The following is a 71,400-nucleotide window of genomic DNA, read 5'->3' as shown; positions in this document are numbered from 1 at the left end:
AAGATTGATTCAAGACATAATGTAAAATCTATAACATTCCATACTTTACAAAACGTATCACCAAATTCCCAGACAAATTCTTGAAGCGTATAGACTGCATAAAATGGCATACTTATGCATCTTATTAAAAGGTCTGTAGCAGCTAAGTTAAAAATAAAGAAGTCATAAACAGTATGAAGTCTTTTGTCAGTGATGTAAGCGATTATTGTTGCTGCGTTGCCGATTATAGCAAATAAGACTAAAATTGAAATTAAAGATGCTGATATCACTCGAAACGTTGTTGTCATTCGAATAAAATCATATTCATAATAATCATAATTATCCGAGCTGCTATTGTTTTCTTCCATTTTTAAACACTTTTGAATAATTCTAAATTGTTACACTAAAATATTAACTCATAATTCAGAAGTCAATATGACTTAAACGCTTCCCGATCATTCTTTAAAAAGTAAAACTAGATTTGTAAGTAACACTTTTTTCTGTAGTCAATATTATTTCAAATTAACGTCAAAATTATATAAAAGAATCTGTAAAACAGACTTTAATTTTCAAAAGATTTATAATTCATTACAACTGTACACAACACGATTTAGTTTACAAGCAAGACGCTTGCTTTGAGTACAACACTTAAAAACATATAAGTCCCATCTTAACTTTGAACATAATGCGCCATTTACATAGTAAAATACATATGTATAATTATTTGATATATATTATGTTTAAACAACTTCACACTTGTATCCATTTAAAAAAAATGGTCATTTGTTGCAATTATTCAACTGACATTAAAATCCGATCATGTAACAATGGTAAAGCGTCGCAGAACATACTCAAATATTTGGTAATGGTAAGTACAGACGTATTTATCAAGTAAGAGATAGTAGATATTATAAATCAAAAGTAGTCCGTATAATTCGGTTATAAGAATAAATGACTGCCATAAACATGATATACAGGTAGTTTGATTACTGATTACCATTAATTTGAAGCACATGTATTGTAAATATGTATGTAATTATAAAATACTTAACGTTTATCTGTATAACATGGTATTTGGACGAGAACACGGCTGAAAAAAAAAATCATATAAAATCAAAGAAAAAACAATGGTTAACACATTGATTAAAGAAAAACACATCATAATAATAGCATACTTGTAATTCATTATTTTCACATGACATTTATAATATAACTTTGAAATGCGATAATAGGTTCCAAACTTCTTGTAAAAGAAGGACAATTGCCACATTTCCACGAACTCCAAAATAACGTGCCTCATGAAGAAGGATAACTACTATAATTTACCTAACATATGTTAACACATTTATTTCTCTTTATTAGAAGAACAAAGTTGCTTATTTTTTCTTTCTGGTTTAAGGTAGTTATTTAACTTCAGTATATTATTTTCAATTGGTTATAAAAGTCATTTTTTCTCAGACATTAATGACATATTCTAAATTGCCTCATTATAAAAGTATTTAACTTATTCGCTTTCGATTTGACAGACATGATAGTGAAGTAATAAATTAACTAATTAACAGATATAAACGAATATTAAACCATCATGTCTCCACAGATGGGCCATTATATGTCAAGGAATGAATCAAACTTGAGCAAAATGTACTAAGATTTTAAGAAAAGTAAAAGACTCAAGAGTCAAGTTATGTGTGGTTAATGACTTATCTTGCTACGGAGCCCCTAAGGTGACATTTTCCACACTTTTTTCCCCGGAATTTAATTCGTTTTTACGAAATAATAATTCGTAATTACGAAATAATAATTCGTTTTTACGAAATATTAATTCGTTTTTACGAAATATTAATTCGTTTTTACGAAATATTAATTCGTAATTACGAAATATTATTTCGTAATTACGAAATATTAATTCGTAAAAACGAAATGTTATTTCGTAATTACGAAATAATAATTCGTAAATACGAAATAATATTTCGTAAAAACGAATTAAATTTTTTCTAGCGTTTCAAAGAGTTTTGGTAATATTTATAAATAAGGCCTCAAAACTAAGTTCCTGACTTAATATAAGGCATGTACATGCAATATAAATAGTGATTTTTGTTCTCCCCAAGTTTTTTAACTTTACACTATTGTACATAAATTAAAATATTCGCATGTCAATAGCGTTGAGCCACAGCCGTGATAGACACGCGCTAGGAAAATTTACTTAAAATTGGGGTCCTGTGCTTCAAATCCAAACACGGACATTTATAATACTAAATTGTGAGGAAATATTCATTTTAAATTGATTAGATTAGTGAAATCTGGACCAACCCCCTCCTCGTCCCATTAGTTTTACTTATGTATATGATAAAAGAACGGAATAATATAGCATGTTTCTGTTTTAAAGTTACATGTCGTAAAAGATTGCCTCAAACATTAAAACATTGCTGATAGGAACATGTATTTGACAATGGGGAAAAAAGACCATTTTGGATAGAGAATGACTTCTCACTCAAAAACCCTGTTCACTTAAATATAATAACTTGAGAACCATTCGGCTTATAATCGCAAAGTTGATCAAGGCATGTAAATGACCCATTTGTGAGATTAATAGGTTCATGATCAAGCTCAAAATGACCTTAAATAAGATTTCGTAAAAACGAATTAATATTTCGTAATTACGAAATAACATTTCGTTTTTACGAATTAATATTTCGTAATAACGAAATACTATTTCGTAATTACGAAATAACATTTCGTAAAAACGAATTAATATTTCGTAAATACGAATTAATATTTCGTAAAAACGAATTGATATTTCGTAATTACGAAATAATATTTCGTTTTTACGAATTAATATTTCGTAATTACGAAATAATATTTCGTAAAAACGAATTAATATTTCGTAAAAACGAATTGATATTTCGTAATTACGAATTAATATTTCGTAAAAAGCGAATTAAATGCCGGGGTAAAAGTGTCGAGAATGTCACCTTAGGGGCTCCGTATCTTGCAGTATTTATTGAAATACATTTACTGCGTAACTAACACAGTAAGGACCATTTTTGCAAATGATGACATTTTTGGTAATTTATGTGCTTTGCAAGTGTTGTTTGTAATGTGTGAAGCACCTTTTTTGTTCACTTCACAATGTTTTACACTTAAATACATTTTCAAAAAAATTCTTGAAAATTAGTATGAATCTGGAGCATGTTGCTTTAACGTAAATTGATTACAATTGAAAATATGTCCAGAGAACAAATACCCTTCACTAATAAAAAGTAAACCATTTCGGCTATTAATCGGATTATAAGATTAATTTAACAGCATAAACTTAAGAACATTCAAAATATAAGAAATGAATAAGCATCAATGAGTATAGTCCTATTTACAAGCTTAATTTTTATTCTTAATGTTATGAATTTGCTTTGGCGCCGAAAAATTCGGGATACAACTTTTATTTGTAGTACGTGGATGCATGTATTCAGCTTTGAAATTTCTTGATAATAATACTTGTTTCACCCATATCTAACATACCATCATTTACTACACGTGCTTTAATCACTATGTCACCGTCTACATATGTTGACGGTGTCTATCGATAATCTTGACTGTGTTATCTTTAGGCTTTCTGCTTAGACTACTTTCTGGTTTGAATTGTGACACAACCAAAAAATCAGCTTAGTTGTCAATATTCTTATATAATAATGATAAATACCATTTAAGCAACTTTGATACCATAATATAACATTGCATTTTTTATGTAAGTGACAATACTTTTTGTAAACTAAAATGTTCAAATTTCATATCAACTTTCGGTTTTAAATTACTTGTTATATCTTTTTCACCTACACAGACATAAACTTGTATAAGACATATTGATTGACTGTATTAACAACTTGTGATAAGTTACAGCCAAAATGTGAAGAATTGCTTCGTCATTGCGGTAAACATGACACAGCTCGTTTTCTTAAAAGAAAAAGGAGAACAAAAAACAATCATACCATCTCAGCTTTATTTGAAATGTTACTATCCGTTCAATTTGTATTTATTTATGATTCGTAATTAACATGTAACTTGTTGACGATTTTCATTCTTTGACAAATCTCTCTAATAGTATATACATACGAGAAAATGGCCAATTCATGAGTTGGCTGATTAAAAAAATGAAAAAGCGAAAATAAACTGGAAGTGTTTACCTAATGTATTATGCAGTAAGCATATACTTTAAGTACAATACTGAATTCTTTTATACAACTTTTCACCATCACTTCGTTCACTATAGGTTTACTTTTGAAAATTCTTAAAAATGCGCGGAGGGAACACATATAAAGAATACTTTATAATAAGATGAAGTTTTTTTAATGCAACCAATAGTCAATGGAATTAATTCTACTACAATGACATTCTGCGGAATTTATACATCATGTCATCTTTGACAGCATAACCCATACATTGTAGTCTGGCCACTGTTTCTTATGTGTTGTTGGCATTGAAGGAATAGCTTTACAGTATTCATCTGTTTCATTTACCTGAAAAAAATAAATGTTTATCAATTTTTCACCAATTTCATGTTGATTTGATGATAGTTTGTTTAAAACAATTTCATCATACAATCATACAGGAAGAATAATTAGTACATTGAACAGGACATTGATTTTCGCAAAAATACAATTCTTACGAAAGACAAAATCTATAAAGTTATCTCTAAAACAAAAACGATAACAAATCATAAATTTCTCATTAACAAATAATGCATATACATTCAGGGCATTTTCACCCCATCATCTGGGCAAGGGAAACAAACTATTTCTTATTGCCTAGGTTGTCGCACAGTATGTACGGACAATAGCAAATATAATCTGTCTTGGTGACTATATACAAATGTATATCCATGTATTCATTATTCAAGTTTATATAGTCTTTTACAGAAACTCCTTTTGTTTAAAAGTGTAATGACACATTTTTATATGATTGTTGATTATAATGAAAATGAAAGTTATTGTAAAAAACATTTTGTAGTTGATGGGGCCAACCTGACCATAATGTCTTTAGTTTCAATAACTGCTGTCAAAAGATAGGAAAAAGAACGTTTCTTTTGGATGTAGCTAGTCGAACGGGCCTGTACTGCTAGGCAAAAGTTCTAACTGTATATGAATCACGTACGCCTCGCCTACACTGTATATGCATTATTTGAGGTCAGTCGTACCTTATCTTTATCCAATAAATGCAATGATGAAGTAGCAAATTGCACGTCCTATAACAGTTTACATTTGGACAAAGAATGAACATAATATTATACCTTTTCTAAATAATTTTATAAATGATGTTCAGCCATTTTATTATGACATAGTTTCGGATATGTCTTCACCTTTAATTAGTTTTGTGAGCTGATTAACTTTTGGCTTATTTAAAAGTGGTATACGGTCATGTATATTCCCAAATAAAAATAACATGTTATTTTCCCAAGCCACAGGGAAAAAATCCCAATTGAGTTACAAAATAAAAATATTGAATTAAACAATATAAATTTTTTTGAAATAAGGTAAGGGCTTTTGAAATTCCCAATTTCACGGGTATGGGTCATATTCCCAAAATCCTGGAAATGCAGCCTGTTAATTTACAACTAATAATTATTAAAAAAATACTGTCATTATCTAATTACCCCTAGAAATTGGCCCACGGACGTGTGATATTAACCGTAAAAGTGTTTCTGAGAATCAGGGTCAGCACAGCCCTAAAACGTACTCGGGGCTCTCGAGTCGGCTCGGCCCTATTCAAACTCGGCACGGGTCAACTCGACCCACTTTTCAATCTATCAAGTAATGCATGAAATGTTGTTTTATGTATATATGGCCCGGTAGCGTTATTATGAAATCGTGAAAAATCATTTATTGTATGAATAATAAAGTTTACATATGAGTTAGAATTCATTTTCTATAAAGTAGTACAATAAAAAAAATTACCGGTACATTGTAAACATGTCTGTCCTCTTACATCACCTTCGACTTTAACTGACGTTTGGTGTTTAATTTATAGACAAAATAGTTATAAATGTCCTTTTCACTTAGATCTGGAATTTCGGGTACTTCATCACTCTAGCGATTTAAATAGGGTGGATGCACAATGGTTTCTCCTAAAGGCGTGTTCAACCGCTCACACTTTCTTTTTTTGATTGCCCTGAATGTCAGACTCAAAAGCCATAAAAACATTCCCAATGTTCAGCTTACAAGCACCTTTCCAGACTTATTTCCCGATACATGTTGTCAAACACTACGTAGGTACTCTTTTAATTCGTTGATTTATCATGTGTTTAACGTTTCTTTTGTCACGCATTAACAACTATATTGTCTTCCGTTATTGTTATAAAACAGGAAGTAGTCCTGTTGTCCCCGAAGTAGAATTAGTCATATCAGGGGACGTCAACAACGCATCGCTTAGGGAGATAACCTAGTTACGGGAAATGGAGTCGCCAAATGAGTTCCCACTAGGAAGCATGGCATATATTAGATAATTGTGCGCAAGTATTTTAATGATATTATTTATCAATTTCACAAATGTTATGAAAAAGTCAGAACCCACTCATAAAATTGCAAATCATATGATAAAAGACCGAGACTGTGTTGTTTTATGTTTCTTGGACACTATTACTGTACACATGACATTACTCACCTGTAGGTGTTGGTGTTGGTAGATTTCACTCCGGATCACGTCAGTTAACCACATTAAATACATGAGCACGTTCCTTGACAGGCTGCCAAGCAGTTTACCAGTACTAGTTGCCTTCACTTTTGCAAAGAACTGCTATCTTCTATACATACAAGAGCAAGGATACAATGCGAATGAGAGTAAAAAGGATTTTCATGACATTCAAAACCAAAGTGACCTGCACCTTCCGTAAATCAAACCCGAATCGCTGATTTACAGTCCAAAAAACTCTAGCTTTTGTGCTAATCGGACTGAGTTTATTCCGCACGTGTCGTTAGATCGTAGGTCTGTCAGATTTATATGCATAACGATCAGTGACCCTTATGATTTTATATGACTGTATAAATACAATATGTAGTATGTACCTTGTAACCTTGTACGTATATCCATATCATTTTTCATATACATGTAATCATATAACATTTCACTTTTCTCAATATCAATGACAAACAGTGTTGAAACCTTATATTTAAAGTTGTTTATTCTTTTTTTTTGATCATAGTATTTTCTCCTTCGTTACTTCCTATTTCTTTTATATTTTTTTTATTTGGTTCTTTAATATTTCAATTTGACAAGTTTAGCCTATCAAAGATATAAGCAGCAATAATCATTTATAGTTCGATTTTTGGGTTAACGTCGGCGACACACCTATACAGGCGGAGGTTTAGAGGTTCATTGTGTTAAATCAAGAATCAGCTTTTTTATGCTTTAAGCAAGCAATGGAAGCTAGGAATTTTCAATTTTTGCATGGAATGATTGTTAAAGACAGCGCCTTGATTTGTCAATTTTCTTACATGATAAATAGATTTTTGGTTCCTCCTGTAAGAAATTTTAGGAAATAAATATAAAAATGTTCTGTTACTCTTCAAAAGTAAGCCATTGCCATTATTTTGTATTGTCATCATATAACATTGTCACTATGTAGCAAGTTTATTCTTTGTCGCATTCCCTTACCGAAATGTTGCATTACAATCATGTTACGTTATAGACATTTTGTTGCATTATTTTATGTTGCATGTCCACCATATTGGATAGCATCTTGCGAAAACTATCATTTTGCCTTATTATTATTATGATTGATAGTAACGGTGCATTAAATGCATGTTGCATTAACAACCCCTTGAATTGTCATTTAATTGCCTTATCACTATGGCAGCCGACATTCATGTTTCATTACCTTCGTGTTACATAATTAATGTTTTACCTTACCATTATCTTGCCCTTTCACTATGATGATTGACATTCACGGTGCATTACCAACACTTTGCCTAACAATTATCGCGCCTTAATATCATTAAGATTATTTACATACATATTGCATTATTGCCATGTAGTATTGCAAACATGTAACCTTACCATTAACTTGCCTTACTACTTTCATAATCGACATTCATGTTTCATATCCTCATGGTGCTTAACAAATATGTTAACATATTATTATCTTGCCCTACCACTTTGTTTGTTTACATATATTTTGCATACCCCCATGTTGTATTGCCAATATCTTATCCAACCAAAACTTGCCCTGCCACTATGATGACTGACATTCATGTTGAATTACCCTTATGTTGTATATGTATGATAGAAAATTACATCACTGGTGTATATTACGATATGTGTGCACGGTTTCTTCTTTTTTTAGATTATCAGAACAGACAGAGGCAACGTAAATGAATATGCAAACAATAATATTTTAAGGTAGAAACACACACACGCGCACTTGCGCGCCCACAGACATACACAAACGCGCATACACACACGCAAGCACGCATACACACGTACACACGTACACATCTATTTAAGAAGAATTACCCTTATGTTGTATATGTATGATAGAAATTACATCACTGGTGTATATTCCGATATGTGTGCACGGTTTCTACATTTTTTTAGATTATCAGAACAGACATAGGCAACGTAAATGAATATGCAAACAATAAAATTTTAAGGTAGAAACACACACACACACGTACACATCTATTTAAGAAGAACATAATAGTTCAATTTAAACAAAAGAAAAACTTGTTGTTGTTGTTGTTTTAATAATTTCATATAAATAAATTAATCAAAATGTACGGCATCTTAAATCTAAAATAATGCTTTGTAAAGATTTATTTAATGCTCGTTATCACCATTCTTTTCCAACAGTGGATTGATATAATATACATGTATTCGGTTACATACGTTAGTCGACTTTTTCTATTTATTTGGTAACATATATGGCTATTACTGTGCAAGCAACATTCTAGTATCAATGTCTATTTTCCGAAAATGGATGTATATGCTATATTAACTTATACCGTTTCACGGATATAAGTCGAACACGATAACTTATACGTTATGATATATAATGGGCTGTGCAAGTTATTCAGATATTTTCGTTGCAATATTACGGAAACTTTAAAGGACCTCCAATAAGTTAGATCATAATGTGTAAGCCGACGGATTTGAATTCGGTTTAATTAATAGACGTTTTAACACAGATCAATTATTTCAGCCAGAAAGAACTTATTTTAATTTTATTGCACCGAACATTTTATCGGCGTCTCTGGAGTTTTTGTCAAGGCGAAAATGTATCATTTCGTTTTTCGCCAAACATTTTTTTTTTGGACAAACAGTCAAGTATTTTGAGAGAGGTGACTCAGAATGACAAAAAGTCGTCTAGTCTTTATGAAAAATTTGAGTTGTGTTGTGTTAAAACATCTGATCGAATTGAAAAAAAAGTCGTCTTAAACCTCATGATCACAATTAAAGGGAGACACAGGCAAAATTTTCATTCCTTAGTTTTGCATTTTCTCATTCATAATTTTGTAAATGCCCTCAAAATGAATATATTAGACAGTCAAAGGAACAAAACTTTCCTCCATATAAAGAATAAAATGGTGGTTTCCTAACCTGACCCGCGTGGGTCAGGTTAGAGCGCTAGGACTTCACAATAGTTGTCACAGTGAACTCTAGAAACGTTAAAGAACATGTCAAATGAATTATTTTGACTTGTTTCAGTCATACAATGTCCAGAGTATCTCTTGATGTAACTTCAAGGATTTGTTCAAGTCACCTGACTTGTTTTAAAACTTTTCGGTGATTCTTTTGGAGTCTCAAATTTGTTCAACATATATAGATATATTTATGTTTCAAATCCAAACTATATAGAATTTAAAGAGAAATTCATGCTGAAACATTTAGAAATGTCATTTTAGCGCGAGTTGAGTACAAAAGATCATTTTAATATTTTTGTCATTATTTTGCCTGAATATCCCTTTAATGGAGGCCCTTTAACGTGTGCTTACAATATAGAAGTATACACGATCATCCGAGTAGCGTAGTGGTTAGAGAGTTCAGATTATGTAGAGCAAATGTTATGAAATTGTTTGTTTCCGAGTTCACATCTGCAATTGTGCATTTTTGTTATTATTATTTTTTGTTTATGTCTTTTATTTTAAGAATATATTTTGATTTAAAGTGAATCAAGTAGCTTTTCATTTTCTCTTTCTATAAACCTGTAAATCATTTAATATTTTGCACTACATGTATTTAAAGTTAAACTTATAACGGTTAACCAAAATTGAATGTACTTGATTTTAACAGTCATTGAACAGATTGAGTAGTATTATCAATTTTATTCTATTTAAAATTCTGAATTCCATTCGATACATTTTTAACAATTTTGGCTCATATGTATAAACATATATCAAAGTTTCTTCCATTGCTCATTTTTCACCCTAATTAAGACAAATTGTTTTCAACTTAACCTTTTTAAAGGGAGTGTGTGTAAAACGTAATGTTCTCATATTGAAATGAATATTCACACACACACACACGCACACACGCACCAACGCACACACATACGCACGCACACATACACGTGCACACGCACGCACACACGCATACACACGCACACGCACGCGCGCACGCTCACACACACACACACACACCAAAACGCACAGAAACATACACACACACGTACGTTCATACATACAACATACATACGTACGTACGTACGTACGTACGTACGTACATACATACATACATACATACATACATATAAACATCGACTCTGCAAACAGTATATTTTTTTAGCACCTGTCTATTCTTTTGCTTACATTAAGATGTTTTGTAATTTATTTCGGACTATATGCGTAAAATTGACCATTTTATGACAGAACAATGTAGATACTACCAGAGCGAAATTAACCAATCCGGTTGAATTGTATTATTAAAGGACATGAAAAAAAGGAAGTTTTACATTTCACGCGGGTTCATAAATACGCAATTCTTATATAATTTAAAACTTTGACATACTTGTTCTAGATACAGTCATTTCGACACTGTGAGAAATAATATAAAATTCCTTAACTCAACCAAGGATAGATTGTGTGTACAAATTGGTTAAGGTAAGATTTTTACAATCGCCATTCAATGAAAATTCTTTTAACTGGGTGATACCTATATACAATAAGTTTTATTTGTATAAGTTTTTTATTTACTGCATGGCATTTTTCGGATTATCTTAAATATATTCAGTATATCCAGCTTACATAAACATGATAAAATAAGCTCTGGTCGAATCTTTTACGCATAGGCAGTACTATTGCCTCTACGACATTGAAACAGGACTCTGACTCACTCAAAATAGCATAACCGATTATAATGAGGAGTCTGCGCAGTTCTTTTTAAAATATTTTAATTTTCAGAAACTATGATTAAGCTATCAAAGGTTCATTTGTTTGGTTGATCATGATTTATTAAAACACATAACATTTAATTAAAAAAATCTTCATCTTAAATTAAACATGTCCGCGGACAGCATGTTCAACATTTTACTGTCACCGGCATATAGCGATCCATTTGTGTAAGTGTGTATACGTGCGTGCCAGCGCGGGCGCGCGTGTTATATAGATTATATAATAGATTAACTAGAAAATGTACAATTTTCCTATTCTTAAACACTAATGTCCGTTATCAATTTAACTTGCCAGGATTTTCCTTGGATGAAGGGCTTCCAAAAGTTTTCAAAGAATCTTATTTTCATGCAGCAATCCGGTTGTCATGGCAACTGAAAGGAATAATACCAACATTCCTACAGCATTGTCTTGTTGATCTCTACCAAGATTGTTCATATTATAGCCCTTGGGTAAAAATTGGTCCAGCCCCGGGGGTGTTTTCCTTATATGTATATTGTAAAAATTCTTTTTTTAACTTCATTGACTAGAGTTTAGATATTAAGGATGATTCATTTTCCAGGGAAGTGAAGCTCTATTAATATTATTCAAATCATAGCTTTGGGGTCAAAATTGGCTCTGCTCCCGGAAGCATGGCTTTTCTTAAAATAATACTGAAAGGGAAACAACACATATTGGAATGTCTTTCATAAATGTGTACGTGTTATATCATTTTTAAAAAAGATTCAAAGCTGGGACAAAGTCCTGACCCCTAGCAAGAGAAATGTTTGATGCTCAAAACTATTTATAAAATATTTGAGGTCACAACCTCTAGCAGCTTTGCAGGAATATAAATGAAAGGTTTTTGACAGATGTAGGACCGTATATGTCACAGAACGTATATGTCACACGTTTGGGACATATTCGGTCGAATTTATCACAACTGTCTTTATTTGCTATATACGTTTCTGCAATTTGGTAGTAAATGCCTAACCGTATATGTCACACATTTTACACAGTATACTAACATTAGCATCAAAGTTTTAACCTGGCTTCATCAACGTTAATAAAACATCATCATCATCATCATCATCATTATGAACAACAACAACAACATCATTATCATCAATGATACATCATCATCGTAAATCAGCAATATATTTGTTTAAGTTCACGCCGCCTTGCTTATCATTTTACAAGTAAGATGACTTATGTGTAAATACACAGTGACTGGCTTTGTCGAAAATATGTGCTTAATATGTTAGACATAAATATTTATTGACTTGAATATAAAATATCGTCTTTTTATCCCCCAACTCTGAGGGGAGTTGGGGTAAACTTTATACTTGTCCGCGTGCCTGTGTCTGAGTACTTGCGTCTGTGCGTCCCTGAATTAGTGTAGCTCTATAAATAATTTAGGGTCATAAAATTTGACACCAATCTTGGTCTGCATAATGTTATTGTGCACCTGGGATTTCGCTTGTCGATTTCGGCAGTCCTGTCAGAGTAATTGCCATTGACTTAGTCAAATCGGTAATTGTCAACATGTGTCGCCTGTAGCATCAATAGTATTTGAACTAGGGGCATGGTCATGAAACCTGTAAGTTTATCTTACGCGCACAAAGCGTGATTTTGACATTACAGATCAAGTTGTACCAATTAATAACATTAATTATTTTTCGCCGTGCCTTAGATATGAGAAAAATCAAAACTTTTTTAATCCGAAAAAAAACATAACAAAAGCAAACAATTTTTGAACATCATTTTCTCCTCAAACGTTATTTTATACCTAAAACCTTCATTGTCATTTTCGAAGTGACGATTGAACGCGTCAACGTTGGTTTGGCATACTTAAACAACCGTTCTACGTTTCCTATTTGCATTGTTGCCATGTGATATTTTGCTGATGAATCACAAATTGTGGATGATACAATGATAAGGGGTAGTGCTTGCCTAATTGCTATGATGTTTAACTCTCAAAGAATTGTGGGTTCGCGACTATGTTTCCCCATTGACATCAGTACTGGTTAGTTCCAGGAAGCAGACTCTAGAAATATTAAAATAAGTTGAAATAACGTGTTTCGCAATCATTCATTAATAAATATGTTTAAACTAATAACTTGTAGATATATTAATGGCCCTGGTTTCATTTTATTCAAACAGCAATAAAAATACAAACATATAGTAGTACAGACAAAAGTATATTGAAATTCTTGTTTACAGGGATATTGCAGTACGATACTCACGAACTATGATTTGCGCTTATTTGGTGAAATAATTGTTTATTGAGGCCCTCATGGAAGATTGGGTACCAAATGTGTAGCCTCTATAAATAAAGAATTTACTTTACTTTATTTAACTTTTACTTTACTTTTTAATTACTTTACTTTAAAAAACTTTGATGGTTAACATTCATGTTGCATTACCCTCACGTTGTATTGCCAATACCTTACCGTACCATAACTTGCCATGTGACTATGATGACTGACATCCATGTTGCATTCATCATGCATTACCATTGTTTTGTATATGAATGATAGAAAATAGCATTACTATATTCCAAGATGTGTGAACGGTTTCTTCATCTTTTTAGAAGATCAAAAAAGGCATATGTTTAGACAAGTAAAATTATGCGAAGGGTGTTAATTTTAGAAAAACTGTATACAAAACTACATAGTGTTGACCGAATGTTGTATATACATGTATTAATCAGTTTTAAGTACATTTACATATAATTTTAGAAAAACATAGAATAACTTGATGTTTTGTTTTACAAGTAATATGTATTTAAACTTAATCAAAATCAACGACATCTTGAATTAAAAAAGAAATACACATTGTCTATAAAATTTAATCTTTATTTGTAAAGGACGAATAAAACTCTGTACAGTATGTATATAATGTCTTCGGTTACATTGGATATTCGTCTTTTTTGAGTTATTTTATAACAAATTACCATATATGAAAACATATCAATGACATACCTAAGCTTAAGGTCGTGTTACTGAAAATAGATTTCATGGAAAGAACTTAATATATGGATATTCGTCTCTTTTGAGTTATTTTGCAACATATTACCATATATGAAAACATTCCAATGACATTCCTAAGCTTAAGGTCGTTGTACCGAAAATAGATTTCATGGAATGAACTTAATATATGGATATCTATAATGACCAAAATTGTGTTTTTCCTACCCGCCTTATGTAGGTTACGTAATATACGCATATACATACACATACACATTTTGTTATGACAACTAATTTCGTGTAAAAGCTTATTTTACGGTGTGATATCTCGATCTGACATGTGTTAACATCGGCATATTATAAATAAACAAGATATTTTTATTAACTTGTGTGAAAAAAATTCGATATCTGAAAAATATAAACAAATAATAATGAAGCACAAAAAATAAATAAAATAAGAAAATGAAAATAGAAGAATGTTAACTCCTGATAGTCCGTTGAACGTGTGTATGTTGGTCGTGCGTGTGTGCGTGGGTATGTTTGTATGTGTTCTATGTTTAATGATATTTCTTTCGCCTGTTATGTAACAAAAAGCATCTTTCGCTCACACACCCAAGCACACTTTCCTCGTCGTCCCTACCACATTTGAGGCTTTAGTCAGAACACTGGCAGCTTACCTCATATATTTAAACTAAGTTGTGTCGCTAAAAACGTTACCACGAGCTGAGGAGAGAATGGAAACGTACACGTTTTACACGTTGCAGTGGATTTTCCATCATATGTCGGTACCCTGTGCGTTACGTACCGAGGGAAAAAGAGAAGTCTACAATATTCACAGGTTTTAATTATGTTTCATATACATGTCATCATCATGTGCATACGATAATTGAACATCATCAACGATGACAACCGCAACAAAGCCAATAATTATATGGTAATCATGAAAAAATAATCATGAGCATTTAATTCATTCAATAAACATTAACTGTAATAAAACACCTTTATAAAAATCAACAGGAGCCATGGTGAATTAATAATTTTCATATTAAAGCAGATTCGTTTTGTGAAATGAAAAATAAATATGTGCAATTTACGTTTAACATAGTGTAAAAAAAGGAACATTAACATGTACTTTAGGAAATGCATGATAACAGGAAACTCCTTTATAAATAACACTTTAACCCTTCAAAACAGCAGGAAGGACTTCAACTAAAAAAATTAATTTAACAACATCAATAAGCCTTTTTATCCATTAAATTCCGAAACACAAATTAATTTCTTATATATTGTTTGCATTGAGACCAATGTCGTTTCCGTGTGTTCCCAAAATAAATTGATGAAAAATGTTAAGAAATACATTTCCACTTTCATTTGACTTACAAAAATAACATTTTGTATAGTTACAGACAATTATATATATACATAACCATGGCCATCTTTCCACAGGAAGGGGATAACAAGTGTATTACACACACAAAATTAACAGGCTTATTGAATGAATGTACACAAAAATATGGTTTAATTAACACCTTCTACATGTATAATTGTGTCAGAAACACTTTGTTTAATACGTTTTACCATGACATCACAAATCCTTAGAAAGATAACAAAACGGAAACATTTATACAAGTAAGATATCTGATTAAGATCTAATTGAAAATATTTATTACCAGTGTTTAAAGTCCCGACACGATCGGATATCAATCTTTAATAATGGTAATATGTATCTATCAATATTTTTCAAATACCTATAATAGTACAGCAACATACACACACACGTGCGCGCGCACGCACACGCGCACTCACACGCACACACGTACGTACGTACATACATACATACATACATACATACATACATACAAAGTCAATCCGTTTTGATTTACAATTAGTTTTAAAAACTATTTACTATAAGTACAAGGTATTGTTGTATTGTATTATAAAAGGCCTTTCGAAAAGAAAGGAAGTTTTACATTTCACGCGGGTTCATAAATACGCAATTCTTATATAATTTAAACCTCTGGCATACGTGTTCTAGATACAGTCATTTCGACACTGTGAGAAATAGTATAAAATTCCTTAACTCAACAGGATAGTTTATGTGGACAAATTGATTAAGGTAAGATTTGTACTATCCCCATTCAATGAATATTCTTTAAATTTAATTAATTAAGTTTGGTAATATCTATATACAAAAAATTATTGTTACACTTACTGTATGTCATTTTTCGGATTATCTTAAATATATTCAGTGTATTCAGCTTACATAAAATAAGCTCTGGTCGACATCTTTTACGCATTGGCAATAATATTTCCTCTACGACATTGAAAAAGGATTCTGACTCACTAAAAATAGCATAACCGAATATGTTGAAGAGTCTGCGCAGTTTTTTAACAAAATATTTTAATATTCAGAAAATATGATTAAGTTATCAAAGGGTCATTTGTTTGGTTGATCATGGTTTATTAAAACACATAACATTTCATTAAAAAATCTTCATCTGGTATAAATCTGAAATAAAACATGTCCGCGGACAGCATGTTCACATTTTAACGTCACCGGCATATAGCGATCCATTTGTGTAAGTGTGTATGCGTGCGTGCCAGCGCGGGTGCGTTTGTTATATTGATTATATATTAGATTAAATAGAAAAAGTACTATTTCTTCTTCTTAAAAAAATAATGTCCGTTATCAATTTAATATGCCAGGAATTTTCCTTGGATAAAAGGGCATCCAAAGATGTTCAAAGAATTTTATTTTCATGCAGCAATCCGGTTGCCATGGCAACTGAAAGGAATAACACCAAAATTCCTAGAGCATTGTCTTGTTGACCTCTACCGAGATTTCCCATATTATAGCCCTTGGGTCAAGATTGGTCCAGCCCCGGGGATGTTTTCCTTATATGTATATTGTGAAAATTCTTTTTTTAAAAGTTCATGGACTAGAGTTTAGATATTAAGGATGATTCATTTTCCAATAAAAGTGAAACTCTATTAATATTATTCAAATCATTGATTTGGGGTCAAAAGTGGCTCTGTTCCAGGAAGTATGGCTTTTCTTCAAGTAATACTGAAAGGGAAGAAACACACATTGGAATGTTTTTCATAAATGTGTACATGTTATATCATTTTTAAAAAGATTCAAAGCTGAGAAAAAGCAAGAGAAAAGTTTGATGCTCAAAAATATTTATGAAATATTTGAGGTCACAACCTCAAGCAATTTTGCAGGAATATTATGAAAGGTTTGGACAGATGTCGGACCGTATATGTCACAGAACGTATATGTCACACGTGTGGGACACATTTTGTCGAATTAATCAGAACTGTCTTTATGTGCTATTTCTGCAATTTGGTAGTAGATGCCTATGTCACACATTTTACACAGTATACTAACATTGTCATCGCCGTTTTAACCTGGCTTCATCAACGTTAATAAAACATCATTATCATCATCATCATCATCATCATCATTATCAACAACAACAAAAACAACAACATCATTATCATCAATGAAACATTATCAGCATAAATCAGAAATATATTTGTTTAAGTCCACGCCGCCTTGCTTATCATTTTACAAGTAAGATGACTTATGTGTAAATACACAGTGACTGGCTTTGTCGAAAATATGTGCTAAATATTTTGGACATAAATATGTATTGACTTGAAGATAAAATATCGTCTTTTGAAACCCCAACTCTGAGGGGAGTAGGGGTAAACTTGATAGTTGCCCGAGGGCCTGTGCCTGAGTACTTGCGTCTGTGAGTCCCTGAATCTTTAGTTTTGCTCTATAAATAATTTAGGGTCATAAAATTTAGCATGAACGTTGGTCAGCAAAATGATATTGTGCATCTGGGATTTCGCTTGTCAATTTGGGCAGTCATGTCAGAGTAATTGCCATTGACTTAGTCAAATCGGAAATTGTCAACTTGTGTCGCCTGTAGCATCAACAGTATTTGAACTAGGGGCATGGTCATGAAACCTGTAAGTTTATCTTACGCGCACAAAGCGTGATTTTGACATTACAAATGACGTTATACCACTAAATAAAATTAATTAATTTTCGCCGTGACTTAGATGTAAGCAAACTCAAAACTATTTTAATCGCGAAAAAAAACAAGATTGCAATTTAGAAAAATGCTATGCAACCGCATTAATACAACACTAAATAGTAGTGTAGGATCAGTTTTTTTTGTTTCTATACAATTGAATATTGTCAAAATGCATAGATCCCTCACCTATCTAATTCTTATTATCAGATTAGTTGTTAAATCTATTGTTAATCCAATAAAAGAGTAGGAATATATCAATGCACTTGAGTCTAGTGAATTTGGTGGTGAAGGTCATATTTCACACAGCCTAAATTTCATGACTACATCAAAGTACAACACAGTAAGACACTCAAAATCTAGGTCAGTTGATATCAAAGTTCACTTTACATCTTAATCTGTGCACATGGTTCAAATTTCATAGCTGTACATCAAAGGACAAGAAAGTAGGTCACATAATCAAAATCTTGGTCACCTGATATCAAAGTTCAATTTTAAAACTAAAACTGTGCACATGGTCAAAATTTCATTGCTGTACATCAAAGGACAAGAAAGTAGGTCACTGTCCCCTTGGGCACGGCAAAATTTTAACCCAAGGGTTAAATTCAAAACAATATTGATACAGGTCCACCCAACAACATTTCAAGTCAAATATCTAAGCTGTAGTTTTCTCCCATTCAGAAAGCATTTGTTTTATTTTCTGTTTTTACTATGTGTACATAATTTTGACACCAGGGGAAAAATTTGAACAACTTTGGTAGAGGACCTATAGAGGATATTATATTGCAAACATCACAGCTCTATGCCTTGTACCTTCAGACAAAAATATTTTTTTACTATATGTACATAATGAAAATCAATGACCCCCGGGGCAGAACCAATTTTGACCCCAGGACTATAATTTGAACACTCTTGATAGAGTCTCTCTTTGCAAAGTCTCATGCCATATATTTAACCTCTAGGCTTTGTCAATTCAGAAAAGAAGATTTTTCAAGTTTTTACTTTATACATATAAGGAAAACTATCGCCTATGGGGCAGGGCAATTTTAGGGGCATAATTAAAACAACTTTAGTAGAGGACCTATAGATGATATTATATACCATATATCAAAGCTCTAAGCCTTGTACCTTCAAACAAGAAGATTTTTTAATTTTTAATATATGTACATATTGAAAATCAATGACCCCTGGGCTATAATTTGTACAATCTTGCTAGAGGTTCACAACACAATGTTTCATGCAAAATATCTTAACTCTAGCCTTTGTAAATTTAGAGAAGATGATTTTTAAGTTTTACTATATACATTTAAGGAAAACCTATGGCCCCTGGGGCAATCTTGCTAGAAAACAATCTTGCTAGAGGTTCACTACACAATGTTCCATCCAAAATATCTAACCTCTAGCATTTGTCAATTGCTAGAAGAATTTTTTTTTGAAGTTTTTACTATAATTTTTTACTATATACATATAAGGAAAAGCAATGATCTTGGAAAGGGTCCCAAGTTCAACAACTCCAAGGGTGGCTCTGTCCATGCCAACTGGAAGAAGCACATTACCCTCAGCAAGAAGCGTTGAAAATTTTCATTTTCTTAAATATTTTTTTCTCTTTTATTATGACCAACTGTTGGGACGGGGCGGCGCCGATTTTGACCCCCAGGGTTATAATTTGAACCATCTGGGTAGAGGTCTACCAGACAATGCCTTATGCAAAATATCTAAGCTCTAGGCCTTTTGGGTCTTTAAAAGAAGGTATTTTAAGTTTTTACTTTATGTACATATAGTGAAAATCAATGACCCCCGGGGAGGGGCCGATTTTGACCCAAGGGCTATAATTTGAATAAACTTGGTAAGGGTCTAACAGACAATGCCTTATGCAAAATATCTAAGCTCTAGGCCTTTTGGGTCTTTACAAGAAGGTATTTTAAGTTTTTACTATATGTACATATAGTGGAAATCAATGACCCCCTGGGTGGGGCCTTTTGGGTCTTTACAAGAAGATTTTTTTAATTTATTCTTATATTTCCTTTTGGTTGCCATGGCAACCAGATTTCTGCATGGAATAAAATACTTTGAACAACTTTGGAAGCCCTTCACCCAAGGAGCAATCCTGCCAAATTTGGTTGAAATTGGACTTGTGGTTTTTCACAAGAAGATTTTTGAAGTTCAATATATAAATCTATAGAACACACACACACACACACACACGCACACGCACACGCACACGCACACACACACGCACACACACACAAACAAACACACACATAAACACACACACACACATAGGTGAATCGCTATGTGGCACCGCATCGCAGATGCTGCTGTGGCATAAAAACGATTTTTGAACATCATTTGCCCCTCAAACGTTACTTTATGCCTGAAACCATCATGGTCATTTTAAATGACGATTCAAAATGACGGTTGAACGCGTCGAAGTTGTTTCATACAAACTGTTTGGCATACTTTAACATCAATTCTACGTTTGATTTTTGCATTGCTGCCATTATAGCTCTAGCAAGATGTGATGTTTTCCTGATGAATCACAAAGTATGGATGATACAATGATGAGGTGTAGTGCTGGCCTAATTGCTAAGATGTTTGCCTCTCAAACATAGGATTGCGGGTTCACGACTATGTATCCACATTTGACACCAGTACTGGTTAGTTCCAGGAAGCGGACTCTAGAGTGATTAAAATAAGTTGAAAGAACGTGTTTCGCAATCATTCATAAATAAATTTGTTTAAACTAATAGCTTGAAGATTTATTGAGGGCCCTGAATTCATTTTATTCTAGCAGCAAGAAATATACAAAACATATTTTAGTGCAGACGAAAATATATTGAAATTCTTGTTCACAATGATATTGCAGTACGATACTCACGAAATATGTTTTGTGCTTATTTTGTGGAATATTTGTTTATTGAAGCCCACATGGAAGATTGGGTACCAAATGTGCAGCCTCTTTAAATAAAGAATTTACTTTACTTTACTTCACTTTACTTTACTTCACTTTACTTTACTTCAATTTACTTTACTTTTAAATTATTTTACTATAAAAAAAACTTTGATGTTTGTTTGTTACGGTTTTGCGTCACACCGACACAAAATAGGTCATTTGGCGACGTTCAAGCTTTACTGGTGGAGGAAGACCTCATGTGACCTTCCGTGCATTATTTCAGGCACGAACGGGCACCTGAGTAGAACCACCGACGTTCCATTAGCTAGCTGGCTCACATGAAAGAATTCAAAGTTCCTGACGGGATTCGAACCCACAGCGGTGAGGGGCAAGTGGTTTGAAGTCGACGACCTTAACCGTTCGGCCACGGACGCCCCTAGAAACTTTGATGGTTTACATTCATGTTGCATTACCCTCACGTTGTATTGCCAATACCTTACCCTATCATAACTTGCCTTGTTACCATGATGACTGACATCCATGTTGCATTGCATTCAACTTACATTACCATTGTTTTGTATATGTATGATCGAAAATTACATTACTATCTTCCGAGATGTGTGTAAGGTTTCTTCATCTTTTTACATGATCATAACAGGCATATGTTTAGACAATAAAATTATGCAAAAGTGTTAAATTTATTAATTTTAGAATAACTGTATACGAAACTACATAGTGTTGACCGAATGTTGTATATACATGTTTTAAACAGTTTTAAGTACATGTAATTTTGGAAAAAATAGAATAACTTGATGTTTTGTTTTACAAGTAATATGTATCTAAACTTAATCAAAATCAACAACATTTTGAATTAAAAAATTATATAGAATATTTATAAAATTTAATCGTTATTTCAAAAGGACAAAAAAATCTGTACAGTTTGTATATAAAATATTCGGTTACATCCGATAGTCGTCTCTTTCGAGGTATTTTGTAACATATTACCATATATGAAAACATTCCAATGACATTCCTAAGCTTAAGGTCTTTTTACCGAAAATAGATTTCATGGAAAGAACTTTATATATCACTATTTATAATGACCAAAATTGTGTATTTCTACCCACCTTATGTAGGTTACGTACATGTAATATACGCATATACATATACATACTCATGTTGTTATGACAACTAATTTCGTGTAAAAGCTTATTTTACGGTATGATATCTCTGTCTGACAAGTGTTTACATCGGCATAACTTTAGTCTTACAAATAAATAAGATATTTTTATTAACTGGTGTGGAAAAAAAATCGATATCTGAAAAATATAAACAAAAAATAATGAAGCACAAACAAATAAACAAAATAAGAAAATGAAAATAAAAGAATATTAACTCCCGATAGTCCGGTAAAGGTGTGTATCTTGGTCGTGCGTGTGTGCGTGAGTATGTTTGTATGTGTTCTATGTTTCATGATGTCGCATTGCATTCATCTTGCATTACCATTGTGTTGTATATGTATGATAGAAAATTACATTACTATATTCCGAGATGTGTGTACGGTTTCTTCATGATTTTACATAATCATAACAGGCATATGTTTAGACAAGTAAAATTATGCAAAATGTGTTAATTTTAGAATAACTGTATATATAACTACATAGTGTTGACCGAATGTTTTATATACATGTATTAATCAGTTTTAAGTACATGTACATATAATTTTAGAAAAACATAGAATAACTTGATGTTTTGTTTTACAAGTAATATGTATTTAAACTAAATCAAAATCAACGACATCTTGAATTAAAAATAAATACACACTGTCTATAAAATTTAATCTTTATTTCAAAAGGACGAATAAAACTCTGTACAGTATGTATATAATATCTTCGGTTACATTGGATATTCGTCTCTTTTGAGCTATATTGTAACATATTACCATATATGAAAACATATCAATGACATATCTAAGCTTAAGGTCGTTTTACCAAAAATGGATTTCATGGAAAGAACTTAATATATGGATATTCATCCATTTGAGTTATTTTGCAACATATTACCGTATATGAAAACATTCCTAAGCTTAAGGTCGTTTTACCGAAAATAGATTTCATGGGAAGAACTTAACATATGGATATCTATAATGACCAAAATTGTGTTTTATCTACCCGCCTTATGTAGTTTACGTAATATACGCATATACATATACATACACATGTTGTTATGACAACTAATTTCGTGTAAAAGTTTATTTTTAAGGTATGATATCTCTATCTGGCATGTGTTTACATCGGCATATTATAGTTATAGTAATGACAGGGTTCAGTACAAAAAGGCTATCCTGATATACAAATCATTACATGAAGAAAATTCACCATGCTACATGAAAGAAAAATTTCATTTTGTCTCAACTTTACATAACAGAAATCGCAGATCAACAAACAATCTTAATCTACATGTCCCTAAACCAAATCTTGAGTTTTACCGTAAATCACTTTCTTTTTCTGGAACTAAAATCTGGAATAATATACCACTCTATGTACGTCAGTCTGAAAGTACTGAAAAATTCAAAAAAGCTTACATAAAGTGGAAGTACTCTGGTTAAACCAGTACCATAGTATTATGTTTGTATAATTATGTTTACTCAGTGTTCGTTGTTAATGGTTAATATTTATGTTTAATTTGTCATTGTATTTATAACTAGTCAATGCTATGTTTTATAATATTACATTGCTTTTTGTACAATTATTTGATGTATATATGTTGTAAATATGTTGAGGTACATATGGAAGATCCTTTTGGCGAATATGTAGCCTCGTTAAATAAAGCCTTTATTATTATTATTATTATTATTATTATTACAATTATTATTATTTTTATTATTATTATTATTATTATTATTATTATTATTTTTATTATTATTATTATTATTATAGTCTTACAAATAAACAAGATATTTTTATTAACTTGTGTGGAAAAAATTCGATATCTGAAAAATATAAACAAATAATAAGCACAAAAAATAAATGAAATAAGAAAATGAAAATAAAAGAAAATTAACTCCCGATAGTCCGTTGAAGGTGTGTATGTTGGGCGTGCGTGTGTGCGTTAGTATGTTTGTATGTGTTCTATGTTTAATGATGTTTCTTTCGCCTGTTATGTAACAAAAAGCATCTTTCGCTCACACACCCAAGCGCACTTTCCTTGTCGTCCCTACCACATTTAAGGTTTAAGTCAGGAATCTGGCAGCTTACCTCATACATTCAAACTAACTTGTGTCGCTAAAAACGTTACCCCGAGCTGAAGAGAGAATGGAAACGTACACGTCTTACATGTTGCAGTGGATTTTCCATCACCTGTCGATGCCCTGTGCTTTACGTACCGAAGGAAAGAGAGAAGTAAACAATATCACAGGTTGTGAACAACATCGACGACGATGACCGCAACAAAGCCAATAGTAATATGGTTATCATAAAAAATAATCATGAGCATTTAATTCATACAATAAACATTACATGAAATAAAATATATCTCACCTAATAACAAAAATCAACAGGAGCCATGATGAACCTGTTTGATTTTCATATATTAAGGAGATAAGTTTCGAATTAAGTATAAATATAAAGAATGTTCATTTTACAAAAAAAACACTGTGTAGGGGAAAAGATTTATACGTGATTTAGAAATTAAACAGCAAACTTGATAAATAGGCGTTTAACCCCGCGAAACGTTGGAGGTTGATAAACTTTGTGATGTAATTTTTAATTCATTAATTACTTCCTTGGTGATTTATACAATTAACATGACATTTTTAAAAAAAGGTGCAAAATATATTTTCGGACAAAATGGTAGATCGCAGTACTGATGTAATCAAATCTGTAGATTACGTACTCGGTAAATGGCATCATATTTCATTTGGTTTTATCCTAAAACCTTATAAACGTAAACGTACGACAACTCTTACGTGACAGGTTTTGATTAATAACCTGCTTCGTTTTTTAAAAAATAAAATAAAAAATGCAAGGGGACGGAAAAGGGGGAATGCCCTGTAGATGAAAAGACGTTGCTCGGAAATTGTTAAAAAAAGTTAAAAACGATATTTTTTTTTATCAAAAACGTGTAAGAAAGAAAGAAAGAAAGAAAGAAAGAAAGAAAGAAAGAAAAAAGAAAAAAAGAAAAAAAGAAAGAAAGAAAAAAGAAAGACAGGTCCGGAAATAGGAAGAAGACATGATCTTTTCTGATAATTTTACCGCACATTGACACAAATTTATCCGACATACACTTAAACAAGTAAACGCCCTTGATTATTTTGTGTCATTTGATTGAAAGTTCATCTTTTTATAAACTAATTAAGTTACAATAACATAAATCAGAGATAACTGAAATAACCGTTAAGCGCCGACATTTAGTTTGAATATATATCGAACGATACTGTAGTTAGATTAGTCAACAAATATTAAATTCAGTTTAGTTCATTAAAAAACAGCAAAAACAAAATGAAACAAAACAAAACAAGAAACGAGTTCATCTTGAAATTAATTTTGCATCGCTTCACGATTCTTTAAAATAGAATGCACGCAACAGTTTCGTTTTCTTAGTTTCGAATTTTCCAGGGTCGAATTTGAAAATAGGAGACCGTAAAGAAATGAAGTTTAAGTGGGTATTTGAGCTTCAAGTTTGTTAATCAGTTTCATATTACTCATCAGAAATCATAGGTGTTGGATGACGCACAAGTCTCTGTGTAAGAAGACATTGATTGATACACGGTTAATTGTTTGCTGAGAAGCTCAAACTGTACATTGAAGCCTCCTACTCTTATGGAAGCCTTTGTACTCACTCACACTTTTGATTTATAAAATCAATAAAATCAAGTAAAGTCGTTTAAGATCTGCGAATTTATTCATGCCAAAATTCGTTTCGAGAATTTTTGTTCAACTAAAGTTAGACTTCAAATTTCGAATAATAATCATTTAGGGCAAGGACTGCCTGTATGGCGGTTGATTTATCATCATGGAAGAAAAGCACAAGTTTCACCAGCTATAAACTGTTTTCTGTAACATCTTTCCGTCTGATTGTCTAAATAGTTCTATACTTACGTGTATATAAATTACCTTTAAAACATCAATCAGTATTTTAAGTTGTGTCGTTTTGTGCGTTCTTTAGGTATTCTCAATTAATCTCTATTTTATCCCTCTTGAAAGTTCTCATTGTGTGTCGTGTGAGGGCCTTAAAAAGTCGCCGTACATTCAATAGGATGTTATATTTTCGATACTAAATGATCTTTCAGCACAATATTTTATGCTGCTATGCTTGTGGTATTTAAGTTCTTTCTATTTGGCTATGTTCAAGTTGGGTTGTTCCAGTATTCCCTATAATCTACACAACCTTGTCTATTGACGTCATATCTGTGATATGCAGGCTTCATAATCTCCGATCGATTTTTTAAATGTAATGTTGTTTAAATCCGCCTATTGTTTTCTCGTTTAGGGCATAAGCGTTATTTTACTTGGAGACCATACGCCGCTTTTCATGGAATGGTCACGTTGAAGGTTGCATGATAACCATCTGCTGATATTTCAAAATTCAAAATTTTACCATTATGATTTCATATTAAATATTATTTAACCTTTTATCTCATATTGACGTCTTTTGACGGTTTTTCACCCTCAAATTGTGTAAAATTTTTAATGCCAAGGAAAATAAGATATGTAAACTTCTTTATAAAACAATGTTGTCTTTGTCCTCTAGGAATATTGTTAATTCTAAATGGATACATTTTGTGAAAGAAACACTTAGTAATCTTGACACGTCAGAATATTTTCATTTACAGAAGGTAGATAATATTAATCACTTTAAAAATATTGTGAAGCTTAGACTAAAAGATAATTTTTTACAAGACTGTCATAGAACTATTGATACATCCTCTAAGTGTTTACTGTATCGTAGATATAAAAAAAAAACTCATTGTTTTTAAAAAAATTCTAGATGTACTTCCTTTTGACATATGCAAATATTTATGTAAATTTAGAACAATGAATTACCAATTGAAAAAGGCAGACATTTGGCAATGATCATAATAATAGGCTATGTTCCTTATGTCCGTATCAAGCTATAGGTGATGAATTTCTCCACTTATTTCAATGTTCGTACTTTAATGACATAAGACGTAAATCTCTTCTTCCCAGGTTTTACATTCATCCCAATGTTTTTAAACTTGACACATTAATGAATAGTTGTGATAAAAAGGTTCTACTAAAATTATCTTTATTTTGTAAAAACATGATGTTAAAAATTAGATAATTAATACTTCTCATTCTCCGTTCCCATTTGTTACAATGTAAAATACATGTTGTATTGAATTCAGTACTTGAAATGAACAATATGATCTCCTTTTTTGTTTATTTAGCTAGTCATAATTATATTCTACTATTGTGATATTAGTGGTTTTTGATTGTTATTTTTCTGTTTTTTGATGTTTGTTTTTTGTTATAACCAGTTGCATATTATATGCCTTGGTTTAATAATAACTGAACTGAAACTGTAAAACAATTGCCTATTTAGACTCCAAACAATGTTTTTCGTTTGTGTAAAAAAATGTTGTTAAAAAGATCACTTTTATTGGGCCGAGCCCTATCAAAAAGATACAGCAAGGGGTGCCAGAGAGAGGACGTGCCTTATTCTGTTTGGGGGTTTGAAGGGGGCAGTAACAACCGTTATCGCCGAGAAAATTGAGGACTTGTGTCAGGATAAATATGGCCTCAAATGGCTGTTAATGCAACGTGTAAACAACGATGAAAAGCCCTTTTATTCTATCTTAATCCATTGAGAGATCTCAGCGTTTGGAACGCAAAACTTTTGGCAATTTTGACACGTCCCCCGTTGCCATGGTAACAGGAAATCTTAGATTGAGCAAGGCTATGGTCCAGTCAACATTCGTGCCAAGTTTAATCAGTATTGAAGCATTATTATAGTTTCATACCCCCAGCCCCATCAGAATGTTAAATTTTACTCAATTGTTATGACCTACACATGAAAATATCTGGGACACTGTCCCAGAAAATATTTAGATTAAATTAACAAAATTAACAATTCATTTTAAAAAAAGGCATTTGACTGTTGAAAGAATGTATTCAACTTTATAGTTTTTTTAAATAACATTAAGTCACGGATGTTTAACTATTATGTCGAATACATGCACATCAAAATAGAAATTTGATTACAAGAAAACATATATGTAAACATAATATAATGATGTATTTTTTACAAATATCACATTACTTCATGTTTGTAAACAAATGTTTCAAGTACACCGTAGGGAACGTGTTACAGTATCGCGCTTTCCAGTTACAGTATAGAATTTTCAAGATGAAGGATTATTTGTGGGGAAGACAGGTAGGTGATTTTATTCAGGTCCATACTACAATAAGTTCAGTTTCTAAAGGATGTGCTTGTGCTTTGCTTATAAGGAACTGGATCAGGTATGTAGTTATATATATTTCTTCAGACCCTGCACCGCAGTTTTATCTCTATATTGTCTCATAAATGTGCAGATTCGACAGACTGAAAATTTGAATCGAAAGACAAACGCATTTTTCTCCAATTCCGACATTATTTAAGCATGTCTACAAAAAATAAAGCTACAAAACATTAGTCCTTTGTGTTTAGAAACGTTTATAAAAGTAAATGACCAGTTGAACCTATTTTCTTGTTCGTCAAATGCGTTTGAAAAAATAAACAATGTTACAGTATAGAGCGAGGTGAATTGTGTAGGGTTACAGCATAGACCTAGCGATTTTATCTGATTTTGATACAGTTTATACCCAGATTTCGGTTACAGTTTAGACATCGATATTTTCTATATACGGGTCATTCTATTTTATTTTTACAAATTCTCAAATATTTTTTTTTCCACTGCAATTTAACGAAACTTCTTTAAAAAATGACCAGTAAGTTGTGTTAATATTCTTCTGCAGGACTGAAGTGGTAGCAGCGATAAATATTGCGAGTATTGTTTCCATTTAGGTTTCATCAGATGTGTCCTGCCTACCAAATTTCATTTCCATATCCAAATTCATTTTACGTTTCATGAGTAAATGATGTGATATGTTGACACCTTATTAATGCATATACATAGTAATAAGGATAATTAAACAGCATCATTAAAATGATTGTTAAATTCCGTTTTTAAATATCATTTTTACCACTGAAATTCTACATGTTACTCTAATTTCAAATAAGGCTTTGTGTAACATTTTCCACTGGCCTCTATACAACGACCTCATAACATTAAGTTACATCGTTTCAATGGTCAGGATATTTTCTATTTTAATAATAGGGCGATGAGCACTTAACTTATAACATGACAAGCATAATTGCAAAATATGTGTTGGTTACGGAAATGATAATTGGTATATGATAATATACTAGGTTAAATGTATAAATTATATTATACACTTTTAAATCTAAGCTTATTGGCCCGATGACTATTCGTCCGTCTGTCGTACACATGTGTGTCCAATGGCATCCGCTCAGTAACTACTTGGCCAGATTTGATGAAGTGCACATGAATTTCTACCAAAGTTGTTCAAACTGGGAATGGTTTCGGTTGCAATCTGGGATACAAAACCAAAAATATAGATTTTTAAAAAAGGCAATATAAATCATTCTTCCCCCGAACCAAAAAGCATTTGCTGTGAAGAATTTTGCAAAGAAAGATAAAATCATGACCCTGGCGTCATTTTGAATGCTCCTTGTTGAAATGGAAATTATTTTGTTCTTATTGAATTAATAGTCGTGTTATTTATTTCAGACATTCTGTATGGAAGTTTTCATGTTTCTGAAAAGGAAAATATCTAACAAAAAGGTCAGACAATTACAATATATTTTCCATAGAGCCTGATGGAGGTACATAATAGTGGCAGAATCGGGTTAAGGTTGCCGACTTCAAATCATCTTTCTTTTACTGCTGCGGTTGAATTCCGCCATGACGTTGGATTCCTTGTATATGAGGAATCTGTCAAGCTAGTTTACGGAAGGTCGGTGGTTCTAGTCAGGTGCCCGCTGTTGTCTGAAATGTTTCACAAAGGACCTTAATATAGGTGAAAAAGAAGTAACCACCCCTTTTAAATACTTAAAATAAGTTTTAAGGTTGCAGTTTTTCTCACTTGATTACTGTTTAATCACCCTTAGGGTATGTTTCCTGCTTTTTAATCGTGACTTTTGACAGTTTTTCTGTGGTATGCAGACTTCATAACCTCCGATTCTCTTTCAAAAATTCTATTTTATTTAGTTTCACCCATTGTGTTCTCGTTTAGGGCACACGCAACTTTTTAATCTTTGGGACAATATGCCGCTTTTCATGAAATGGCACTAATGTGTCACAATGAAGGTTCCATGGTAGCCGCCATATGAACACATATACAGATGTTAAAATAATTCTTATTTAAGTTTACCAGTTCATGTTAAATTCTGCTTAAGCTGGTGCTAGGAGGCGTGGACGGTAGCTTGCAGTTATGAACAGGCTCAAACAAATCGAGTCTTTTTGCCGTGTTGTACTTTCCTTTTCTCTATTTTATAACTAATACGCATTATAATGTGTATTTTAAACTGTAACTTTTCTGCTGAAGAAAAAAATGGCAATAAAACAGCTTTCAAGAACATATTAAATAGAAAAGTATTGGCTATTTTATAAAAAAAATAATTGATTCACACATTTTATTTGAAATTTGGCAAGTATCTAAACTGTAACCGAAATATGGGTATACACTGTAACAAAATCGGATCAAAGTCGCTCGGTCTATACTGTAACCCTGCAAAACTTACCTCGCTCTATACTGCAACATTGTTTATTTTTTCAAACGCATTTAACGAACAAGAAAATAGGTTTAACTGGTCATTTACTTTTATAAACGTTTCTAAACACAAAGGACTAACGTTGGTTTAATTTTTGTAGGCATGCTTAAATAATGTCGGAATTGGAGATAAATGCGTTGGTCTCTCGATTCAAATTTTCAAACTGTCAAATCTGCATATTTATGAGACAATATAGAGATAAATCTGCATTGTAGGGTCTGAGGAATACATGACTAGATACCGGATCCAGTTTCTTACAAGCAAAGCACAAGCACATCCTTTAGAAACTGAACTTCGGAATGGACCGGAATAAAATCACCTACCCGTCTTCCCCACAAATAATCCTCCATCTTGAAAATTCTATACTGTTACCAGAAAGCGCGATACTGTAACACGTTACCTACGGTGAAGTAACATGACGACCATTATTTTTATGTTCTGTTGTGTTCCTATTCAAGGAATTATCTATTTGTTTTCTAAAAATAGAAAGGGCAAAATAATGTATTTTTCACTTTCAAGGATATTGCAGTTTTATTACCATCTATCTCTTAAGTCGCATACTAGTACAAATATAGCGGTGAATAATTTTAAACTAATTAAACTAAAATTAAACAGATTTACCATATATGCAAGATGTTCCCTATATTATGCATTTATTGAACTAAAATGGCCATGAAAACCTCCTTGGTAAGAAGAACAATTTAAAGTTCAGAAAAAAATCAGGACCAAAAAATCAGATTATAGTTTAGAGCAGATGGAGTAATAAATATTCACAGAAAGTAAAATTAAAAAATAAAATTAAAATTATAATAATAGATTTAAAAAATTAATAAAAATAAATTAACGATAATCTTATGGTGTCACTATTAATTGTTATTGTTACATATTGATATAAGTATCATAGACATTGACCAATTTTTAGACTGTATTACTGTTCATATCGATTTTTCATTTAGGTGAGAAGTTACAAGTACAAACAAGGTAATGACCTACCAAAATGAAGCGGTAAAGTTAGGTTGTCGGTAAAAAAATGTGAAGTTCCCCATTCTTATAGGTCAGGCGCCTTCATAGTCATGTATCAATTTTAACATATGATCAAGTAGAACAACCTTAAATAAGTTTATTTTTCCTAATTTCCGAGTAAAATTATCGTTAATTGTTTAAGTATAAAAATACAAAGTCTGGTATCACACAGATGTAAGAGTTGCTACCCGTTATGTAGGTGAGATCTCAAAACCGGAAGAACAGAAGAGCTAATTTATTCAGAATTGCACATATACATCATATAGTATATACATATAAATAAATGTATGTCAACGTGAAATACCATAAGAATGAACTAATGTTTTACATTTATGTTAGAATTTGATACGTATAAATCAATTTATTATTTATAAGAAGATAGAACAGGTCTCGTAGTAATTTTCTACAGTTCAATTTAAATTTCTTAAAGCAAGAGCGTTTTTGATGAGCAATGATAATTGTATGAGCTCAATTTTTATCAAAAGAATTTAAAGATTTTATTAATTTATAGACCTGATGTCTTTTGTTTGTAAATGTCCTTAATGCGTTTTCTTCTTAATTCTAAATAAAAGCTACATATACACTTAACATAATATTCATCTTCTATATCTAAATTATTACGACATAAACAATGTCGTTCATTTCGAGGAATAAGGTTTTTGTTTAAAATCTCCCTGTTTGAATTCTATGAGCCAGGTCCCTCATTCTTAATTTACAAAAATAGAATCTAAATCATTTTTGGTAAAATAACTAGATATTCCTTATATTCAAATGTACTCTTGACATCTTTAAGGAACTTTACTCTAAGTTAGCAAACCATTCCTTTTTGACAACATCTAAAATGCGATTTTTAAGTCTGTCAAAAATATAATCTTATCTATGCAATTTGGTCGATCGATCAAAACATAAAACATATCATAACCGTTCAAACTTGTTTTCACATTTGTGACTCAGTAAACTCAACCACTATTGCTGTCATTTAATGCTACTGTGACGAAAATAGCCTAATACCTATATTAATTAACAGAGTTATTCCCCTTTGTTTTAGAAACCTATTTGCATGGTTAAAAACAAACGTATATGAAACGTAGGTAAATAGTATTCGCTTGTGATTTGTTTATGTTTATAGATCTCTTAAAGACTTTAGAATTAGTTATTTAAGGAAGCTAATATAAATATGATTATTCTTTATAAGTAATATATATTTAGACACTTGTCAAGCAAGTTAATCATTAAACTTTTAGACGCTCTTGGAGCAAGAATAATTCATAGGCAGCCAATCAGAATACAGTAAGGTATGTAGATTGATTTCATTGGTTATCAGAGATCACGTGGTTCTTGTATTAATATAAAAGCAGAGACGCAGACAGATTTGAGGAGTTGAGTTGCAGCTGAGACGTCGTCTAGGAAGGTCAGACAATTAAATAAGTATCATCAGCTAATTAATATAATACTGGGGACGTTGTGCCGTAAATACAACATAATTTTTGCGAAAAAGTTTGGTCCGTCAACCCGTTATAAAATTATCAGTTTAATATGTCAGGCATGTCTTATAATATAAGTTTTTGGGAATAAATCAGTAGTCTGAGCTGAAAGCATGTGTTTTGTTTGAACTAGAGCCACCGACAGAATCAATATTTAGAGCAACGACCCAAGCCCTTATACAATCAATTTTCCTCTGATAATTTTTCAACAAATTTAACTTCTTTGTCCGAAATACCACTTGTTTAAGCTCACTGTTTTTGTCCTATGTACGCATTTCATAGAACACCTAGTTTTCATATCATTACTGTTAAATTGTATCAAACTGATTCTAGATAAGTTACAAATAAAAACATATGTCAACCGAGTGCGAGTGTGCGTTTATCATTTACATAAAACGAAATCTTCATAATATATTGACAGACACAACAATTCAAGTTACACTCATGAAGTAAACCGAATGTTTATTATGTGAATTAAAGCTAAAAAAGGTGTCAAATTTACCGATCATGATTGGATGATTACCTAAAATTGCATTGTGTATTAACAGTATATTTTGTTGAAATTAAATTTGGTCTTCAAATTCTTTATATCTATGTATTCATTTTTATAATACTGCGCTTATTTGTTTCAAATCTAGCTTTTTTCCTGGCATGTCTATAATTAATAGCTTAACGGTGTTTTTTAAACATTTAATATTAAATGTTGGATATTATGGAGCATTTTAATTACTAAAGAGTCTTATTATCCGTATCAACAAAAAATTTGACTCGACTCCAAAGATTCAAACTGAAATTCTGAATCGCAATTTGCATCTTTTCGCCTTTTCATCTATGCAAGGTTTGGCTTCTTAGGAAGACATATAGTTCAGTATCCCTGCCTTTATTTTCAAATTAATTTCATTTAAATCATTACCTTCATCCGACAGCTTATTTTCAACAAATTTCACAATTGGCTGTGATGTCCAACTAAATTAAATCTTTCCTGTTATTCCCGTTAATCAGAAAGCTGATTTTGTGTGACATAAATGTGTAGCAGCAGGACTTATCTTCTGGTGACACATTATATTTAGTTTCAACCAGTTTTTGCTTATTATCAAATGCTGTAATTTTCTGTGGACAGGTATGATAATATAAAAGAAAGGACAGGTATTTTTGTGATTTCCTTTCTCAGCTTAATATAGTTTTATAAAGTTGGTGTTCTAAGCTATTTAATATGCTGGTTAATAGCAACATGGAAATATTAATGTGTATTTATTATTATTATAGAATTACTCTTTCGCAAAACTAAAGTCAGTTTATGTGCTCTTACTAATAGTCTCTTGATACAGTTATATGATTCGCAGCAATATTATCAGTAATATATTTAAAAACATTTCTACACGGGCATTGACTTGGTTGTGAAACGAAACATGCATAGCCCTATACATAATTATTTGGCACCTGTAATCTTCTTGTTATAGTTTCGTTTGTTTAATTATTATTGATGTTTATGGTTTTGTTTGCTTCTGTTGAAGTGGTTCGATAGAAAATCTTTTGTATCGGATTTAAATAATACATAAATGTTCAACTGCTTGACAAGTACAGCTGATGTTTTCTTTTAAATAAATATTTTGAAAAAAAGAAGAAAATTTATGTCATTTTTAAGTAAGACTGACATTAAGATAAGTTCCATTCAACAATTTCATATCATCCACATGATATCGAAAATCGGAACCACTTCAGTCAGAAATAAAAACAAAACATTTGTACAGTTTCTTTTTTCTTATTTAATGTCCCCTCTTATGTGTTTGGTATTTTATAAAACAATTGTTCGTTTCAGATGTTTTCTACCAACGCCGGTATGTGTTTGCTCGTGATGAATATAGGTGAGACATTATTATGTTTTATGAAGCTAAAAATAATGACAAATATTATTGTTTTACAATTTTTACATTTTTTAGATATCGTTATAGATCATTGTTTTGTCTTATTTTTCAATGTGTGAAGTTATTTAAAAGGTATTTTATAGAAAAAAAAACAACAACGTAGCTCTAAAGCTTGAAATAAATATTTTTCTTTTAAACAAAAGTTTAATTTCGCTAATTAGATGATAAAATATTCAAAATTCTAAGTAAGTAGGTGGGTAAGTAGGTAGGTATGTAGGTACGTAGGTGGGTAGGCAGGAAGGCAGACAGGAAGGCAGGCAGGCAGGCAGGCCGCCGGCCGGTCGTTCGGTCAGATAGGTGAGTACATGTATATAGAATAGTATAGGATAGGATAGTAAAGGATAGAATAGGATAGGATAGCATAGCTTAGCGTAGCGTAGCGTAGCGTAGCGTAGCGTAGCGTAGCATAGCATAGCATAGCATAGCATAGAATAGGACAGAATAGGATAGGATATTGTATTGTAGTGTTTCAGTACAGTGTAATTATAGGTTTAGTTATCGGTATCGGTATAAGTTTCGTATCGTATAATAGAGTATAGTGTAGCAAAGTATAGTGTCCTGTCGTGCCGTGCCTTGCCGTGTAGTCAAGCGTAGCGTAGCATACCATAGCATAGCATTGGGAAGTATAGTGTTGTATTCTCCTGTACTTTATTTCGACGCATCTTAATCACGCCGCCGTTTATGTTTTGACCTCGATTTCGATTTCTGGTTTCCGTATGACGTCACTCTCACGCACATCTGTTAGTAAACATTACGGTTATTTCTCGCAGCAAAAATTTGGAGAGTCAGGAATTTTGAGGTACTCTTTTCATACTTTTTAACGTATAAATGTTGTTTTTTCTTATAAATATTTCTGTATAACTTTGAAAATGAATTTTTCAGAAAATTTATAAAAATGACAGTCAGACCAGCCGACACCTCACTCCGCATGTAATGTGACCACAAAATATATAATTCACTGTATAGGAAGATGTACTCTTATTTTTATAGAATACCAATATATTAAAGTTAGTATTTTGTTAACCCTTTTTTATTATTCATTTCATTTTTACAGACACCTAAAGTTAAGGTCAGGAATAACTCTCAAACTTTAATGTTCTCAGGTTATTAAAAATGCAGGGAGACAAGGGCCCTAATTAGAACTACTGCTAGTCAATATAGTGTGCCAGAGGCTAGGTTGTTTGTTCGGGACCACCACATTTATTTACCCATGAAGAGGAAGCCTTTCTAGTTGAATACTTACGTTCACTGCTTCTGTGGGAAAAGGATACAGCAGGTGGGTATTTTGACGTTATCTTATGTTATTTAATTTATGTGTTTAAATATTTAATCATAAATTTAATTTATAATCAATATTTTTAAAAATTATTTATTGATGACAATTATACAAAAACAATTATTTATTTCCAGGAAGGAAGTTATTGATATTGCCACAGAGAATGTTGTTGCATTGGGTCATAAACAATCAGGGGGAAACTTTATCTGTTGGCTGGTTTGGTTTGTTCTTTTCAAGTCGCGTTGGCCGGAGCAGATCCAAGAGGCATTGAACTTAAATGTGCCAAGGCAATTTCAAAGGAATGTGTAGAGAAGTATTATAAAGAACTTTCATATATTCTTCTAACATATAACCTTGTGATCGTCCAATGATTCTTCTAACATATAACCTTGTGATCGTCCAATGTTTCTTCTAACATATAACCTTATGATCGTCCAATGATTCTTTATAATGTTGACAAAAAAGGCTTAAGTACTAGACATAAGCCTCCACCTGTTGTCTCTGAACAAGTAAAATCCCAAGCTGAAGTGTCATCCAGTAGGGATAATGTAACCGTGTAAGGTTGCGGTAATGTTCAAGGTCAACCAATACCTCGATACTTTGCATTTCCTGGTGGTTGCATGAATTCCGCATTGTTGAACGGTAGTACTCCTAGGGCTGATGGTACTGTATCAGAGACTGGTTGGAGAAATAGTGAAATCGTTAAGCACTGTATTCAATCACATCTGATAAAGTACTTTCCAAATTGATCTGAATCTTGCACAGTTCTTTTATTTATGATGGGCATAAATTTCTCATTAATCTGAATAGTGGTCAAGATAAGAAAACATTATTTTATTTTGTCTTCCTGCTCATACTTCTGCCTATGGATGTAAGTTGTTTCGGACCTTTAAAAAAATTAATAGATGCGGACATAAATTTATGAGGGAGACAAGTTGAGGATTAATCTCAAACTTTTAAATATGTCAGTTTAAATAGGCATTGTTACCCGGAAATTTGCAGCCTGCCTTCAGAAAGTCGGGAATGCTTCCACTGAACCCAAATGCTGAAATTCCGTCACACTTACTCCCTTTCACTGCTTTCGAAATATGTCAGTTGGCGTGCAGTGCCTATTTAAAGACACTGTTACCCGAAAACTTGCAGTCTGCCTTCAGAAAGTCGGGAATGCTTTGTCTGAACCAAACTGCTGTAAATCCTTCACACTTTCTCCCTTCCTCTGCTTTACAACAGGAAATGTATCATCATAACCATACAGCAAGCCAGAACTTGAACTATCTAACATGCCGGGATTCGAACCTTCTACCCAGTCAAACAATGAACCGGACACTGTTACATCTAAAACTGTCTCTTCTGCTTCTTTTTTCAAGAATAAAGAAACCTCTCTGACATGTAAGAAGCCACCATCTAAGAAAAGAAAATATTTAAGTACAATTGTGGGTTGTAGGGCAATTACAGAGGATGATTTTTTGAAGCTATTAAAAAAAACATGAAGCTGCTCGGAAACCATCTAATACAGGTCAAGGGAAAAAACATCAAAAAAGGTAACCAATAAAACCTGACCCTGTCCCGAGTACCTCTGTCAGAAAGCAGCCTGAAGTTTTTACAAATGTTAATGATGATGATAGACACTGGACATACTTGAAATATTGCACAAATAGCTGTTGTTAGAAGAGGTGACCATATATGTTGTCAAGAGGAATAAAAATAGTAAATGTATGTAATTGTTGTTGTTTATAATTTTTTTTAATAATGATAAGCATGTTTGAATGTAAGACTTTGAAAGACTGCAAATCTTGTAATTACAGTCAGGTTTTATTTTATTTTATTTTTGTGCTTTTGTGAAATGATTATTTTTAAAAGTAGTTCGTGCTGCTTAAAGAATTGCTGTACTCTCGCAGTGAAAAGGAAGTGTATTTTAGTTTGGTAAGATTAAATATAGAAAACAGTCAAACGCGTCGCTTCTTTGTACTCTCATATCCGCCATATTAGAAATCATCCCTTGACATATTTTGATTGTTTTTGTATTAACAATAGTTTAAAGCTCATAAAAAATGTAAAAGATGGATTAATGAATAAAACTTCCATTGCTAAGGTAATTTATAAGTTATTATAAATTTGATTTGGAGCACAGTGATCGTTTCTAAGGTGCGTACACCAGGGTAGTACAGTACAGTACAGTACAGTACAGTAATAAACCTGTTTTGGTCCATGAAAATGAGTGTGTTGCAGTATCTGAGAAGTCTGTAAGAACACTGAAGCCAGTCTGTCATATTTCCGCTATACCATTAATACAAGAGATATTGTTTTCATCGAATATATTTTTTTCTTTGAATAACCATAGAGACGCCACCACCCGATTCTCCGTAAAGCGCTGACTTTCTAACTTCAAGAACATTACGTAGAATTTTATTTTTGTGTAAACCATTTCAAATTGTGGCTGGTTGAAAGCCTCAGATTTCTGAGAGTACAAAGCCAATATATATATAAATTGCAATTCAATACCATATTTAATACTTGAAATAATGTGTTAAGAGCAAACCTGGGGAAATGTTTTGAGAACGATGAAAGTTGTCATTTTTGAACAGGTTGAAACCCAAGTATTTAGACTACTCGCCAGCCTCTATTAATAGAGTACCGTAAATTTCGAAACTAATATTTACATGACCTACCAGATTCGGAAATCTGAATGGCTTATTTAAAGTCCATGTGTTAGGATAGGTTTTTTACTTCCTTTAACATGGTTCTTAAAGAATCGGGCTTTTTAGAACAAAACCATGTCGTCTGTATAAATGAAAATAATGTAATAATATTTAAGGTTATTGAACCTGGCAAACCAGATGTAATGACTTTCACACTATCATTTAGAAATAACATAACAAGTAACAAGTATAAAGTAATTGAATCATCCTGCCTGATTTTTTGGAACACTTCAAAGAAGGAGGACAAGTCTGACTTGTATATAAGCCGAGTACTGAAATTTTCATTGATACGTTTTTGTGATTAATCAGGTATAAAAACTGCTTGAATTCGATAAATACACAGTCAACATTTTTCTTTCTTACTGAGAACGTTTGTCATAATCAACTGCATTTTATGAGCACGTTTATCATGTTCTGTTGGCCATCACATTAATCTATCAATAGAAGTGTGTAAATATACTTTAGCTTTGATATTGATTAACCGATACGCCTGAAGTTACTTGCTATATTTCCATCACTTTTTTATCCTGGTGTGATAATACCAACTCCCCACGATTCTGAATATTACATTATTTGAAAACAAAAGGTTTTATAGAAATTTTCAAAATAAGTGAAACAATATGTATTTTTCATTTAATCTATCTATCTTCCATTAATGGCAAACACCTCGCGGGGACGTAGACATATATAATGGCAAGTAATTTAAGTAAGTATAAATGCCTTATCAGAACTTTGTAATCTAGTAACCGAGAAGCCAAAATATGTTTAGAAGAGATAGAATCCTAATGCGGATTTTGTAATTCCTTGTAATAAATACATTGTAATAAAAGCTTTTCAAGCTTTTGTTTCTCCTTATTTTGTGTAATAAAATCCAAAAAAAGAATTGAATTTTATAACAAAAAGCCTTAATATGACTTGGTTTCATCTCATTAGGAGTTTATAAAGCCTAATAAGGAGAAATACAATTCAAACTAAGACTTCAATATGTCTTATTATGAGATTGAAACGAAATACTTAAAGGACTTTATATCTCATGTTAAGGTGTTTGAAAGCTTAGATATGAAAAAATATGTATTAGAACTATGATACTAGATTTAAAAAACTTGATAAAATATGATAAACAAGATCAACAAGAAAAGGCGGCGTTCAATGAACGCAACCCCAACATAAGGCATATAAGTACATTTTGTAGTTAGGATTTTAATTTTTAATGGGTTTTTATAACTGATTTTTAGGATTTTCAGATTCCTATTAAGGATTTCATTTCTCCTAACTATGCTTTCTACCCCTAATGGTTGGTTACTAAAATCCTACTCCTGATAACAAGATAAAATTCAAAAAACGTTTCTTAATTAGGCTGAATATGCTCCTAATTACCGTATAAGTGGTTATTTCTGCGGTGACTTTATTTCTGCGTATTTTGCGGTCAATTTCAGCACCGCAGAAATAAAAACCGCAGAATATTTCTCCAAGTTTTATTTTTTAACCTGTTACGATATGTGTCCTAGATTATGACCTGTTTCGTCCAAAAGTAATAGCGACTAACGGATCATAACGGTCGGCGGGTCATTGATTTTTATAAACTTGCCCGTCAGCTAAGTTTGTATCTGTGTTTTTAATGATGTACTTATTGTTAATTATGCCAATTTGTGAATACATTTTTTTAAACATAATACATGTACATGAATAAGGTGTTTGCCAGGACGCCGAAATGTTTGTTTACCACTAAATCATAAATTTGTAATTGCTGTAATGTTTTGTTGTTTTTTTGTTGTTGTTTTTTTTTTGTGATGACGATTAATGCGAATTTGTACATGCAAATGAAATAGGAAGAGTAATGAGACTTAGACCGTGATAAGATCAGCCGCAGAATTTTAAACACGTTTTGTTAAAAGAATGTGCCGCAGAAATAAAGTCCGCAGAAATAAAAACATGCCAAATTTTGGAAAAACCGCAGAATTTGGAGCCCACAGAAAAAACCACTTATACAGTAGTAGTCAAACTTATAGAAAACTAACTTAAAAATTAAGCAGTACCATTTCCTTAGTTAACTAAGGCCAAGGGGCATATTTTAAGAAGTGGCAACAACTCAAATTAACCATGATACATGTATAATATACCATTGGAAAGTTTTTATATTTTTTATTTTTCTAACCAAGAGTCTTATTTTCGCACGATTTGCATGCACAAAAAGAAATTTAAGTAGGTCATTTTAATGCATGTAGTTTTGTATACTGGTTGTAAATATGGCTAAGTTACATTTTGATTTGAGAGAGGAGCAAATAGGTTATTACAAAATTCGTGCCGGGTTATTTGTTAAATGCGCGTTAGAAATTAAAACGGATCTTGATTTAGTTTATGGAGAAAATGCCCTTCCATATCGTACAATTGCCAGGTGGGCGTCAATGTTTAAGAAAGATAGAACCCCTCCAATTTCCGCTACCTCTTAAAATAACATTAGCAATGCCAAAGTCATAGATAACAAAGATGCAAAATTTATCGTGGAGGAGTTAAGTGCCATGTCGGGCCTTAGTGCGTAATATGTGTTTTCTATCTTTAAAGAAAAGTTAAAGTTAAGGAAAGTATGCGCCCGTAGAATCTTGCATTTACTTACTTCTGACCAGAAAAGGGGGCGGGTTCCTCGGCCTTTTTGGCTGGATTGAAAGATCGGGACCTTAGTCCCTGAGAAAAAAATTCACAGGGGGTGAAACGTGGCTTTTTTATTTATTTTTTAGCCCGACAATAAACTCAGTAACAAAACGTGGATAGGTGAAAACAGCGATCGCCCAGTTGTTGCTCGACGTAGCAAGGGCTTTAAAAGAGTTAAGTACGCTTTATTTGTTGAAAGTAATGGAATAATAGCCCATGTTGCTGTGCCTGAGAGGGATAGTGTTATGAAACATTTTACACTGACCATGTTCTCACTGCTGTAGATAATCACTACATTACAAAGAAACTCAGGGTCCGGGTGCGCAGGATCAAACCCCTCCATGATAAAATACCTTCGCACCGGTCAGCCTTTGTTCAAACTTATTTAGAGGAACAGAACATTGAGGTTGTGCTACATCACGCTTATAATCTTGACCTCTCTCCTTTTGACTTTTAGTTAAATCCATACATCAAATTTTGCCTTCGCAGTCGATGATTCGAAACCCGTAGTGCCGTTAGAAGCGCCTTCTACCAGTTTAAACAGTTTACCCAAAGAACAGTTCAAAAATGCTTTTGTTTCGGAATGGATTTTGAGGTTGGAAAATTGTGTAGAGGTCTATGATGAATATTTCGAGAAACTCTACTTATCATTTTTAACAGGTATGACAGAAATGCACTCCCGTTGCCACTTATTAAAAATGCCCCTGTAGTATTAGCGTTATTATCTTATGAGCCGCTACTTGTTTTTACAAGTTAATATGCGATTAACGATTATGATTTAAGATAATATTTCTTTTATCCACCACTCAAAATTGTATAGACAGCTAATTTGAAAACAGTTTATACTTTTAAAAGGTCTTTTAAAGTACGTATGCATTTGTTTATTTTTTGTAGTTTGCAGTATCGCAGCATTGAACAATAAGTGTAAGTAGGCCTTTTATTAATCTTTGTCGCAAATCGCATAAACTGATTGTTTCATCATTAATGCATGATTGCAAACTCTTTTATCAAATTACACTCTTTTCTAAGTGACTGGTTCCAGAATTCCGACCTAAACACTGTAATATCACCATTATGATATGTTGCCTGTTTTATGGTTTGTTTCTGACGTTTTTTTGTCTGTCATATACACATATACAGGCTTCATAACATTGGTTTACTTTTCAAAATGACATTAAATTTAGCGACCCCCCCCTCTTTTCTCGTCTAGGGCACACCAATGTTTTACTTTGGGACCATACGCCACTGTTTGAATTTTGAATTCTGCTTAGACCGATGCTAGGGCAGTGGGCTGCAGCTTACACTTTCCAGTGCCGTCCATGAAGAGTCTCAATTAAACTGAGTGTGCAACATTTTCGATTTTGTCGTGTTTTTTTACGTTCTTAAAGGATAATGTTTTTCTCTTTTTTGTTTGCATGATCCTACGTGTATCATATCTCAATTGCAGCATGTGAAACACCCGATTTTCCAGAAAACGGGTTTGTTATAATAAGTAAGGGCGATCCCACTTTGGCAGTTTATTTATGTAGCTCAGGCTATGTTTTGAATGGACAGTCACATAGAGTTTGTGCAAGTAACGGAGAATGGGATGGAAGAACCCCTAGCTGTCTTTTAGGTACAAATATTTAAATAAAAGTTAATACATGTATAATGATATATTGTTTGAATGATAATCAAATAAATTTAAGTGGTAACAAATTGTGTTTGTAGGGTGAATCACGGTACTTTTATATCTTATCCAAAACTTGAAAGTAAAAATATTTCTTATAGAAATAAAACATATACATGTATGTTTCATGTTCTAGGTCTGTGTTTTTGTACTTATCAACAAGCCTGTATTATAGCAAAAATAACAGAAAATTATATTTTCCGTAAACCTAAACATAAAAATGTAATAGGTATCAAGTTCTGCTACCTAATTCTGTTCACAGATTGTAATTTTTTCTACGTCTTACTTTATGCACGTTGTCATTAAACTTACTAAGCATAAAACGCATGTTTGTTATGCAATCTAAATCAACTTACTTTCATTATTTTATCGAAATAAAGTCAACATACGAGGGTGCATCTTTAAATTTGTAAACTAATTCGATAGCGTCAAAACTAATGGTCCGTTTAAAATTAAACTTCAAATGCTGTGAAAAGATTATTTAAAATTGAATCGTACTATGACACAACTTTAACGTCATCACTTATGACGTCATAAACCGTTAATGACGTCACGTTACGGGGCATCTGTTCGAAAATGGCGTCACACAGCGTCAACGAACAGCGCATCGTTATAAAGGTTTACATAAAAGTCCGTGAAAATTTGCAAAAAAAGTTTACGGATAGGCTACTTTATCAAAAGACACCATTTCGAAGTGGATGAAGCGGTTCAAAGACGTTTGAGAGGCAACTGAAGACGACAGTCGTTCCGGTAGACTAGTGACTGTCACAGGTGAAGAAACAGTGGTTGCCATTCAAGAGTAAAATACTCCTAGAGAGACGAGTAAATGTACGACACAATGTATCGTGAAGAAGGCGATAACTTTCTAAATCAAGTGATAACATGTGATGAAAAGTGGATTCACTTTGTTGAACCGGAAAGCAAACGTCAAGAGTCTGGAAGCATCCTTCTTTGCCTTCCCCTACAAAAGCGATAATTCCAAAGTCAGCCGTGAAGGTTAAGGCCAAAATATTCTGTGATACATACGGTGTAGTGCTTAACCACTTTGTTCCTTCGACAACGACAGTCACTCGGAACTATAATGCAACATTACTTAGAACGGGACTCATTCGTGGCAATAGGGAAAAGCGCCCAGATCTACTTAAGTCCGGATTCACATAACATCACGACAACGCGCCGAGCCATTCAAGCCACGTTGTCATTGATACACTAGAAAAACTCGACGTCGAACTTTTACTGCACCTACCCTTCAGCCCGGACCTAGCAATTTGTGTCTTCTGGCTGTTTCCAATTTAAAAAAAACAGTCTTCTTCGTAGTACAAAATTTGAATCAAGAGAGAAAGAGGTGTGCCGTGGACAGACAACGGCTGCGGGAGAAGTCACGTGACGCGCTATAACACGTGTTCGATTCATGGGTCGAGAAATTGGACAAATCGTGCATAGGACGTTAGTTTGAGAAGGAGTAATCATTTAAGGATATTGAATTAAATCATTTCCCCGCTATTGAATTAGTTAACGAATTTATAGATGCACTCTCTTAATTATTTTTTATGCCACCGCAGCATCTGCGATGCGGTGGCATAGATGCGGTGGCATATAGCGATTCACATGTGTGTGTGTATGTGTGTGTGTTGGTGCGTGCGTGCGTGTGTGTGTGTGCGTGTGTGTGTTTGTGTGTGTGTTATATAGATTATATAGTGAACTTAAAAAATCTTCTTGTGAAAAACCACTAGTCCAATTTCAACTAAACTTGGCAGGATTGATCCTTGGGTAAAGGGCTTCCAAAGTTGTTCAAATAATTCCATTCCATGCAGAAATCTGGTTGCCATGGCAACCAAAAGGAATTATAAGAATAAATTAAAAAAATCTTCTTGTAAAGACCCAAAAGGCCTAGAGCTAAGATATTTTGCATAAGGCATCGTCTGGTAGACCTCTAACAAGATTGTTCAAATTATAGCCCTGGGGTCAAAATTGGCCCCGCCCCGGGGGTCATTGATTTTCACTATATGTACATATAGTAAAAACTTAAAATACCTTCTTGTAAAGACCCAAAAGGCCTAGAGCTTAGATATTTTGCATAAGGCATTACCTGTTAGACCCTTACCAAGATTGTTAAAATTATAGCCCTGGGGTGAAAATCGGCCCCGCCCCGGGGGTCATTGATTTTCACTTTATGTACATATAGTAAAAACTTAAAATACCTTCTTGTTAAAGACCCAAAAGGCCTAGAGCTTAGATATTTTGTATATGGCATTGTCTGGTAGACCTCTACCAAGATTGTTCAAATGATAGCCCTGGGGTCAAAATCGGCCCCGCCCCGGGGGTCATTGGTTTTCCTTATATGTATATAGTAAAAACTTACAGTAAAATCTTTAAAAGAAATTCTTCTAGCAATTGACAAATGCTAGAGGTTAGATATTTTTCATGAAACATTGTGTAGCAAACCTCTAACAAGATTGTTCAAATTATAGCCCTAGGGTCAAAACTGCCTCCGCCCTGGGGGTCATTGATTTCAATATATACATATAGTAAAACATCAAAAAATCTTATTGTCTGACGGTACAAGGCTTAGAGCTTTAATATTTAAATAATATTATCTATAGGTACTCTACCAAAGTTGTTCAAATTTTGCCTCTAATGTCAAAATTAGCCCCACCCCGGGGCCATAGGTTTCCCTTATATGTATATAGTAAAAACTTAAAAAATCATCTTCTCTGAAGACTCGATGTAAATAAATCATGTTTTATAGAAAAAACTTGAATATCCTCTATTTATTTAAATCAATATAATATCAACTTTATTTAAATTTAATGCTAATTAAAGTAAAATTGCCGCAATCTTTGAAGTTAATTATGAATAGAAGTTACTTCCTACAATAATTTAATGACATTTCAGATAAAATACAAAATACATGTATATGAACAACAATTTCTTATCTATTTCAGAGACGAAGGAATCATCCTCGTAAGTTTGTCTCACAAAATAATTTGTAAATTTCTGTATTGCAACTGGTATCAAGACAACTTGCATTAAGTGTTTATAATCTATTTAGATGATTTCTTGCATCACGTTTTTCACTGCTAATGAAGACGTTATGTGCGTTGCATTATACAGTTTCTCTCATGAACAAGCTGATCATTCCAAGTGCCAGAAATAAATGAAACATGTATCAAAGACATAGAATAATAATGACCTTTCGGCCATGATCTTTAAATCATGCCAAACCATATTTTCGTCCAAAGTATGAGTTGTACTTCTACAATAGTACACACGGAAACTGAGTCCTTACTATTATTCTTATTACTCATACTAAGTTCTGCTTTCATGTAAACAGAAAACATTATCAGCATTTTTTCTACTTAATTCATTCGTTGTTCTTTCACAGAAATGTGGCTGCTATAATTGGTGGACTTTTAGGTGGAAGTGCCATATTAGGATTAACATCAGGCGCGATCGTATATTTGATTATGGGAAGAAAGAAAGACAAAAGCGGGCCATGTATCACTTTTTGTCCGAAAAACATCAACAACGTACATGATGACCACAGTTCTGTTAACAATAGTAATGAAACACAAATTTTCATGTCAAAAAACCAGTTACACCTTAATATATTTCCTTGAAAATCTTTTTTTGTACAAATTGCATTTCAAGGCTATTCTTCAATTCTTCATATTTATATAACATATTTATAGTCGCCTTTATAATGATATTTCAATTTGACGTACCAGAACCAATTGTAATTAGAATTGTAATTCTGAACAATACGTCTGCACCGTTCGTCTCTTTAACAAGTCATTCCAAAAAACAACAACGGATTTTAATGAGTCTGTTTGATCGAAACATATACACATGTATATATCTCCATTTGTGAACCAATAGAAATCAACGTAAAACTTATCCGGTTAGTAACAAAACATTTTCATAAACATTTTAAATATCATTTGTTCATCATCAAAACATATATACACTTCACAAAAGTCCTAAGCACTCCGATGACGTATCTGTTTTCTGCGTTAACATTTTGCTTGCCAATTTGAAGAACAAAATCACCTTCATGTTTTTGGTTACACATGCTCAGGTTTGGCTATTGTAATTCACCTTTGTCGTTAACATTTTCACTTTATCTCTCTTTATACACCTGGACCAAAAGAAATAAAACTCAAATACAATAATTATCCTGAGATGGTCCCCTTAAAATGGCCAAAATAGAAAAGAAACTTCACATATCTCCTCCTTAACTACTGTGTAGATTCTGATGTAACTGTAAAGGAATGACCCTTAGATGAGCTAAAAATAGTTCCGTTTTCTTAAACAAGACGGACGCAAATGCTTAAAAAAGAAAGAACTGTTAAATAACATCTTGTCCTGAACCACCCAAAAGATTTTTATGAAACTCTACAGAAAAGAATATTGGGCAGTCTTTAACTAAATGGTTAAATTTGTTCCGGTCCTGCATGATGGCCACCGAAGCTAAATAAATATTTATACAGGGAGATCTACTCAATTTTTAATTTATTGTCCTTTTATTTATTTTTTTTATAAATTTTAATTTAACTCTACAAGAATGACTCTAGAAAAGTTGCCTATACAAATGCTCAGGTGGTTGGTTCTGGTCTCTTAAACAAGCTTGCCGCCAGTCCTAAAATCCTAATTACAGAATAACTCCCGACACGCTTGTCAGAAAACGTGTTTGTTAGTTAATAATTGTGCACACTGGGAGAATGCAATAATTTATAGTTTTTTTTCAACTGTTTTTGAATTATTTGTCCTACATTAATCAAAAAGATAAATTTAAGTTTGGATTTAAGGTGTTTAATGACTTCTTTTAAGGACAATACGTTCTTTTCCCTAAGCTTTCTGCACTACTGAGTGAGATCTCTCTTCCTATATAGGTTCATCTTTATACCTTTCATTGTTCTCAAGTTATGTCATGGGCAATGTATAAAGTGTAAAAATGAACAAAGGGCAATAACTACAAAATTAGGGTAGCCATTGTAATTGTTCTTCTGCACTTCACTTTTTCTTATTAAGAACTATCTACCTACACAGTTTTTAGTTGATACCTTTTATAGTTGTCAAGTTATGTCCCAGACAAATTTCAAATTGTAAAAATGAACAAACGGCATTCATCCAAATAATGAAACACAGAGTTATGTTGTTGTTTTTTTTGTGTTTTTTTTTGCATTACGCACTCCCACTTTATGGAATTTATCTACCTACAACTTTTCTTCTTAATACCCCTTGTTGTTAATACCCCTTGTTGTTTAAACGTTATGTTATGTAAAAAAAACAAAGGACAATAACTCCAAAATTAGGCAAGGCAGAGTTACTGTTCTTTTGCACTGACTTCTGCTCAATGAGATCTATCTAGCTACAAAAGTTTCTTGCTGTTTTAGAGCAATGTCCCGGAAAATGTTTAAAGTGTAAAATATACATGTATGTAAAAACCAACAAAGGGCAATATTTAAATCCAAGATTAGGGAAGGCAGAGTTATGGTTCGTTTGCACTGCACTTTTATCCAATAAGAACTATTTACCTTCAAAGTTTCTTGTAAGATATGTCAATTTAATCAAAGTTGAGAAGAATGTACTAATATTTTTGAAAAAGTTAAAAGATTTAAGATTCAAAATATAATTTACATGTTCTGTTCGATTAATGACTATTCAGAAATTTTAAGAGATAACAACATGAAACTTTGTAGGTGGATAGATCTCATTGGGTAGATGTGAAGTGTTTAAAAACTGTTACTCTGCCTTGCCTAATTTTGGAGTAATTGCCCTATGTTCAGTTTTATACTTTGAACTTTGTCGGGACAGAACTCTAAAATTTAAAGAGATATCAACATGAAACTTTGTAGGTAGATAGGTCACATTGAAGTGCAGTGTAAATTAAATCTAACTATGCCTTGCCTAATAATTGCTCCTTGTCCATTTTTACACTCTGAACATTGTCCAGGACATAGTTCGGAAGATATAATAGATATGAACAAAACACTTTGTAGGCAGATAGATCTCATTGAGTAAATTTGCAGTGCACAAGAACCGTAACTCATTCTTGCCTAATTTTTTAGTTATGGTCCTTTGTTCATATTAACATTTTGAACTTTGTCCAGAACATTACACGATAAGAGATATGAACAAGAAACTGTGTATAGGTAGATATATATCATTGACCAGTGCAAAGAATAGTAAATTTGTCTTGCCTAAATTTTGAATTATTGCACTTCGAACTTTGTCCAGGACATAACTGTAAAAATACAAGAGATATACTTTTCTGTGTCCAAAACCTATTCAGGGAGCATTATTTGGTTCGTTTTTGTTTATTATTGAATGACAAAAAACTAATGCATTTATGACTTTATTGAATGTAGAATTATAATGATTTAAGAGTTTTAATTAATAGCGCTTGTTGATTCTTTTCTTTTTAGCAACGAATGTCGTCGGAAAGAATGTAAGTATTATAATATTAAATTTGGTTTAAGATAAGAGATTTGTCCCGAAAACAGATGAAATAGAAAATTCATTTTAGTAGCATTCTGTTTATATAATAAATTATATAATTATTAATCGTTATACCATTCGCATTTTAATCTAACTTTTACGAAGTAGTTGGTTAACAACAGTTTTAATATTATACTTGTCTAGTCAAATTATTTTACGCATACATAATCATTTCAAAGTACGATAAATCTGTGGTTTAAAAATTATTATTTTTTATTTATTTCGTATTTATATTGTATTTTTCAAAAGAAAAATCAGTTCCTACATACGATCAAAAATAAATTACTTGGTAGAAGTAAACAGGCGCCTAGCCGTAATGAAGAGTAAGTATCAAAACAAAGGTACTTTTCTAAAGTAACTGAAGAGTCGTTCAAACATACTGATCATGAGAAAAGATGAAACATTATAATATATATATATGACTGTTAATTTTGTTCGCTATATTACAAGAAAATATGATTTTCTGTTCGTTAAAAAAAATTCAACATGTTAGCGTTTTTGTCAATGTCAGTCAAAATAAAAAAGTGATTCGTTGATATCATTTGTTAAATAAGTAAACAAAATATAGTAATGCACAATTGAGTCAAACCCTACATTTAAAGAACTGTTGATGAAATAATTTTTCACAATTCTAACCATTCATATCAAAATATTGTATTTTTTTATTCCAGGGAAATGCATGAAATTGGTGAGAATACTAAATGGGTATAAAAACAAATTATTTGACAAGCATGATAATTAACAATATTTTTACAATGATGCTAAAAGAATTAGCAAAATTGGAAGAATGAAACTGGCATGAATGTGAAAATATATATTACACAGGATTTTGATGATTTTTTGTTTGGTGAAAAGAATAAATGTATTTTTTTATATTTTCACAAAAATATCTTATACAGGAATTCTTAAACAAAATTTTTTATCATTTTTTTTTTGTTCGTTGGACCAAACAAATTTATATTTTTTATATTTACATGAGATAAGGAACCAAAAACATTTTTGTCCTAGAATAGATGTAACATGATTTTTATATCATGAAATGTGCTTTTGTATAGAAGTTTTGTTCGATTGATCGGTACAGAATATCTTGTACAGATTTTTGTTGTACGGTTGAGATTTTTAAAAATGTAAATTTACTTAGTTTCCTTCATCACGCAAATTACAAATGTAAAACAACGATGGCACTCGCGTGATTTTCTCTGTGAATGTGAACCTTTGTGTGCAGTTAAAATAAACAATTACGTATCGCAGTAACGCAATAGATAAATAAATAAATATTCGCACTATTTTCATTTTAAAAAGTCCAAGACCGAATATCAAGTGATACAAATTTTTTAACTTTAAACTTCTTGTCAGATTTGTTAAACAAAAATATGGATAAATTCTCCCATTATGTTATCCTCTCGTTACGCTGTAATGGAGTATTTTTCCATTTATACTGTAATGGGCTATTATCTCCCATTCTAATTTTGGGAGATTTCTTCACTTTCCTTAATTGGTTAGATCCGCCAAGGGGGGATTGCAAATGTCTTTAGATATGTATATTTATAACTTATAAGTTCATTTTAATCATATACAATAATCAAAACATGTGAAAATATTTAGACATGTTTTTATGCTCCCCGAAAAATTTCAGGGGAGCATATAGTCGGCGCCTTGTCTGTCTGTCCATACGTCCGTCTGTCCGTCTGTTGTCTTGTCCGGAGCATAACTTGAAAACCCTTGGAGATAATTTGTTTAAACTTCATACAGTGGTAGAGGGCATTGAGGGGGAGTGCAGTGTTAAAAACCATAACTCTATTTTGCCCGGTTTTTGAATTATCTCCCCTGATAGAAAAATCCTGTCCGGGACATAACTCTAAAACTATAATAGATATCAACATGAAACTTTGTAGGTGAATAGATCTCAATGGGTAGATGTGCAGTGCATAAAAACAATAACTCCTTTTGTCCTAATTTTGGAGTTTTTGCCCTTTGTTAATTTTAACACTTTGAACTTTGTCCGAAACATTAAGCTAAAACTGTAAGAGATATCAAGATGAAACATTGTAGGTAGATAGATCTCATTGTGTAGAAGTGCAGTGCAAAAGAACCATCTCTCTGTTAAGCCTCATTTTTAAATTATCTCCCCTTATAGAAAAATCTTGTCCGGGACATACTCTTAAACTATAAGAGATATCAACATGAAACTTTGTAGGTGAATATATCTCAATGGGTAAATGTGCAGTGCATAAGAACAATAACTCTTTTTTTCTAATTTTGGAGTAATTGCCCTTTGTTAATTTAACACTTTGAACTTTGTCCGGAACATTATTCTAAAACTATTAGAGATAGCAAAATGAAACATTGTAGGTAGATTAAGGTACATTAAGTAGAAGTGCAGTGCAAAAGAACCATAACTCTGTTAAGCCTCATTTTTGAATTATTTCCCCTTTTAGAAAAAACTTGTCCAGGAGATAGCTGTAAACTATAAGAGATATCAACATGAACCTTTGTAGGTAGATATATCTCAATGGGTAGATGTACGTGCACAAGAATCATAACTCTGCATTGCCTGATTCTGGAGTTATTGCCCTTTGTTTATTTTTACTTTTTGAAGTTGTCCTGGACATAACTCAGAAACCAAAAGAGATATCAACAAATAACTTTGTAGGTTGATATATCACATTGATTACAAGTGCAGTGCTAACAGAACAGTAACTCTTCCTTGCCTAATTTTGGGATTATTGCACTTTGAACTTTTTCTACGGACATAACTCTGAAACTACAAGAGGTGTACTTTCCTGTGTCCAAAACCTATTCGGGGAGCATCACCCGGCTCAAACGGGGCTCTTGTTTTTTTCTGCCACGTATTTTTTCTGCCATTTTATGAAAATTGGTAGATCTCCCATGGGACACGTAAAACCCAATGTGAGAATTAAACAAATCACATGGGGTGCCAACCTTTGACTGCTTGCACAGCGCTTAATTGTTGTTATCTTTATATAAACGGCCAATTATCGTCTACTTCCATCCAAGTTACTCTTTGATTTAACTTTTTGTATTGAAACTGTATTCAGAAGGATAGTTGAGTTTGCGAAAATTCAGGATTTGTAAACTTATTCCGGAGACTGTTTACATTATTTTCGGAAACAAGAAATGTAATATTTTATTATTTTACTAACCATGCCATCATTCACAAGTAAAGTATATACAAGTATCAGAGAATAATGAGTTTATCCTCTCTGTTGTATTTTCTATTCATATTAATGTAAATTATGCGGACAATATGACATTAGCTATATGGATATGCAGCGTCTTGAATTCGTTCAGACTGTATTGGTGATGATGCAGATGTTTTTTCAAGCAGTCCTGCTGAAAAGTTGCCATAAGTATTACCATGTTGGTGCGATGTACGTTGGGTGTAATGTAACTTTAGTATTTATAAGTTTATGCCTTATCACGTTTTTGCATTATACATCACTGTACATATTATATTGAAGATGTATTGTTCATGACATAAATTCCTGTTCTCATCGTGATCCGACGGTGGCATGCAGGCGACATAAGAATCTTTTCTACTTTGTTAATAATCTGATGCTGAATAATACAAAATGTTTATAATATGGCAATGTAACTGAAAAAGATATGGTTAACCTAAACGGGCAAGTTGGATATTTGAAGTTTACCTTTACTAATGGCTTCATAATTTACACGCTTACGTATCAATACAAAGTAAATGGTATAACAAGAGATCAGTAACAGCTAATTATGAATTTCTCTGTGTCACGAATTTTTTAAAAAGTCATAAATCGATGTAAAGCAGTGATATTATTTTTAATATAAAGATATATTTATTGTTATACCAAGTGCAAGGCAAAAAGGAAAGTTAAGAGTATTGGCTCGATTACAAATTACGATAGTTAAGTCCTTGTTTCGTAAATGTCGAAGTATTAAAGGAACTCCACTGAGGTTCATAAGCCTAAAACGTAACATTTTAATTTTTCACATAGATAAACATGAGCACTTTAAACAGAATTATGAATAAAACATAACTAAGAAATACACAAAAAAATGCATTGAAAATCATATGTTTGTGCTATTCTCAGTCCGATTTGAGTGAAAAGCGTTTAAACGCTTTTCAATTTTGTGTCATTTTTCATTATCATAATAATTATTCTGAAAAATCGGAGTGAGCTAATGATCTCAAATTTTGCACATAATTTATTAGAATAGATCTACATCAAATGGAGTAATAATCTCAAAAAATTATTTCCAATCACGTTTTGTCAAATAAACCTCAGTGGAGTCCCCCCCCTACCTTCTACACAACACAAAAAATGTTAATATATCTCTGTACAAATCATAAACTTTGTCTGTGTTAATATAATGTTATTGATATGAAAAGGGGGTACTGCCCAAGGATGATAATTAAAGCCTTTGTTTACATAACAGAGATAAATTAGAATGCAAAAATAGGTAAAGCAGTCTGAACCCTAATAAATGAAACACGTAAGCATCATATTTCATGTGCTTTGATAGTATGGTTAGTTACAATTGAATTTGAGTGTATTTGCCCGGTTTTGTTTTAAATTGTTTCAAATGCATGAATATGTTTGTACACGAATTGATATGCACATGTTTAAAGATAGGGGAAAACGTCAAAGACAATAAAGGGATTATTAGCAATATAAATAATACATAATTAAAGAAAGTGTGTTATATATTGATCCATATACAGTGTATTCAAATTTTTGCTATTTTGTAATCGTAATGTATTTAGAATATTTAAAAATTTAATTAATAAAATTTAAAAAATGTAATAACTTGACTTATAGTTGTTTTCTTCATAAAAAGGTGGGGATAAATAAAAACGAAACAAGAAATAGAAATTTAGAAGAACAATATTGATTTAAATAATCATACAAAATACAAAGTAAATAAAAAGGAGAATAAACTATATAACAGCATCATTACTATAAAATGACAGACTCGAGCCTAAGATTGCAAACTATTTTTTAAGTGGCAGTGCAACTGAACCACTACGATGATACACATTCATTATTCAAATTCCGATAATATGCAGACGCACCCTTAAATGGAGTAACCTAAATACCGTTAGGACTAAATTATGGAAAGCCTTGACTGTCATATAATTATAAACCTGAACGTTGTAATGTCCAAATAGCAATATATCGAGTCAACCTTTACTTTATACAATGTGCACTCATGAATATATTATGAGGAACCATCCTTATATATAGTCAATTGAACAATATTTGATGTCACTGTGTCTTTATATGATATCATTATACGGTGTGCATTTTTGAATAAATTATGTGGACCAATCCTTATATAAGGTCAAAATAACAATATATTATGCCAATCTGTCCTTATATGATTTAAGTGTGTCATTATAAGATGTGAAATAATGAATATATTATGTGTAACATTATATGATGTAAATGTTCCCTTATATTATATCAATCTATCACTATACGATGTGCAATTTTCAGTATTTTATGTGAAACAATCCTTTAACAAGTTAAATACAGTCAACTTATTACATGGTGTAAAAGAGCCATACTAATTATGATGGCAATAGTTCATTAGACGATGTGCATTAATGAATATATTATGTGAAATCATCTTTATATAGAGTCATTACAACAGTATGTGATGTCAATCTGTCCTAATATGATGTCAGCCTTTCATTATATGATGTGCAATTACGAATATTATGTTGAACCATTCTTATATAGCGTCAAAATAATGCTATATATTTGTAGGATCGCCTTTATATAGCGACAACTTAACCATATATAATACCAATGTGTCCTTATATGAGGTCAATCTTTTATTATACGATGTGCATTGATGAATATGTTATGTAGTACCATCTTTATATAGAGTCATGGTAACAGTGTATGATGTTAATGCTCTTAAATGATGTCAGTCATTATATTTTGCAATTACGAATATATTATGTGGAACCATTCTTATATAGAGTCAAAACAATACTGTGTTATGTGGAATCGGCTTTATAAAGAGTCAACTTAACAATTCGTTAGCAGTTTAAAACCGCCCGTGATTTCTCAAGTCTTGGGATTTTATTACGTTCAAAAATAGACAGTACCCTGTATAGTGACAGAAGCACACGATATTATGATGTTTGCACTTCATAGAAAGCTGCGGTCGTATAATAATAGTTTCACATCGTAAAATGAAAGACTGACATAACATATTGATGCGTTGGCATTATATAATGATGCTATCACATAATGTATACATAAATGTACATCGTTTAATAATAGATTCACATCGTATAATGAAAGACTGACAAAACATATTGATGAGTTGGCATTATATAATGATGCTGACACAAAATTTATTTATAAATGCTCATCGTATAATAATAGATTCACAACGTATACTGAAAGACTGACATAACATATTGATGAGTTGGCATTATATAATGATGCTGACACATAATTTATTTATAAATGCTCATCGCATAATAATAGATTCACAACGTATACTGAAAGACTGACATAACATATTGATGAGTTGGCATTATATAATGATGCTGACACATAATTTATTTATAAATGCTCATCGCATAATAATAGATTCACAACGTATACTGAAAGACTGACATAACATATTGATGAGTTGGCATTATATAATGATGCTATCACATAATATATTCATAAATGCACATCGTATAATAATAGATACACATCGTATAATGGAAGACTGACATAATACATTGATAAGTTGATTCTAGGGGGCGTGAGGGATGTTGCACTTATTCATTATCCCTCATGTACAAATTCAATCAAACCGAGTCTGCAATTCTCATGAAATTTTGTTGTTATTAATGCTTCCAAGGGATCACTAAGTTTCCAGATTTCTATATAATGATGCTATGACATGATTTTTTTTATAATTCTAACAATCCTCGAGATTTTGTCAATATCGACAAAGAGGGAAAAAAACGTTGTCAAACTGCCAATAAACACGGTGAGGGTCTACCGTCTACTTGTATATGCGGCTGGTATGTTTTCTCCCTCTATTATATAATTAACAAAGCCTTTTAATGCAACAATGAAAACATTTTTATTGATATTTCAGGTCTTATAATGTTTGTTTTTCATACAATACTGAAATGATATCTCACATACACTAACGCCACAGATTTGATCAATATCAGTTAATAAATATTTTGGCAAAACAGCGACAATCCGGAAGCAGCGTAATGACGACATCCTAAATATACAACTTCTCATAAACGCTTACGTCATTTCAAACAATCAAGAATGATAATTTGGGCACGGATGTAAACACAACACAATCCATTCTAAGACGTAAGTTTTCATTGTTGAAAACTTGATAAAAGTAACTGATTTCTCTTATTATTTAATTTGTATAATAATTTCTATATCTTAGCAACAGTAGGGTGCGAAATCGAAATGCGTTATACGAAAATCGACACAAGAAGTTATTTCCGCTTGAAAAAAATAATATAAGTGATCTTCTTTTATTTTATCTTGTTAAAATCGAAATAATATCATATCATATTTAAAACAGGTTTTGTCGTTTTGATGCAAAAAACAATTTACGACTCAGGCCTACGGCCTTCGTGGTCAATGCCTTCACATCAACACTCCAAACTGGTGTTAAATAGCCGATAAACACCGCTTAGACCGATATTATTTCTTACAGGCATATCGTATAATAATAGATTCACATCGTATAATGAACGATTGACGTCGTTAATTGATAAGTTGACATATATAATGATGCTACCACATAATATATTCATAATGCACATCGTATAACTATACAATGCTATAGATTCACATCGTATAATGAAAAATGGAAATAATATATTGATTAGTTGACTCTTAATGATTCACGTCGTAAAATGATAGGTTGACATCATAAAAAGACACATAGACATCATATATTGTTAAATTGAATTCATATGAGGATGCATCCACATACTTTCTTTATAAGTGCACATTGTATAAGGAAAGAGTGACACAACAACGTTCCGGTTTATAATTATAAGACAGTCAATGTTTTTAATGCCCAATATATAAATCTTATATAAAAGCATAAAATTTATCACCTGTATCGTTAACCACCTTAACAATTACTTATTCTTATCAGTTCAGCCTAGTAGAGTGTTGCTTAGTGAGTGTAGAGAACCTGCTTCAAATCCTGAAAAGTCATTTTTATTTAATTTTTTGATTTTAGTTCATCGTGAATTTATTCAAAACGATGCTATTTGTGAACATTTTATTTCTACACTCATTTGCACTCTACAGGCTAAGTTAAAGAAAACAAAGGCGTGATAAGGGTGATATTTTAGCAATCGAAGGACACACACACATGTATTCAAACAAGTTATTCGAAATTGTTAAGACTTTAGCGAATGAAATTCAGATTTTCAAATAGAATAATTTAATAACACTTTTTCAATATGTTGCATGAAATGTACAAAACATTTACTCTAAATAAATAACAAATAAATAAAAGAGAAAAGTTCCAAACAATAAAACATATAAATCTGAAAATAACACAAATCATACCAAAAACTATGCACAATTTGCATAACCTAAACCTTTTTTACCACTATTCTACTCAGATTAACCTGTTTATACTCACGTTATTTTTTATAAATAAAAACAAAAACGACAAAAAAAGCAAAAATAATAATGGACAAACATGCATAACTCTTAATTATATCACAATGATATGACAGATTTATGCAAACGTTACAGGGTTTGACTTTTTACTCGGACTTAGACTGCAAATATTCTATGCTTTTAAACTACTCGGTTAATATTATATATAGGTTACTTTTTTAACCCCAGTCACACTAGAGCTTACGATAACATGCGACTACGGGTGACGTGTAAAACCGACGATCATCGGCGATTGTCATCGACCAAGCCATCTCTGAACAAATAAATCTACTTCTTCGATTATCGTACGACTAATCATCATTGACAATCGCACGACAGGTCATCAGTAAACGTACGATGGTCTCAAGATTGCCTGGGATTACTTACGACTACCCGTGACTTGTCATGCGATAACCTACAACTTGTTTTACGATCATGATATGATTAATAAAGACTACTCAAGATTATCAGTGACTAGTGGCAATTTGTAAAGACTGTCGTAAGATTGTCGCACTTTCGAGCGACGATCGTGCGACAGCTTAAGACCTTATAAGATCACTAGCAAACTGTTTGATCACAGAGAGGTTTTTGTGCAAGCTCAAAAACCTTTCCTCGACTGAAATTGGTCGTGGGACCTAAATAAGATAACCTGCGACTATCGAAGATCACCGATGACCGTCGTATTACGTTTTCAAGATTGACTGCGACCAGTGGTCACTGGTGACCGTGAACTGGTCTTTACTGGTCGTAAACTCTAATGTGACTGGGGCTTTAGTTACACATTTACAAATCAACAATCCAGTATGCTCGTGTTCATAGATGACCGAGTTAACTGCGTTAACAACTTGGTGAATATGTTGTTCATCAATACAAGTTACTATGCGAGAAAAACTGATTTTGGTAAACTACCTTGTGAGAATGCGATTATAAGTAAACAATGCTTTATTTACAGTTCCTTTATTGTCCAATAACATATTGACCTGGCAATCTTGCTTTTGACAATGTAAGTCGTATACTCCGTAAACTTTACGATCTACTTGTAAATCGATATGAATGTAAACATTCAATTATTTAAATGCTGTAATATTAAAATCCCTGTAAGTGCAGTTAATAAGGGGTTTCAGTGGAAGGATGTAGACGTAAGCTTGTAGGTTCGAATCCTATTTCAGCAATTTATTTTTATTTCAATTTTAAAATTACCTTTCTCTTAAAACTATTGCAAAACTTTTTGTTTGTTGTTATGTGTTATATCTATGTTGTATTTTTAATAACTGCCTTTATAACGTGTATGCGCTTAAGGATATTACGATTGCCTAATGTTACAAAGAGAAACGTTAAAAATACTGTAATAAAATAAAAGATATAATTGTGTATAAAATACCTCTTTAAGGTAGACCATGGGTAATGGGCACCATAAGGAACTGTAAATTTGACAACATAGGACAGTTATATGTCTTCAAGGTCACCTGTATGCAAAATTTAAATAAAATTTACCGTGTGGTTTATGAGTTATGGATATATTTCTGACCTAAGACTTTGCCATTAGAAGGGCTTATTTTCAGAAATAAGGAAACTGTAAATAATCTGTAATATCATCATTATAAAAAATGTTTTTCTATTGCTCATTGTTAAGAAACAAATAATAACATTCAGGTAACACATTACACAAGCAAAATGTTTGTTTCTAAACAAAATGTTCTAAATATGTATAAAAATGTTACCCTACCCCACCCACTTTTAACACTAATTTTACTATTTTCCTATCTAAAATGCCTTATTCAAAATATCCCTAAAATTTATCGAAATGAGGGTCTGTTTTCAAAGTGTGCCTAAATTTTTTCAAAGGTATATTAGTTGATCATGCTAAATATAAAATATTTTTACCGTGTCGTTTTTATTTTATCGAACTTTGAAAATATCTGGTATCATATTTGCTATAAATTTTGACATTATTTAGCAAAAAAAAAAACCTAAAATTATTATATAATTTAAATCAAACTTTTTTTCTACCATAAGGGATCAGAGAGATACATAAATAATGTTTAAAAGAAAAAAAGTAAGAAAAAAAAGTTACCCTTTCTGAGGTTTGAACCCATGCCCCTCAATTTCAATGTAGTTTACAAGCGATTCTAGCCTATTTGAATACTCTTCAAAGTGGAGGTAATGCATTACCCATGGTCTACCTTAAAAATATTATAAAACCGGGTGTAGTTTAACGATTTAAAATACATTCTTATAAGTTAATTAAAAAAATCTTGGGTTGGTAAGGGTAAGTAATCGAACCAGATACCTTCAGATCGGTAGTCCGACATCTATAATAATACACCACGCCTCACTAAAGAGTGAAGTTAGCAAATATATCGATATGTTCAGTGCATATTCAAATGACCTTTACGATAGTTAATGAAGTGCTTGGTCAACATTGTTGGATAATACCTTTACTATCATACGCGTATAACATAAACAAATATTTCGCGCAAAGGCGATGTTACGTAGCGTCGAGCAAATTCAACAACATTGTCCGTGTCTCAAATACTAAATATGATCATTGTCTACAAAAAAAAATAACTTCAGTTTGCATTTCGTTACAAACTACTAGAAACGACAATCACTGTGGGTTTGGTTAGCTTGACAGTTTTCCCTAAGTGTCGAACCGGGTTTGATTTTCCGTAAAAATACTGCGGGAAAAGACCCATGGTTTTGATGAGCTTGACTGTATTACCTGGGGCTAGAACCGGGCCTGGCCTTTCGTTAAGAATTACTAGAAAGTCATATCCCCTTGGGTTTGGTCAGCTTGACTGTGTTCCCTGAGGCTAAAACCGAGATTTGTTTTTCTTTAAGAACTACTGAAATGTCCTTTCACCCTGGGTTTGGTCACCTTGACTTTATCCCTTGACGCTAGAACCGTTCTTGGTTTCGTTTAGACCCACTAGAACGTCTTAAAACCGTGACTTTTGTCAGCGTGACTGTATTTCCTGAGGCAAAATCCCGACTTGGCTTTTCGTCAAGAAATACTAAAAAGGCCTATCACCATGGATTTGGTCACCTTGACGACTATATTTCCTGAGTCTAGAACTGAACTTGGCTTTCCGTTACGAATATACTAAAAATGCCTATCAACATTGGTTTGGACAGCTTGACAGTATTCTTTGAGGCTAAGACCGGGCTTGGCTTTTCGTTAAAAACTACTAAAAAACCTATCAACGTGATTTTGCACAGCTCGACTGTATTCCTAGAGAGCAGAACCAGACTTAGTGTTCCGTAATGAACTACTAGACAGACTTTTCATCTTTGGTTTGGTCAGCTTGATTGTACTTTCTTAGGTTAGAACTACGTATGGTTTTTCTTTAGAACTCCTGGAAAGGCCTATCACCATGGGTTAGGTTAGCTGTACTGTATTCCCTGAGGCTTAAACTATGTTTTGCCAATTGTTACTAACTACTAGAAAGGCCGTTCATCATGGGTTTGGTTACCTGGACTGTATTCACTGAGGCTAGAACCGGGCTTGGTTGTTCGTTAAGAAATACCTGACAGGCATATCCCCGTAGGTTTGCTCAGTTTGAATTTGTTTGCTGAGGCAAGAACCGGGTTTTCCTTAAGAACTACTAAAAAGGCCTACCACCGTGGGTTTGGTCAGCTTGACGGTATTCCATGAGGCTAAACCCGGGCTTGGTTTTCGATTAAAAGTTTTAAAAAGGCCTACCACCCTGGGTTTGATCCACTTGACTGTATTCCCTGAAGCTAGAACTGTTTTTTTTTAAAAACGAACTACTAGAAATGCTTATCAACCTGGGTTTGGTCAGCTTGAATGTATGTCTTGAGGCTATAAACAGACTTGGTTTTCCCTTTAGAACTTATAATTTCTTATCACCGTGGGTTTGGTCAGCTTGACTGTATTCCACGAGGCTAGAACCATTCTGCTCTTTCCGTTACGAACTAAATGAAAAGCCTATCCTCGTGGGTTAAGTCAGTTTGACTGTGTTCCCTGAAGGTGGAATTTGGATTGACTTTTCGTTAACAACTACTAGAAAGGCCTATCACCGTGGGTTTTATCAGCTTTACTGTATTCGCTAAGGATAAAACCGGGCTTAGTTTTCCGTTAAAAACTACCTCAAAAGCCTTTCACTATGGGTTTGGTCTGAGTGACTGTATTCTCTGAGCTTACGACAGGACTTCGCTTTTCGTGAAGAGCTTCTTGAAAGACTTATCACCGTGGGTTTCGTCAGCCTGACTGTATTCCCTGAGGCTATAACAGGGCTTTGGCGTTCGTTTCGAACCCCTGTAAAGGCCTATAACTGTGGGTTTACACAGATTGACTGTATTTCCTGAGGCTAGAATCAGACATGGGTTTTTCTTCAAGAACTACTAACAAGGACTATCACAGTGGGTTTTGTAAGCTTGACTGAATCCCTTGAGACTTGAACCATTTTGGATTTTCGTTAAAAACTTCTCGTAAGGCCTTTAGCCGTGGGATTGGTCAGCTTGATTGTTTTATCTGCGGCTAGAACAGGGCTTAGTTTTCCATTAAGAATAACAAGCCTATCACCGTGCGTTGAAAAGCTTGTCTTTATTCGCTGAGATTATAACCATCCTTGCCTTTTCGTTACAAGCTACTAGAAAAGCGGCCTATCGATGTGGGTTACACTAGCTTGACTGTATTCCCTGGTGATAGAACCGGGCTTAAGTTTTCCGTTAAGAACAACTAAAAAGGACTACTACCGTGAGTTTGATCAGCTTCACTGCATTTCTTGACACTATAACTTGGCTTGACTTTTCTTTAAGAACTATTTGAATGGCCTATAACCAAAGGTTTGGTCAGTCAGACTGTATTTCCTGAAGCTAGAAACGGGATTGGTTTTCTGTTATGAACTACTGATAAATTCTATCACCGTGTGTTTGGCCTGCTTAACTGTATTTTCGAGAAGAACTACTAGAAAAGCCTATCCCTCTGGGATTGTTAAGCTTGACTTTGTTCCCTGAGGCATGAACCGGGATTGGCCTTTCAATAACAACTACTAGAAAACCCTTTTACCGTGAGTTTGGTCAGCTGGATTGTATACCCTGAGGCTAGAACCGGGCTTCGATTTCCGTTAAGAACTATTTTAAAGGCCCTATCACTGTACGTATTGTCTGCTTGGCTGTATTTTCTGAGGCTGCAATCGGACTTGACTTTCTGAAAAAAAACTACTAGAAAGGCATATCAACGTGGGTTTTGTCAGCCTGACTGTATTCCCTGGGGATAGAATCGGGCTTTGTTTTCCGCTAAGAACTACTGAAAGACTAATCACCGTGTGCTTTGTCAGCCAGACAGACATCCCTGAGGAAAGCCCAGGATTTGTTGTTCGTTTCGATTACTAGAAAGGCCTATCATCGTGGGTTTGGTCCCTGAGGCTGGAACCGGGCTTCGTTTTCGTTAAAAACAACTAAAAAGGCCAACCAATGTGGGCTTGTTCATCTTGTCTATATTCCCTGAGGCTAGAACAATGGTAAATTACCGTGGGTTTGGTCTGTTTGACTGTATTCCCTGAGGCTTGAACCAGATTTCGTTGTCCGTTGTCCGTTTCAAACTACTAGAAAGGCCTGTCACCGTGGCTTTGGTCAGCTTGATTGTATTCCCTGAAGCTAGAGCAATGCTCGGTTTTCCGTTAAGAACTACTAGAAATGCCTATCACCGTGGGTATGGTCAGCTTGTCAGCCTAAATGTATTCCCTGAGGTTAGAACCATGTTTTGGTATCCGTAAAGAACTTCTCGTAAGGCCTTTTAACGTGGGTTTGGTCAGCTTGACTGTTTTCCCTATGGCGTGAACCATGCTTGGCTTTTCGTTACTAACTACAAAAATTAGGGGTCTATCCCCTGAGGGTTTGTCAGCTTGACTTTTCCCCTAAGGGTTTTAACAAATTGGTTTTCGTTATGAACAAATACAATGGCCCATCACGTTGGTTGGTCAGCTTTTATTGTATTCCCCCGGGGTAGAACCGAATTGACTTCATTTAAGAAAATACTTAAAAGACCTATCAAAACCTAGGTTTTTATCATCTTAATGTTTCCCCCAGGCTTGAAAACCGGGGGTTTGGTTTTGGGTTAAAAACACTCTAAGGCCTTTTCGTGTTGGATTTACTCAGTTTTACTGTAACTCCTAAAGCTATGGGTTTTAATCATACACTTTTCCTTTTCACAGGTGCTTTAAAATCAGCGGTGAATATCGGTATATGTACATGTAGACAGTCAATTTAAAACAGCGTTTTACTTTATTTTACTAAGATTATGTACGAAATCTAATGGTTATTACATTAACTACGTACTGAGTTAATTTGTTTTAGTCTTGAGTCATAAAATGCACATTATTATATACAATTATGTCATGATATGATAATATCAAGGTGCATTTAAAAAGTGCAATCGGTTTATATAGTATATCGCTTAATATTGGATATTCTTTTTTACTCAGCATACTAAAGATTGTCCATAATGGGAGCCTTGAGTGTTTCTCCAGAAGAAGTGCAACACTGCCTTAAGTCGGACACGTAAAATTTTATTTCAATGACATAGAAACGACTCTTTTGTAAATAATTGTATATGTAAATATCTTATAGGCATAGTTAAGCCTGTTTCATACACATGTATAAAATTTGAAATCAATTTATTGTTTTGCTTACAGACATAATTAATATCAGATAAATATATTAAAGGTCTATCTTAAATCGTTTTAAAAAATAAATGTAGCGAAAATGTCATAAATTTGAAAGTAAACGATTTTATATCTTTCAATATATACAAATTTCCTTCGCCAGTAGTGTCTTAAGTGTCATTTTAGTATTACTGTATCACTCATTGTTCTAGGTTTAGTGCTGTTTTTAATATGGTCTTCGCTTGTACGGCACTTATAAAAATGTTGGAAGTTTTCACAGAGCGTTCGGAGGTAATACCAATTAATCATTTTGTTTCTTATCTTTTTATTTCGTTTTTTTGTTCATTTCTATATCAGAAGTACAATTAATCTTTTTTCATGTATGTTGATACTTTGACTTATTTCAAAACACGGAGCGAAATTGGAACGAAGTTTTTAAAGTGGTATGATGTTCCACTTAATGGGCATAATATATATCGGACTTTGTTAGAAACATAGGATAACTATAAAAATAGGGTAAGTATGCTATTAAAAAGAAACGCTTTTGTATCATATACAAAAATCATGTTAACCACGTGCTTTACGTGCTGAGAGTTATTTCATAAGTTAACAGGTACTTAAGTGACCTTATGATCATTCAACGGGGATCTGGTGAAAGTCAAAATAAAACTACAAATTGCACTAAATCATTTCAATTTTATAATTTACATTGCATGAATGATAGATAGCTAATGGGTCCTAAGAAAATTTCTGTAAGTATCCATTGAAATATATGTAATCGAAATATATATATTATCCTGAATATTTTCGAATATCAACTATTGGTCAGTGACATAATAACAGTAAATCTTTTGAAACATATAGTCAATTCAGCTCCATTTGAAAATGAAAAAAAAAGTTAGCAAAATGTCTTTTCATTACAGGGCCTAATAAAATGAGACACCAATCACCCGACGAATGCATTGCAAGGAAATGTTAAACATGAGTTTATTTATCTAGTATTTATATTTAATTCTTAATGACATCAGTTATAATATCAAAACCTTATATCATCATGTCACTGTCTGTAAATTATTTACAATAGGAAATGAATTTATATAGTCGGCTCTGTATTCCAACTAAATGAAAAGATAAACAAAACTCCTGCTAAAAGTGTTGCTGAACATGAACATTTTTAGCTCGCGCCAATTTTGCCTTTTTGTAAAACAATGGGAAAAACATCGCATTTGATCAAAAATCCTTTTATAATATTATGTGATGATTTTTTATTTTAAAAAAACATTGTTGTCACTTATATTACAAATGTAGCTCTAGGGATTTTGTGATATTCATTTAACTTTTGAAGCTTGATGCTGTTATTGTTAAGATTAATACTAGAAGTGAAAATTAATCATTTTTTTGTATTTTAATTAATCGAATATATCATATTCATTACATGAATTATCAGATCAAAATGTCATATTTATAGTATTATTTCAGATCAGAAACTGGCTGTGCGGGTCATAAAGTTTGTAGTGTCCATTTTCACCGTTGTTGGTGTAATAAAGATTCTAGATATATGTACACGATGTACGCATTTCTTTAAGTTTCGACTATTTAAATTAGAATTTTCTATCAGCTTTCTGAGATTTAAATATCAATCACCATCTTGCTGTAATGTATTTGTATCAATTGAACAAAAATGATATGATGGAATTCAATGTATTTTGTTTCCAACAAAAGAATTGTTTTATTTTTTATTTATGGCAAAAAACTATTTATTTAAGGGGAAATTTCAATTTGTAATTAGTTAAAAAGAAAAAACTTTTTTCCCTCAATAAAATGTTTTTTACTCAAGAACAGTAAAATTTAAATTCCCGAATATTAAAAACTTACGGGGCCCAGACTTGGGGTTTTTTTTAAAAAAAACCTCGGGGCCCCACTTTTTAAGGTGGGGAAAAAAAAACGAAAAATTAAAAGGGGATTCTTTATTTTATTTTTTAAAATTATTTTGGGGCCTTCGGCCTGAAAACAACCTTTTCCCCACAACCCTTTTAAAAAACAGGTTTGTTTTGTTTTGCCCCTTTTTTACTTTTTTATTTAAAAAGTTTTCTGGAAAAAAAAAGCCCCGAAAGGGGGGGAAAAAACCTTCGGAAGAAATGAAAAATTTTTAAATTAAAATAAAAAAATAGAAAAAAAGGTTTTCCCCAAAGAAAAAAAAAAGGCACTCCTTCTTTCGGGGCCCATTTTTCGGCCATAAAAAGAAAAATTAACATTTTAATCCCAAAAATAAAAATTTTTAAAGTGGGGGTTAAAAACCCCAAAAATGTAAAACATTTGGTATTTCCCAAAGGGAAAACCTAAATTTTATAAAAGCTTTAAAAATTTTGGGGTTTTTATGTTTGAAAAGGGCAAAAAAACTTTTTTCTTTTTTTTCAAAAATTTTTCCCAGATTAGGGTTTCCTTTTTCAAATTAAAGGAAAATTTAAATGGGGCCCCATTTGCAAAAAAAATTTTAAACCCTTTCCGTAAAAAAACTCCCCCAAAGAGGTAAAAGAGAGGGAAATTCCCTGGGGAAAATTGGGGGGAAAATTTTTGTCTGCCCCCAAAAGGGACATTCCAAAATTTCCAGTTATTTTTTACTGCTATAGTTTCCTTTTGCACTACCCCGGAACCCCAAGGGGGGTTTTTTCGGCCCTACACCAAGGTATTATGGGGAAAACGGGGGAAATTTACAGGGGTTAAATTTAAAAAATAATTTTTGGTTACAAATTTTGGGGGCTAAATTTCCCCGGGCCCAGGGGGAAAACGGAAAAATTGATTTTTTCCCAAACATTTTTATTTTTTTTAAGGCTGGTGGTAAAGAAAAAATGAAAACATTTATTTTTAGAAAAAAAACGTTAAATTTTATTAAAAAAAAAACGTTTTTCTTTTTTTTCAGGGGATAGTATTTTATTTTTTTAAAAAGGATTTTTTTGGAGCGTTTAAAACTCACGGGAAAAATACTTGTGGGGAAAATTATATCTTTTTTCATGGGGTCTTGCCACCCTTTTAAGCGGGTTTTTATCGGTTTTTTAATGGGGGAAAATTTTTCTTTTTCTTTTTTTTTTATTTTTAAAAAAAATTTCCCAAATTTTGGGTTTTTGTTTTTGTTAATGAAAATTTTTATTAATCATATCCGATCATGAAATTCAATTAACGATGACTCATACCTTTTATATTATGATTTTTAGTTAAAGACATGCAGATGTGAAGTGCGATCATTTCCTTTCACGGAACTTCCGGAACATGTCCGAACAATAGAAACATTTGCCTTTAAACCAATTATAATACAGGTATTGTACCCCAAAGAATCTATTCATCATACATTTTTATTTCAAACATATCGAAACATAGGGTTTCCTTTGTTCATCTTTACAGTAAAATATATTTTAATGTTTGATATATGATTTTATAGAGCGGGTGTGGGTATCACCGAACGTGCGTGTATTGCCGAACACATTTTTTTTTCTCACCATAACCTTCTTAATATTCTTCTAATAAGGCAGTGACATTTCAAGAAACATGATGTCACTTCCTTTCCCGACATATCTGTTATATTTTCAAAAAACGTGATACTAGGGACAAAACAAAAGATTTCCAAGACTAAAATACTACTACGCTTTGACAAGTATGTGCTCCGTTACAAATATTCTAATTTTAGATTACCTGACGTCATAAGGTTATCTGGTCTCGTTGATTTCGATAAATCATTCAATTTTTCTTGTTATTTTTGTGAAACTAATACATGTACTGTGATATGGAAAAAAACTCCATTATGTCACTTAGATATTTATTTAATGAGTTTATTTGCATGTTCGGAATTACAAGCAGTTAAATTTTGACATGCGTGTATTACCGAACACAATGTTTACAAATGACTAAAAACAAACACTTCATCATTATTATAACTTTATGAATTTATTTATCTAAAATACAAAAAATGAATAATTTTATACATTTAAAATAAATAAATAGATACATTTAATAATTAATCAATTATTAATATGTTGATTAAAATAAATAAATAAATAAATTAATTAATTAATTAATTATTTCATTCAACCAATCAAAAAGATATGTAGAAAGAGAAATAAATGAATAAGTACATATAAAATTAGAATAACAAATAAATAGATAAACAAATAAATAGCTCTAAAAAAAGAAAAAAAATGATCAGACAGACATAGACAATTTCTTTTAATTTCCTTTTTATGAATGAGCAAGCAGATAAACGCAAAACGGCAGCGTTATTTAGCAGAATTAAATGCTTGACCATGTAGCTGAATTAGTTTCTTTAAACTCTTTTAGTTGAAAACCAAACATCAAAAAAATGATGGGATTCCAAAGTCCATCCTCACAATACTAGCTGTCCCTATGAAATACACTGGTCATAAGATGAACAGTTATATCTAAGTCTGAAGATAGACGTATTGTTGAAATTGGTCATGTACATGTCGTAATTATCGGCTATGGAGAAACCAGACAGGAGCTTGCACACCAACTTGAACTTTGAAAAAATACTTTATGGGTGAAGGTCGCAGAAAACAGTCTTTCGTGAAAACAAACCCGGCAGATCTGGCCGGAGGGTATTTTCGCCGCAACCGTGAAACTGAACCCTTCGTACAACCATTCAGCTTGGGGAAAGAGTAGAGAGAGGGAGAGAGATCAATTGTTTCCCCAGAAAAGGTTAAAAAGATGGTTTTCTGATTTTTCAAACACAACCTTAAGGAGGAGTTAAAGGAATAGCAGATCTTACGTAGATTTTAAAATTACCTGAGTATCTGACAAATACCTCTTTTGGGAGTACAAATATTGTTAAGATCACATGGTTCAAAGGCTGTTATTTGTATAAAAATTAAATTGGTCTTTAAATTATTTAATATTTTCACATTTGAACACGTAATTCTAACATGTTATCTATGGTCTCTGGTAATTATAATTGTTCAATAGTGAATACTTGCGAAAACATATTATTGCTTACATCAATAGTGAAATGATTTGTTTTTAAACTTATCTATATTTCAGGTGAAGATTAAACATTTTTTTTTTAAAAGTTGGCAGTGTTCGGAAATAACACGTATGTATGTTCGGTATTTACACGCATATGGTCGGTAATAGAAAAGCGGTCAGGTCTATAATATATGAAAATGTCATAACTCATTAGATAATGTGCGTAGGATAAGTGTTTCTTGCATGCACATGTAAAGGAAAACTCATATTCATCAAATGTCAATTGAAAATCATGATTACTGCGTGTATTACCGAATAATACTTATTTCACCTTAAGTGTTCGGTAATACCCACACTCTATCAATTTCTTTCATTCCCCGCAAAAAATGATACTCAATGTATAGGTAATGTCCACTGGAAGTTCTGCAACTTTCTGAATTTTAATGCATTTATAGCGTGAAATCGTTTATGATGTCATTTACAAAACATTTATTTATTTGTAGCAAACAAAATTTGCAGAGGAAGGTAACAGACAGGTTAACCAGTATTTGATTAAAAATAGCAACTTTATATATATATTTTAAAATAGCATGCATTTGCAGATTGAAAATATGTTTTAAAGCCAAATAAAACTGTTTGATATGGAGTGGTCACGTACATTTAAATCTTATTATTTTATTTACAGATTCTACTGTTTGAATTTGGTTTTGTTTTGCTGGGTAGATGCTTCAATACGTTTCAAAATTTGCCCGATATTGGACGCAGGAATACAGTTCGCTATTTTTGACAACAGTTTACTTTTTTACGTAAAA

At 32.4% G+C, this 71,400-nt stretch overlaps 1 protein-coding gene across 1 annotated transcript; it reads left to right on the top strand.

Moving 5' to 3' along the window:
• The first annotated feature begins 16,251 nt into the window (after positions 1 to 16,251).
• LOC132735217 (sushi, von Willebrand factor type A, EGF and pentraxin domain-containing protein 1-like) lies at positions 16,252 to 54,597 on the top strand. Its single transcript, XM_060722156.1, has 9 exons — positions 16,252 to 16,412; positions 35,417 to 35,462; positions 43,041 to 43,070; positions 43,594 to 43,761; positions 46,761 to 46,779; positions 47,201 to 47,376; positions 50,244 to 50,266; positions 50,566 to 50,639; positions 50,988 to 54,597. The coding sequence occupies exons 2-9, from the start codon at positions 35,417 to 35,419 to the stop codon at positions 51,025 to 51,027; spliced, it is 576 nt and encodes a 191-aa protein (XP_060578139.1). The 5' UTR covers positions 16,252 to 16,412; the 3' UTR covers positions 51,028 to 54,597.
• Positions 54,598 to 71,400: the final 16,803 nt, after the last annotated feature.

This window comes from Ruditapes philippinarum, unplaced genomic scaffold (assembly GCF_026571515.1).
Source record: "Ruditapes philippinarum isolate M1 unplaced genomic scaffold, ASM2657151v2 ctg4977_1_1_1_1, whole genome shotgun sequence".
Lineage (NCBI taxonomy): Eukaryota > Metazoa > Mollusca > Bivalvia > Venerida > Veneridae > Ruditapes > Ruditapes philippinarum.
The sequence above is the reverse complement of the archived record's forward strand: the minus strand, read 5'-3'. Positions and strand labels throughout refer to the sequence as shown.

Coding starts and splice junctions, on each gene's coding strand:
- LOC132735217 (XM_060722156.1), top strand. CDS start 35,417: ATGTTTTCTACCAACGCCGGTATGTGTTTGCTCGTGATGAATATAG. Junction 47,377..50,243: donor CCACAGTTCTGTTAACAATA/GTAATGAAACAC, acceptor TTTTCTTTTTAG/CAACGAATGTCGTCGGAAAG. Junction 50,640..50,987: donor GCGCCTAGCCGTAATGAAGA/GTAAGTATCAAA, acceptor TTTTTATTCCAG/GGAAATGCATGAAATTGGTG.